This window comes from Adiantum capillus-veneris, chromosome 12, assembly GCF_014529385.1.
Source record: "Adiantum capillus-veneris isolate H3 chromosome 12, ASM1452938v2, whole genome shotgun sequence".
NCBI lineage: Eukaryota > Viridiplantae > Streptophyta > Polypodiopsida > Polypodiales > Pteridaceae > Adiantum > Adiantum capillus-veneris.
This window is the reverse complement of record NC_140942.1, coordinates 96,131,294-96,203,382: the sequence shown is the minus strand read 5'-3', so window position 1 is coordinate 96,203,382 and position 72,089 is coordinate 96,131,294. Positions and strand designations below refer to the sequence as shown.

At 41.2% G+C, this 72,089-nt stretch overlaps 1 protein-coding gene and 1 pseudogene across 1 annotated transcript; both read left to right on the top strand.

The window, feature by feature from the left end:
• Positions 1-34,118: 34,118 nt before the first annotated feature.
• On the top strand, positions 34,119-35,761 carry LOC147446175 (uncharacterized; annotated as a pseudogene).
• Positions 35,762-38,513: 2,752 nt separating this feature from the next.
• On the top strand, positions 38,514-41,000 carry LOC147446174 (11S globulin seed storage protein Ana o 2.0101-like). The gene is made up of 5 exons (XM_086525451.1): positions 38,514-38,924; positions 39,025-39,221; positions 39,410-39,814; positions 39,978-40,195; positions 40,312-41,000. Exons 1-5 carry the CDS (start codon positions 38,549-38,551, stop codon positions 40,634-40,636), a joined length of 1,521 nt encoding a protein of 506 aa, XP_086381577.1. The 5' UTR covers positions 38,514-38,548; the 3' UTR covers positions 40,637-41,000.
• The last annotated feature ends 31,089 nt before the right edge of the window (positions 41,001-72,089 follow it).

Here is a 72,089-nt window from a genome sequence, read left to right as displayed (position 1 = left end):
GTCCACCTACCCTTGCTATTGCATGCTTGTACACCCTTTCTAGATAGACGCTCATCTTCTCTTTCAAAGAGGTGTAAATAGATTCTACAAGCATGGACACTCTAGGGTTAATAAGAATCACATTGATCATCTGCTTTTCTTATAGTTAGTCCATCCATCTAGTACTATGGTGCAACCATATCTAGGAACAAATTCTACCACCATGCACTTGAGGATGGCTACATTACTGTCTTTCACTTTATTTAGATACTCAATGCGCATCTTGTTGTAATCATGAAGCACAAACCCTTTTTTGGTCATGCTCATCAAAGCATCTTGAAATGCGGGGTTGCGCATAGCGTCTATCATTTGGATGATGCTTTGCACGATTTAGTTGTGCTGAGCCCGCTGTTGACGTTGAAGCATGCCCATTAAGAGAAGTTGATTGAGCAGTACATTGCTCATTTACTTGTGTAAACACGTGCTCCAGAGAGAGAGAGAGAGAGAGAAGTAGAGAGAGAAATAGAGAGAGAGAGTATATATATATATATATATATAGAGAGAGAGAGAGAGAGAGAGAGAGAGTAGGTAGAGATAGAGAGAGGAAAGAGTGAAAAGTAGAGAGAGGAAAAAAGGGGGAGAAGTAGAGGGAGAAAAGAGAGAGAGAGTAGTAGAGAGAGAAATAGAGCAATAGATAAATTTTATTATCGTCGATCAGAACAGAGTAAACATGACCTATGAGGATAAATATTACATATGATGTTAGTATGTGTGTGCAACTAGTAAGTGATTCTTGATGCTCCATAATTGTGGTGATCACAGTTGCAATGGAGAGGCCAAACTATGGCTGGGAGAGGAAAGTGTGTAGGACTAAGTCATGGCTGAAAATGTGAGGGAAGCAAGTTTAGATGTGACCAAAAGCTAATAATTCTAGTAGTGTGTGGAACTCAGACTCTTTAACTTGTAGTGATCATAATGTGCACAATTGATTTTATTGAGCTACATATAGTATCTCTATATATAGCACCCTGGTCCCCTCTATATAAACGCATCTTGTGTGATCAGTAGACACACTTTGGGGTTTGCAATTCTCGAGTTGTCGTCTCTCGGTCTCAGTATTTCTCGTCTCGGTTCTTCGCAACATGGTATCAGAGCTATGGAGAGCATAGATATGAAAGATAAGTAAAATTTTCTGATTTTTTCTTTTCTTTTCTTAAGCTGATTCGAGAAGCCTTGTATTCGTGTTTCTTTCTTGTTGAGTTAATGCTTTTGAGAAAAACAGAGCTGGTGTTTTGGATGCATCTGCGATTGCAAGACTCACATGCAAACACTTATACGTTGTGGTGCTCGCATGGGTTATGCAAGGCTGCAAGCGATTGCAAAATTCTAGGCCAAGGAGCAACATTTGCGTGTGTAAAATCCTTATGTTTGATTGAAATTTTATGGTTGCTTGTATGAAGATTTTGCATGGCAGCGAGTTTGCAGCAATCCATCGTCGGCATGAACCTTTGGCTACTAGCTTTTGGATGGGCTACGAGGAGCGTGCTGATAATCGAACTCTATATTCCAGCTTTTGGACGGTCTGCAAGAAGCATGAAGATAATGGAACTCTAAATTTACGATGTTTGTTGCTTATAATAGCTAGGCGCTCATCTTTGTAGCGTGCACATAATCAAACTCTAAATGTATGGCATTTGCTGCTTATAACAGCTAGACGCTCAGTTTCTACATGCAGTTCGCTCAGATCCACTTTACCCTTGAACCATCACGAGACACATTCTACCTTAATCCAGTCGGCATGGACGACGTTCTCTTTAACAGTTTGTAGTGCAGCCAATAAGGAGTTTTTAGTGCATGCCTTGAACTTTATGTAGCGCAGGATTAGATGCAGCATAAGCCGTTGAAGGCTTGCTGGGCAGGAGAAGCTGGACTACAAGGAAAACTGAGCAGTGTGCGCAAAGTTCAAACTGAGTAGCGTAGGCCCGTGAAGAATTTAAACATCTGTTGGTTTTGGACAGCAAAGCAAGCAGCCACAAACCTATGCTATTATTAGTGTTGTATCTAACTCTTTTCACGTACTCCTGTGGGCGACTGAACCTACTGCGAAGCTTTTATGCACAGTTTTTTTTTCCTTTTTCCATACATCTAATTTCTTATTGAGAAAGAAAAAGAGAGATATGTTGCTCGGTGTCAAAGGATGGTGTCTGAAGATAGAGGTTACATCAGCCTGACGACAGAGGTAAAATCGGAATGACAGTTGGAAGTGTTCACTTTGCTGATGACATTAATTGGCGGCGTGCAATCAGATTGAAGTCTCACCATTTCTTGACCAAGTGCAACGCGTGTTTCCTCATACTACTTATGGTTTACTTAAACTTGAACTTCCTTCTTAGGGCATCACATCTATTGAACATGGTTCATGGCAGTGATATTGCATCTAGAATATGGTCGCAGTCCCCAACCGGATTCATGTGAAGGAGTATGAATATATAGATATTATGATTGACAACAAATTGGACAGACAGATAGATGACTGGTAAAAGGTGATGGATTTCAAAGATATACAAATGGGATTTTCAAAGATACACAATTTTGAATTATGAGGAGGCCTCTAAGCGTGATAAGGATCCCTCTATACTCTTAATGTTGGACATGGTACCCAACACTGGTTTTGGCTATACTCATGATGTGGAAGGTCATATCTAGATATACTCTTGATATCGGAGGTCATACCCGACCATAATTTACTCTAGATGTCAGAGGTTTACATCGTGTTCAATCCGACAATACATGACAAAGTTAAAGGTACATCTCTCGGAGGTTTACTCTTGAGGTCTAAGATTTACATCGTGTTCCATCCGACTATACATGAGGAAGTTAAAGGTACATCTCTCGGAGGTTTATTATTATCGTATCCTATTTCTATCTGTTGATTTTGGACATTTTCATCTGGACTAAAAGGATTTTCTTCTTGTCTCGTCAAAGCCGTGTGTTATGACTAACATGAAGCCTTTCGACATGGCAAGATGACTTATGTTATGGCTATATTGAAGTTTTTTCATCTCGTAAAAGATTGATGCTGACGGATCAGCATAGCTAAAAATCTATTGTCTCATTTGGCAACTGAACATCTATCGTCTCGTCTGGCTATGAAACTCTATCTTTTCGTCAGTCATTGAAAATCTATCGTCTCGTCAGCCTTATCGTCTCGTCAACCTTATGTTATAGAATGCATTTTCTCTGCTTGCAAGCATACAAATAATCTAAGGGGCCCCATTGTGTTTTGATATGCCGGCTTTGTATATATGTGTGCACATGTGATTACATTGATATTATGTTTGTTTCTATGTCGTCTGCATATGTGATTGCATCATCGTTATGTTTGTTTCTATGTCGTCTCTAGAACGGCATCGCGAACCGTCTCTAAAGACAATGTGATGTGGTTATTTCTAACCTTCACGTCTCGATATGTTTCTTTAGTTCATATTGTTTACAGGATGAAAGTCACATCAAGCAATGTGTATAGAGGCTCGAAGATATTCAAGCTGCTCAAAGATATTGAAGAATTTGCATCAATTGAACTATATATATAGGGTTGTTAAAGACCCTTGAAAGGGAATTGTAAAATAGGAGTGATGTAGCTCCTTTGAACATTGTAGATGTATATTTAAAATATTTTAATACAAGGGTGGGTATATATAGAGCTGTGGGTTTTTCACTTGAGCCCCCAAGGGTTTTTTCATCCACAGTTAGGGACCTTCATTTGAGTGGGGGTGTTGAGCTACATATAGTATCTCTATATATAGCACCCTGGTCCCCTCTATATAAACGAATCTTGTGTGATCAGTAGACACACTTTGGGGTTTGCAATTCTCGAGTTGTCGTCTCTCGCTCTCTCATCTCTCGGTCTCAGTCTTCTTCGTCTCGGTTCTTCGCAACATATTTGACTCTTCTCCATTGCCCCAATGCCCTATCTTGTAGAAGGGAGAGGGAGCTAAGCCAAATGGCTATGATAATGTGGAATGGGAGCTGGTATCTTCAAACAACTTATTCCAGTGCTAGAATTCAAAGCTACTAGTTATCTCATCCGTCAGTTAATGAGAACTGGAACAAAGTGTTGGACTGCAATAGAGAATTGAACTGGAATGACATACTGAAATGAAAGAAAGAACTGGGAAATTGGAAATGGTATTTGCAGATTCAGATTATAGCTCAAGGATAACCAATACAATGTACAATTGGTTAAGCTCATATGATTACAAGAGTAAATGATTACAGGGTGAATCTACAAGCTAAGAGCTCATAAGCCAAAAGTTTTTAGAAAGCCAAAAGACAAAAAGACAAGTAGCCCAGCTATAGTGTAGCGGGTCCTATTTATAGCTCTCAAGAGTTACTGCAGTAATTGCGTGTGGTAATTACTACCAGTGTAGCTGTTCTCACTTCTCACTGGCCGGCCTTCTAAGGGACAGTTCCCACCTGTTGGAGCTGCCCTTGCCTTCTACATCCTTCCCTCCTTTCCTAAATTTTGGTATAACTCCAAAATTTCTAGAAAACAAATCCACCACCTAATTTTGATTTGGTGTTGAGAAAACCATATGGTTTTCTGGTTTGGCCGATGTTTCTCATGATAGTACTCTTTCGGTATTGCCAGATTTATACCATACTTCATGCTTGTTGAATGCTTGACACCCCTATAGTTGTAATTCCAAGGGTGCCCAACCAAGGAGATCCAGTTCCTAACTTAGGAAATCCACCGTCTGATTCTGAGATGGAACTACCTAGCTCTTTTCACTAAACCCGATTCCTCTTACCTTTCTTCAGTGTTGGTGTCTCAGAAGTCCCAGTGTCATCATTGTCCTTCTGGATAAGTCTGTAAATGGCCTCTTGCTCAAGCTAATCCTGCCTTTTAGTGGACATATCAAATTCAAAAGGTGTGAGAGCGTTGTAGGTTTTGATGTCGGGATTATACAAACTGCGTTTTCCCTTTGTAAGACGGGTTTTGGCCAATTTATGACAATGCGAGGCTGTGTGGATCCATCCCTGCTGGAGAGGCTGATTCATCTTAATTTATCTTCAAAGATAATCTCAGCCATCTCTTTGTATTGTGGTCCCAGTCTTGGTTTGGCACTGATATCACTTTTAAGAATCTTGGAAGACTCCACAGTCAGTTGAAGTAACTGATTTGTGATCTTCGTTAATCCACATAGCTGGATCTTCCACTGTCCCATACAAAGTCTTGCCTTTTGCATTTCTCCTTGCAGATCCATGACAATATCCATTTTGAGGGTCATTGATCAATGATTGCCAGGATTTCCATTCCATAATGGATCGCTCATACTAGTCCTGGAGTTCATTAGTGATGCTGAAGTAAGTGAGCCGATCCACTAGTTCAGGATGATGAGGATACAAGGCAGGGAAAAATCTAGGCAGTTCAGCCTCTTTAGAAGGTAATGCATACAGGAGAACTGGAGAATCAGACACAAACTCTAGAAAATTGAGGACAGCTTGGTTCTCTTGTTGCATTATCTTCCTAGTAATTCGGACCAGCTAAAAGAGTTTTCGGAGAGCAGTTGCCTGTTCTCCTACTGTCATTTGAGTTTGGGGTTCTTTACTACTAGAAGATTGATCTTTAATTATGTTATGTACCCTCTGATCCAAAACTCCTCTGGAAATTTCCATCTGAAGCAAGACTTCTTTCAGTTGAGTCCTGACCTCCTTCATACATCTGTATGTAGGTTTGTTTCCTAGCAGTAAATCCAATTCAAGAGCTAGAGAGTGTCGATCTACAGTGGACTATCACTGCCAATGTGGATTGACTGTCATATCATCAAAAGTTAGCGTCCACTCAGGTACCCTTTCCAGTAGCTGGATCCTACTGGGATGCTCAAGTAATTGACACAGCTCTTGATCATGAAAGGCAACTAGCTTCCACTGCTGAATCATTTCTTTGGCTCCTACACACAGCTTTTGGAAGCGTTCCACATAAGAGATAAGAGGGTCATACTCCAAATACTTTCTAGAAATAGGAGCTTGCTGATGTCTTAATCTCTTCATCAATGTGATGAGCTGTAAGGAGTGTTTCTCATCAACCTTAAAGGATGCAGTCACATATTTGGCTTTTTCTTTGCTATCTGAAATGTGCCGTGAGTGGTGTACTAGAGAATCTCCAATGTTGCCCTTATTGTGTTGTCCACTACCTTGTTGCTGATCATCAGATTGCTAGTCACCCAACTATTGGTCTTTGTGTTGGTCTAGCTGGTCCTTGTTGGGCTCACTGTCAGCTGATCCACCAGCTCCAGAGACTGAGGGTGGGGAAGGAGGAAAATTATCATCATCATGAGGTCCTACTCTTCTTCCCTCTCAGACTCCTCATCGGGATTAATTTTCTTACTGATATAATCCATATTGGTCTGATTTGCTAAGTCTGTGTTGTATTCAGAGAGCGTTTCTTGTAGATCACTATGCATAGTCTCCATGAGTGCCTTCAAATTGTCATATCTAGAGTCACATTGCCTTGTGGATTCAAAATATCAGCAAGGTTATTATAGATATATCTCTCTGTAAGGTAAGTCTTTAATGCAGTGTGGGTTTTCAACAACGCGTTGAAGTTTTCACCGTTCATTCATAGCAGAGTCTGGAATTTGTCAGCATCTCTTAAGGCTCCTACCTTGTCTTCCTTTAATTGTCGATTTTCTATTTCTGGCTTAAACAGCTTTGCTTGCAGTTCCTTAATTTTTCTTGTTGACTAATTTTTGGCGATACCATGCCTAAGAGATTATGCTGTCCCATCCTTCTGAAGTTTCTGAATGTGCTAATGGTTGCTTTTTCGTTCTTCTTTTAGCTTAGACACTTCCTCATTGGAAGATGATGCATCCATCATCTGTCTTAAGGCATTGACAATGGTATTCCATGATGCTTGGATAAGTGCTCGAGCAGCCACCATCAGCTACTGTAGCTGAGTCCCATTAAACTGGCTCATAAATCATAACAAGAGCTATGTATGGCAATGCTGCCAAATCTGGTTTTTGAAGAATTATTCGGCCTTTGAGAAGGTTATGTTGTAATTGTTGCAATCGATCTTTCTTGGTTATAGATAAAGCCATTTTGTTGAAAAGGACTTTGGTGGCCGGGTTGGCAGGTGTTGGGCCCTTTCCTTTGTTAGTATTGACTGCCATCTGTTCAGTGCTTGGCATTGCTTGCTGGCCTTTTCAAGTGTTGATTTTTGTTGGAGTTTGCTCTTCAGGTATTGCTGAAGTTTGGCCTTCTGAGGAATTTTCAGTGGGCAAGGGCCTGACCTGACTCTCTAATTTCTTATGTAAAGCAGTACTCTTTGCCAACATAGTACTTGGTTTCTTTGAACCATCGGCCTCCACTTGTGTGGCCTTCCTCTTCTGTCCAGTTAGGGCCAATTGATTGTCTGGAGCCTCTTCGTTTGAAGATAGCTCTACATTGTTAATGGCTGGAATGGGCTTCGAACTCCAAGTCATCTTTACCTAGAAAGAGGCTTCTAGAGAAATTGCCCAGTATAGAAATTTCCAGACATACCAAGCTCTAAATACATTCTGAGATTTCAACTTGGCAAACTGATATGACACATTGTGAGACAAGATCTGACACAAATTGATTTTAGCTTTAGCATTTAGCTTTTTTGCGAGCAGCATCGCAAACACCTTTTCTGACACATATGTGGGATTATTCTTTTAACTGATAGCCTCAGCAACAAACCTATAGGCTGAGGGGATGTCCTGTCGTGCTACTGGAACCCCTTGTGCACCAGCCTTCCTTTTCTTTTTGGTTGCTTCATCCTCCTTTAGAGCCAAACTTATTCTGCAGATGTTGTGGGGTTGGCTTTGTCTCGTTGGGAATTTTGAAAGCGTAGGCAATGTCATCAGGTGTTGCTGTAATTTTCACTCCATTAACAATGGCACTGCCTTCCTCAACATTAAAAGAATCAAGAACTTGCTTGATAATGGCTGTGTCAAAATACAACCTTGTAGCTTGTACGACCACATGCAAATCCCACAACTGCAACAACGATTCTGCCTACTCAATAAACACATATCGTTGTATCTTGCTATGTGGAATAAGTGGCAGAGAGGCTTGAAGAGAGTTGATAATTATTGAATTTTCAGCCATTGTATCCTGCATTTTCTCCGATATTTTCCTTCTACGCATACATTGCGAGGAAGATAAGTCTGTAGAGGAAGAATACTTTCTTGTATATTCAAAGCCACATCAAGGTGTGTCGGGTAGGGATAGACAAGGATCAATAGACTCTTCTATCGAGGAGGTTTTTGGTTGTAGTGAAGAGTCTTCAGAGCGTGGCAATGGCGAGTGTGTAATAGCAAGTAGGCATCTCACAGGAGACTTGTGAGGAAGAATGCCCTCCCGCCTTACTGTTATACCGGTACGTCCCATAGAAGCTCCACTACTTACCGTTCCTAGGGTTTTGTGCACCGTCAGCGACGTGCCACACATGCATTGACCAATTTGTCCCATAATCCCTTTAATAATTATCACATGCATTCCCATTGGCCCTTTTCCCCATAAGAACTGGTACTGACTCTGAAACTCTACTGACCCGTTGGCATTGTTTTGTCACTCTCAGACTTTTTTGGCACTGTCACTGATTCTGGTACTGGTTGTACATGGAAGAGGTTTAAAATGGCTGGGTCTAAACATCCCTAGTCATCAGCACCCAGAAGACTAGTATCTTCTCCTCTTGAGGTCTCTTTTTCATTAGAATAATATAGCTTGATTTTGGCCCCATTATAGACACCTGACAACAGTAATCCAGATAAGTCCTTCAATCTTACTATGCCATTGGAAAATACCCAATCGACTTCATATGGACCAACCCAAGCTATCTTTAAATTTGGTTTCTTAGGGCCCTGTTTGGATTGATAAAGAAAAACTGAGTCTCCCTTCTGGAACTCCTTAACCTTCATTCTTTTATCATGCCAGGGCTTTCTTCATTGTTGAACAATCTCCTGTTTCAGCATGGCTCGTTGTTGCAACTCATCCAACTGCACTAATTCTTCTAGTCTATGTTTAAGATTATGATTAAAATCTAATCCATATTCCATCAAAATTATGAGATTGGGAATCACAAATTCAATAGCCACTACAACTTCAGTATCATACACCATTCTGAAAGGTGTCATTCTAGTGGTGACTTTATAAGCTCTTCTGTAGGCCCATAGAGCAGTCTGGAGCTTAAGATCCCACTGATGTGGTTTCTTTTGAATAATCTTGGTTAGAATATTCTTGATGGTTTTGTTACTACTCTCTGCTTAACCTTGGCAAATATAATCATTCCATATCCCCATAATTCAAAGGTGAGGACAAGTGTGTGTCCTCTTCCTCTTAAGTTTTCTTTGAATTATAGAGATGGCCCTTGAAGCCTTGTCCACTTCTCCTAGAGAGTAGATTCCTCTTCTTTTAGATATATAATTAAAATAAAATCCTACTAGTAGAAATATGAGAAAATTATGAAAAATATATAAGAGGTCATTATATTAAGAATTACATTAGCTATAGGATCTATCTAGAGTATGAGATAATAATGAGATGGTAGAATGAAAGCACCAATGCATTTTTCCCACTAGCAAGAAAATAGAAATATGTTACCCTTAAGATAAATACTAGGATGTGGTAGAAAGATTTTACTTATACTCAGAAATGCATATATACATTATGGAAAATATTCTCATGCATCTAAAAGTCAAGAATTAATCTCTTAGCACTCGTTCCCACTATGTACGTACCACAACACGACATCCACCTTCTCTAAACTTGCACATCCTTTGGTATGTGCCACATTTTCTCTTTGCAAGATCAGTCCTCTTGTATATCTTCCTTGCTTTCTTTTCACGGGAAAATTCCAAATCTTCATCTTCACTTTGATTGTCACCTATGTTTTCTTCTTCCTCAGCATCTTCTGGACCAATCTCTTCGCTTCTCTTAAACACCTTGATTCTTTTCCCTACAATGGGAACCTTTACTTCTGTCCCATATGGTTGAGACAAGCTATAAGTAGCAATTTCATGCACATGCTTTAAACATACTGTCCAAACCATCTTTTTAAGAACTTACACATGATTGTGTGCTGGTTATCAAGGCTACTATCATACACTATAACCCAGTCACCTTCGTCAATTGATTTACTCCTGAGCCAATGTCGCTTATCAAAATTTGAGTCATTCTTTTGCAGCCTCAATGTTTCTAGGTCTTCTCTCTAGTTGCCTTATGCACAATGCAAGAATGTCTTCCCTGCGAAGACCCTCTTGCCAAGGTAGTACATTCCATGTGGGAATTGCATATGCAATCGGTATCACTGGCTTTTGACCATAGATCATCTCCGTAGACATATAGCAGGTTATTGAGCTATGTGTTGTATGATCATCCCATAAAGCATATGGCAACAGTTTTGTCCACTCACTTACTCTTCCTTCCAAGCCTTGGCCAAAGCCTTGATAATAGGAGGATTCCCTCTTTCACTCTTTCCATTGCCTTCAGAGTTGTAAGCTGTAGTAATTAAGAGAAAGCTTGATTCCTAATGTGGAAAAGAACTCCCTTGATTCCTTGGCATCCAGTTCACCTTTGTCTGTAGTGATCTTTCCCACACAACCATAACGACAAATCACATCATCAAGAGGGAATTAGCATATAGCTTCTGTGGTTATAGCTCTTAATGCTCGCCCTTCAACCTGGTTAGTTAGGTCCTCTCCTGAAAGAAGTAAGTATCTCATCTTCCAGAGTCCTAAAGGCATTGTGACTAGATCCACAACCCATTTATAGTGTATGGCTAACGGATATGTAGGGTGCAATCCATCACGATGTTGGACATTTGAATACATTAGACAAGTTTTACAGGGCTCTACAAATTGAGATACATAGTTATGCATTCCCTTCCACCAATATTTTTCTTTCAACTTCGAGAAGGTTGTCCACACACCCCTGTGTCCAACCCATAGACTCTCATGAAACTCTTGCATGAGCTTTACTTGAGTCTCTTTTTTACATATAATCCTTTGTTGTGTGACATCCTTTTGTTTAGGATGCTTCCACAACAAAAATTACTCATATGCTTTCCTCTGAATCCTCTTGAATTCTTGCTCAGACCAATCATCGTGTTTTGTTAAAGTACTCAAGTAGCTTCCAATAAGGAGCCAATCACCTTCATACAGCTTTGTCAAGAACAATTCAAGTGGATTAGTCATGCATACATTGTTACCTTTGACATGAGAGATAGAATAGAACTTTGTGCCCACATCATCTCCATCTCTGACTCATCTTCATACCTTGCCCTTGATATCATATCTGCCACTGTATTGTCTTTACCTACAATGTAATTAAACTCTGGATTTAAGGACTTAATGTAGGCAATCCACCGCAACATAGCAATGTATGGCTTTGCGCAACTTGTAATCATCCCAAGAAGTGGTAGAGAATCTGTTTCTACAACGACATATGCACCAATTAGGTACTCTTTCCCATTTTTCAAGGTTATAACCATACCCCATAACTCTCTCTTTATCTCTCGATAGCTTCTTTGGCAATCACTCAGTACCTTTGCTCCAAATTTCACCACATACATGTGTCCTTCATCATCATCTTTCCCTATTTCCCATCCAATTCCTATAGGACTGGTGTCTACTGTCACAGTTATACTGGCCTTTTACACTCATAGTCTACCTTTCTCAAAATTGGTAGATTGAAACAACTCCTTGAGATTTTTCATGGATTTTACATGTGCTTCTGTCCATTTAAACTTTTGGTTCTTTCTAAGCAATTGATAAAGAGGATCAACTACATGTGCATAATGTGGAATCCAAATAACATGAAAGACGCATTCTCCCAGAAACCTTCTAACCTTAGTGATGCTAGTGCATGTTTCTTTCATTCTTTGGATGGCATCCACCTTTGTTGGACAAGGTTTCCTACCATATGGTCCGCACATGTGCCCCACAATGAGCACTTCATTGGCATCAACCATAGACTTTTTCCTGACAAAGTAAGATTCACTTCCTCCAATCTAGATAGAATTTTATCACAAACATTTATGTAATTTTTCAAAAATCTGCAGCACCCCGTGATATCCAAAGCTGCATCTTTTCCACCTTGTTTGCATCCTTTGATAGGAAAATCATCAATGAAAGGCAACGTGATTTGAGGAATAAAGTCACGTAAGACCTTATTCATCCCATTCATCATATGTGCAACCGAGTTGGTTGCTCCCTACGGCAAGGTACACATCCTTACCAAACCTAAAGGTGTCCTCATGGTTGTCAAGTCTCTAATTTCTATTGCAAGCTGAAATTTATCATACCTTGAGTAGAGGTCCCCCATTCAGTAGATTTCTCTCCCTGCAAACTCATCCACAAATAAACCTGTATCTACATTTCTAATTGTCACCTTGTTCACACTGGTTGCATATCCTGGATGAAGCATAGAGCACCATTCTTCTTTGGAACTATGAACCACTTGTTTGAGTATGGAGCACAAGAAGGCTCCAAAATCCCCATTTTGATCTTTTCATTCAATAGATCTACTAACTTTGGCAAATGAGCCTTTGGAATTGAATAGGTATCAAACTCCATGATACATGAGGTATTGTAAAACTTACCATTGGAGCTACAATAGAAGAATCAACACATACTATCTCATGTCGCTCCAATGCAAAAGCCTTACCATGCTTTGAAAGTATTTCTTTGTCTCCTCTTGTGTTAGAAACTTCTCGCAACCAATCTACAACTCTTGAAAAGAGTCCTTTGTGAAGGTGTGTCCAATCTTTTAAGGATTCCTCAAAATTGGTTGCAAAGAAGCCTGCTCAATCTTTTCCCTATTGTTGGGTGGTAAGGATGAAGCTACTGGTTTCACCTTGTTTGCTACACGCTTGTACTTAAGTTTCAACATGGACTTCTGGGCCAATTGTTTGTTTAAAACACTCGTTTTCTTTAAAGGATTCTATGACTTGATATATTTCCTTAGAGCATACTTCCACAATTTCATTTTTGAGATGCAAACTAGATTCCATTAAAACATCAAGCTCACCCTTAGTATCTACGAAAGAAACTTGCTTACACAAATCCAAAACATTTTCAATAGGCTCTTGCAACCCACTCTCTTTCATGGTTATTTGTACATTATGTACATATTGCCTCTAATATCTCTTTAAATCTTCAAGTTTTGTAAAACATACTGATCCATTCCTTGTTACCAAGGAGCCCGTTGAGAAAGTTTCACCTATTTCTGGATCAGACAAGACCCTTTTTATTTCAATACCACTGCAATCCCACTTTACAATGGTACTTGGCCAAAAGCCATCATTTCTCTATGATCATGAAATTTTTTGCTCACCTTTGGTAGAGGATGATCTCTAAGGTTGTCACAATTTCTTTCATGATTTACACAAACTGTGAGAAATTGAATAGCACTTTTACCATCTCTCCTTCATATCCTAGCATAAGTTGAGCCATCATCCATTACCTTTGTTTCCATTTGAACTCCCCCAATGTAGGGCTGTCCAAGGATAAGATGATATGAAGATGTGTCGTGTATAAAGAAGTTTTGTTCGACCTCTACATCACCTATTGTCACCTTTACACTTGAACATGCTGTATATAATTCACCTAATGAATTGTTTGCCACTCTCACCGTCCAACCATATTCTGTGTCCATTGGCCATTTACATTTGTTGTAAAGACTTTTTAACAATATATTTATTTTAGAACCATGGTCAATTAGGGCAACAAATGGTTCTTCAAAAACACCTACCTTGACCAACGTCTCTGTAGTAGCCCATGCCCAATGGCTTCTAGAATAGTGGCTCTTAGGAATGCTTTGAAATTCTTCCCCATCATCAAAAAATTTCACTTGACTTACATTCCAAGAAGAATGATAGCATCCCACCATAGCTTCATCACCTTCTTTAGTACACACCTGTACTCCTTGTGTCTTCACAATCTCGCCTTCAGCTTGTGGGAAAATAGACTCTCCAAGTGTTTGCTTCTTTCTCTTGATGATGTCGATAATCTCTTCATGTAATTCATGCTTGGCTATGCCAAGCACGTCCCCCAAAGTAAACTCAACCTTGCTAGTCAAATTCCTCTCCTCTAGAAATTTCTTTAAGTCTGTAGCAAGATTAATATCAAATTGTAGTTTGTAAGCTGGTCCTTTTGGCTTGCCTTTTGTTGGCTCTTTTTTTTCCCTGATGTAGATTCCTCCATGGTCACTATTGGTGAAGGTCCTCCTATGTTGATGGTGCTCGCAAAGGTGCTGCATCGTTCCTCTCTCCACTTCTTGTATCTCTTTTTGAAGGGCCTTCATCACCATTTTCATGCCTACACTTTTATTCTACAATGGATTCATGGCTTTGGCAGTTTGTAATGTAGGCATGGATAGACATTGAATCCACTGGATCACTCCGCCCTGTTTCTAGACGTATGCAATCACCTATTTTTTAGCTAATTCCATGACATTTGGCCAAATTTTGACCATGATGATCACTCACCTCTTCATCACTAAGATGCTCAATTTTTACTCCATAAGTAGATGCCTCAACTGAAGGGTGGCATGGTTAGTTTCCATCTCTTCAACTAAGGTTTGCATTCCCCCCTTCCCGAAGTTAGTTCTCAAGGGTAGACCTATCTCTCTTAAGTGGATTTTACCATCCTTAAAAAAGATAACATCTTTTGTTAAAGCATCACTAAAACTATCACAATCCCTTCTTACATGGTCTTTACTATCACACCAAAGACATCTATTAACAAACCCTTCTATGGGTTTTTGTCTTTGCCCAGGAAGTGGCCCTGATGGTTGGCCTTTTTCTTCAAGATTTGCAAGTTTCACCTTCAAGGCACGTATTCCCTTCACAAGCCCATCTAGCATGGACTCACCAAACTTACGAGCTATAAAAGTAGGCTTTACCATTTTGTTAGAAGTAGAGGTGGAAGTACTTGTAGTGTTTACTATCATCTTGTCCCTTTTTCTTTGTCGTTTTTCAAGCAATGGGACAACACCTTCAACCTCATTCCAGTCGGTCTTTAGTTCTTGCTCAACATATTTATCTTCAAGAAGAAGCTCCAAATTTTCTTGAAACTCTTTACCTGTAGCTTGTAAGAAAAGATCTGTCTTCTCTACACCTAGTGTGGCCTTTTCTGTCCTTGGTGAGTTGTGCATAGCACCACTCAAATTTCCTAAGTAGCTATGTTATTGATAGTCCTTGTTTTGGCTTGAGTACCCAATCTAAGAATTTCCTTTTGGTATATCTTTCAAAGTCCTCCATGAAATCTTCCTCCTTTAAAGCTACTTTGAGTTCTTCCCAATTTCTCCCATGCCCATCTTTAATTGCCTTAACATGCTCCCTAATTTTTGGAGAAACAATTAGTTCAAAGCTTTGAATCATCTCACCTACTGATACGCGATGCAACTCTATATCCTTCACATACCTGTGCAAGTACTTGGTTACATCTTTGCCATTGAAGTGATCAATTTTGTTTATGATTGCTTGTATGTCTTTGGTTGTTGAAATCTCCCTTCTTTCAGTGGCATGTTGTTGCCGCATGAGCATTGCAAATGCTTGAAACATTTACATTGTTGCTGGGTCAAAATGCATACCATGTTGCTCCACATGATCACCCATGGTTACCCACAAAATCCGATTTTGGCAGATTCATATCGGGTTCACCAAAAATATGTCGAGAAGTTTACGATCTTGCCAGGAAAGAACCGAGATTTTGGTGGTGAGAGTTTGTAAGAGAACTCCAAAAACTATATGAAGGAGTTATACCATAGATGCCATGATGTCTAGGGTTTGGAAGGAAGTGCAATCAAGAAGCCCCACTCTTTCTCTCTTGCACTCGCACACACAAAAAAAGAAAAAAAAAAGCATATCAAAACCAGACAAAGGTGAAAACACAAAGGTTATGGTCGTATAGTATCATGGGTAATATGAAAGGGTTAATAGATGAGTGAATGGCGTTCATATAGCGCATATCTTTCCACGCGGATATTGACGTTCTTTTACCCCGTCGATATACAGGTATTATGGCACTCTTCCCCCTCCCCCCCCCCCCCCCCCCCCCCCCCCCCCAACCCCTCTCTCTCTCTCTCTCTACATCATGTGTGTGTGTAGGAAAGAGATAGAGAGAGAGAGAGAGAGCGGTGTGTGTGTGTGTGTGTGTCAGAAAGAGAGAGAGAGAGAGAGAGAGAGAGAGGTGTGTGTGTAGGAAAGAGAGAGAGAGAGAGCGGTGTGTGTGTGTAGGAAAGAGAGAGAGAGAGAGAGCGGTGTGTGTGTGTGTAGGAAAGCGAGAGAGAGAGAGAGAGAGAGAGAGAGAGAGAGAGAGAGAGAGAGAAGTGTGTGTGCGTGTAGGAAATTAAAGAGAGAGAGAGAGAGAGAGAGAAAAAAAAATGTATGCGTAGGAAATTAAAACTAGAGAGAGAGACAGAATTAATGTATGCGTAGGAAATTAAAATTAAATAAAGAAATGAAATGAAATGTTATATTAACGTCTTCAAAAGACCAAAGTGACCTATGAGACCAGAAAGTTACAATGTGGTGGATCTGATACAAAGTCAGAATAACAAGATGACAAAATGACAAAATAAAACATTATGGAATCCTAAACTGCTGGGTGTGGACTAAGAAGCGAAAACAGCTAGCTAGGATAGGTAGATCATAGGAGATCCAACATCTGTGTCGCTGGCGGACCTCATCAATCTCCTCCATGGTCAGTAGTCTGATCGGGCGTTGTGCATGTCGAGCCAAAGTGACCTGGATCCTCTGATGTAGCCTTTGTCGATGTTGTGTAGTCTGGTGTCCGCAGTCGTGGGCGTCTGGATCTCCCTAGCTCAGTCGCTAATTCGATCAGTAGAGAGATAGGGAAGTAGAGAGAGAGACAGAGAGAGAGAGAGAGAGAGAGAGAGAGAGAGAGAGAGAGAGAGAAAGATAGGGAATAGAGAGAGAGAGAGATAGGGAATAGAGAGAGAGAGAGAGAGAGACAGAGAGAGAGAGAGAGAGAGAGAGAGAGAGAGATAGAGAAGTGGAGAGCGAGACAGAGAGAGAGATAGGGAATAGGAAAATAGAGAGATAGCGAGAGCGAGATCGAGATCGAGAGAGAGAGAGAGAGAAAGGGAGATAGCGAGAGCGAGATCGAGAGAGAAAGAACGAGAGATAGGGTACATAGACAGAGAGAGAGAAATAAAGGGATAGAGAGTGATAAATATATATATATAGAGAGAGAGAGAATTAACTAGAGACAGCTACAGAGGTAGAGAGAGAGAGATAGATAGTAGATAGAGAAAGAGAGAGAGAGAAAGAGTTAGGTTGGTTGACCAATTGTGTGAAAAGGACAGAAACTCTCTCTATCCCTCTCTCTCTCCCTCTAGAAGAAACTATGGAACTAAAAGAGGCAAAGGGGTTTTGCCCGCTACATGCATTGCCATGTACACGTGGGAGTGCACGTATGTGTCTACCCATATAGGATTTGACCAATAAAGACGAGATTTTGACCCGGTGGTCCTGATCCTTGTACACCTCTGGACCATGTGTACTAATCATTGTAGATGGCAACGTCATCAACTAACATGGAGGAAAATATTTCATGCTCGTGCATGCTCTGCAAGTATCAAATCCTGCGCAAGCTTAGGATATGTAATGAGCATGTGCACAAGTACGGAGAGTTTGCTAGAGAAACCGTATAGAATCTACGATATGACTCTACGGAACGGGCATTGATTTTCGCGACATAGCACCTACATCTGAAGAGAGAGAGAGAAAAAGGATTATGTGTGAAGGTCCGACCAATATAGAGACAAGGATGGAAGCAAAAAAGGGCTTACAGATAGAAGACGACGGCATGGAGGAGATGCTGGATGCCTTCTTCCAGACAAGAGAGGAGAACGCTAACGAAGCAGCACCAGAAGCCGTGCACCTATCTCATGAAGACATGTTGAGGAAGTTTGCACGTCAACCAATCTATGAAGGCGCCAAAATATCTGTGCTTCGTACTTGTCTAGCGTTTTTGAATCTTCAGTCAGTGTACGGGTGGTCAGATGTAAGCATCACTGCTTTGTTTAGGTACGTAATTTACAATTGAGATTGCAACGATGACATGCTTGGAGAGCTTTTTTAATTAATGCGGCTTAAACAGGTTGTTGCGGGAGCAACTTCTCCCGGCTGGCAATGAAATGCTCCCCTCCAGGCCAGACGCAAAGCAACTATTGACCTCAATTGGCTTGGACTACACCAAGATTCATGCATGTCCAAATGATTGCATTCTTTTTCGCAATGAATTCACAGATTGTCTGTCGTGTCCTAAGTGCGGAGCAATGCACTACAAACAAGATGCAGTTGGCGAGACAGTGCCAGCTAAAGTGTTGCGGCATTTCCCTATTATTCCTAGGATAAAAAGCATGTTTTGTTGTGGTTCCATTGCAAAGTTCATGCGGTGGCATTCTACGAAAGATCCACTGACGCCATCACTGTTATCTTCCAGATGGCCATCACTTGTGCGAAGGTCAGCTTGGTCGTGTCGAATGTCGTCCTATGCATGTACAAGAGTGGCGTCGCCGATGGGAGCAACATGAGGGGCAACCTGTTCCAGGACTGAAACGTTTGTCCATTCTCCATACGTTGCCGTACTGGGGTGATCTACTAATTAACCATTTGCTGGATCCAATGCATATATTCAAGAATGTGGGAGAGCTCCTCTGGAAGACAATCATGGGAATGAAAGAGAACTGAGCTTCACAAGATGATTTGCAGTCAGTTGGAAAGATGCTAGAGCTGTGACCTTTCACCAATGCAGCTGGCCAAACAAAACTTCCAATAGCGCCATGGGTATTGCTAAAAAGTGAAGAGCGACAAGTTAAAAGGGTGATTTCAGAGTTCAGAACGCCAACAGGATATATGTGATGTCTCAAGACAGCATTCACCCGTGACGATCAACTGTCAGGACTGAAATCGCACAACTGGCATAAGTTCTTGCAATTCATTCTTCCAATTGTGATCAAGGGGTGTTTAACGGAGGAACTGCGGACCTCCATATACAAGATTTCAGAGCTAGTGCGGTGGATATCTTCCAAGGAGATACAGAAGGAATCTATTGCAGTCGCAAGGGCTAACTCCATTGAGGCAGTTTGCATGATTGAGAAGTATCTACCCACGAGCTGCCTAACTATCCAAATGCACTTGCTCGTCCACGTAGTAGATGAGGTTGCAGTGGCAGGTACACTCCACAGCCGTTGGATGTTCTTTCTAGAGCGGTTCATGAAAACACTTAAGGGTTTTGGTCGCCAAAAAGCGCATCCAGAGGGGACCATGGCAGAAGGATGGCTGGTGTAAGAGTCTCTTGTCATAAAATCTAATATCTAACTAACCCAAATGATTTTCTCATATTAAATTGATCACTTAATGTGGGAGAATAAACGGGAACAAGTGTTAAGATATAGGTATGTGCTTTTAGATCTATCTCAACACGGGGCCAATGTAAAGGGGCCCAAAAGGGAGATGGTCTATCAAAGAGCAAGGCTAACCAATGGAGCATAAGACCTTAGGGTTAGCTTCATTGAAGACCTCCAATAAATGTGTGTAAAAGTCCTTTTGACCTTAAGTAAGCTAGGGCTGAGCTTGAGGTGGGAACCCGGCCCAAGCTCGAGGTGCTTGTCCTGCTTGAGGTGCTTGTCATGCTTGAGGTGTTTTTCATGCTTGAGGTGCTTGATTAAGATTCTTGAGGTGCTTGACTGGCTCCATGCTTGAGGTGCTTGACTTGCTGCATGATTAAGGTACTTGAGGTGCTTTGAGAAGCTTGCCTGAGATGCTTGTGGGAACACCCCCTAGTTCAAGTGCTTTGTCATGCTTGATGAGTAAGGTGCTTGATCACCTAAAGTCAAAATCATTCCTACAAGAGGGGGGGCGAGCCCTTTTCCTAGGAGCTAGAGAGAGAACACCCACTCACACACACAAGGGAAGCCCCAACTTGAAGAGGCAGCAAGGACACATGTCAGGCCCCTACCCATGTTACCTTCATGTGTTGCTTGAAGCCTATTGGCTAAGCTTCAAAGGGGTCCAATGATAAATTACATGAATTATCTAGTTGTTTTAGCATTTATCAAGTCCTCTCTCTCAAAGGGGAAAGGGGGACACTTGTCCCAAGGCTACCCATGTTGCTTGTAATGGCTCCTGCTTGTGATTGGCTAGGCCTGGAGGGGTCCAATGAGCTTCAGGCATGAGCTACAAGGGGGGGTCGACCCAAGCAAGCTAGGGGGGTGCCTAGGGGGTATACTCACCCACACACACTCACAATCACTCTCATTGTGTGCTATGCAAAGTGCAAGAGCTCCCTCTCCAAGCAAGTAGAGGTTGAGAGCCTACACCAACACTCTTGGCTATGGAGTGCAAATCCAACCAAGAGCCATGCTTCAATGCTTAAGCTTGCCATCTCCTTCTTCTTCATTACTATGCTATTATGTATGCTAGCAACAAGAGTATGATAAGTGAGGAACTAATTCTTTCTCCTACGAAATGTTTCTTCTTCCTCTTCCCTACCCTCATTCCCTGCTAGCTCTCTCCACCTTCGAAGGTGTTTGAGGTCTTGGGACTGAGGCTTGGGATAGTTAAAGCTTTCTTCAAGTTTATGTTATGTTTGTGGTGCATGAAGCCTTCCATCTTCATGGCATCACCTAGGTCACAAGGAACACAAAGATTGTATTGTAACAAGTCTCTCTTTATGGGAGAAATCATAATACAAATGCCTATTGGAGGGGGGACCGGCTCCACATAAATCCGGTCCTCAATTGTTGTCATGTTCTCTAAACTCTCTCTCTTGCAAAAGTATTGTCTATGCCAAGTTAACTAATTGCTATGATTATGTTGCTATCTTCAATTATGTCTACCCGCTATGCTCACAAAATCATTTCTTGAAAGTACTCTCATTAAATTCCGCTATTCTCAAACTGAATAGGCAAATTCCATTACATTGGTATCAGAGCATTTGGTTTCTCTTTTCTTGCTTAAGAAGAGAGGTCCTTAAGTAGCCTATAAATGGTTGATGTTGTTAATTATAATAGAGTAAGTGGAACTGGGATCTAATACCGGTTTTGTTAAGCCCACTATGTGGGGGATGGTGCACACCTCGGGAGCTTTGGACTTAATAATGGAGTCTTTTTAGACTTGCCTACGGCTTTACCATTATTGAGCGATAAGAAGTCCAAAAGGAGCTAGCCCTTGGCAACTCTGCTATGTTAGACCTATTCCTCTATTCTCTATAATTAACCATTTTGAGCCGTGGGTGTAGATACTTAAGAGCCGATTTTCAAAGGCTAAGAGGAGTGGCAACTAAGGTTTTGAATTGCCAAAGCATACACTAAGTACATACATAAAATTTTGTTATCATGGCTGACAATAATCAAGAGAGTAGAATGAACATTGATAGCTTTGATTTTTCACATGAAGGTGCTAATGATGATGCTCCCATGTTTGTGAATTATCTTGTGACTAGGTTGCAACAAGCTATGGGCAACCCTACCTTGCAAGCCGAAGTTACTCAACAACTTCGTGCTTATGGAATTTCCCTTCCTCTCCAAGAGGAGAGAGAGCTTAGGAGGCCTCTTGAAGAGACCCCCAAAAGAAGACTCTCTCGCATTCGAGAGGAGGAATCCAAAGAGAAAGAAAGCAATGAAAGTCTAAGTTCTTCTGAAGAAGTGGCTCCACGAAGAAGGCGGTCTAGACGATCGCCTACTCCTCCCAAGAGGAAAAGAGCAACCCATAGTCCTTCTCCTCATCACTCTCAAAGGCAAGAGAGGAAACAAAGGAAGAAAAGGGCTAGGAAGAGGTCACCCTCTTCTCCTTCTTCTTCACCTTCCTTCTCTTCCGATGAAAGTTATGGCTATTCTCCTAGAGAATACAAGAGGGGAGGACATCGTAAATCATTTCCTACATGGCGAAGGTCACAAAAGCTAAAGAAGTTCAAGGAGGGAGGAAAGAGTATCTCTTTTCTCACCTACGATGGCACCTTTGGTGCTACCGACAAAGTGTTGGCCTTCATCCAGCAATTTGATGCGGCCTTTGGGGACGAGGGCTTCACAGAGTCCTCCAAGCTACGCCATGTAGCTATGCACTTCCAAAAATCAGCTCGTCAATGGTGGGCTAGCCTTCGTGGCAATGGAGAAGCCCCAAAGACATGGAAAACTCTACGAGTTTCCATCATGAAGCAATTTCTTCCAAGCGATACTAAAGATAAAGTTCTTACCGAATGGCACGGCTTGAAGCTCCTCTCTCATGAGTCTATCAACAAGTATGTAGATAAGTTTTGGGATTTACATCTCAAAGCTACTGTCTTTCAAAAGATAGACTTTGCCGAGCAAAGACAACAATTCTGTGCGGGATTACCTGAAGAGATGGCCGAATATATCAACTCTCAACGGCCCGGTACTATTACCGAAGTAATCCACCACACCATGGTTGCTTCACGCATCAATTTCCATCAAGGGGCTAGACGTAATGTCAAGCCCATGGAAAACAAAGATAAAAATGATGCAAAGGGGAAATCCAATGCTCAAAATAATTCCCAAGGCACTTCCAACAACAACAACAACAATCGGTCCAAGGAGAAGGGAGTTTACAAAGGTAAAAACAAACTCTCTCCTGAAGAGCTTGAAGCTTTTCGCAAGGACCATAAGTGTTTCAAGTGTGGGGAGCAAGGACATGGCTATCGTTCTTGCCCCAAGAAGAATACTCGCAATGAGACTCCTAGGGCTTCCACCATCGAAGCTCCAAAAGAGGATGCTCATTGCAAAGGATCATCACTCTCCTATGCTTGGGGAAAGGTAAGAGAGCATGATGCCTTCATCTTGTTTGATCCTGGCTCTACTCTCAACTTCATATCAATAGAGTTGGCCACCAAGTTGGGCATTCAAGCTTTTGAGATGGGAGATATAGTAACAGCTGATGCAGCTTTCAAGGGACAACATGCCTCCGTTACTCCCTTGATTGGGAAGTTGAGGCTTCATGTCCAAAGCTATGTCGACAAAGAAGACTTCTTCATCTCTCCCCTCCAACATCAGGATGTTATCCTAGGGGCACCATGGTTTGATCGCATGGCTGCCAACATGAAGTTCCCTGAAAGGAGAATTTACTTCACCTACAGGGGAAAGAACATGTATATAGATGCTAGTGAGCGTGGTCGCACTATTCCACTTGTAAATCCTCTTTCTTTTGATAAATCAATGAAGAGCTCAGTTTCTGCGTACATGATTTATGTCAAAGAGTCTCTAAAAGCTAATAATGTTTCATCAAATGAAAATGATAGGAATCAAGAAGAGTTAGACTTGTCTACTTTTCTAAAAGGATTCCAAGATGTGTTCATCGATGATATCCCTATGGACCTACCTCCAAAACGAGGGGATGATGACCATCGTATTGAGCTCCTTCCAGGAAGCTCACCGCCTAACAAACCTCCTTATCGAGTCTCACAAGCTCAACAAGAGGAGATCATGAGGCAAGTACAAGAGCTGGTAGAAAAAGGGATGGTGAGGCCTAGTTCCTCTCCCTTTTGTTCTCCAGTCCTTTTAGTGCAAAAGAAAGATGGTACATACCGTATGTGTGTAGACTATCGAGCACTAAACCATATCACTATCAAAAAAAGATTTCCCGTACCTCGGGTAGAAGATCTGTTTGATAAGCTACAAGGCTCTACCTACTTCAGTAGGATTGACCTTAAGAGTGGCTATCATCAAATAAGGATAGTGGATGAGGATATCTTAAAGACCGCGTTTCGCACAACAAATGGTCTTTATGAATATCTAGTCATGCCTTTTGGCTTGACTAATGCACCAGCTACGTTCAATCGTTTGATGGAGAAAATTTTTAGACCATATCGAAAATTCACTGGAGTGTTCTTCGATGATATCATCATCTACTCCAAGTCTTTGGAGGAACATAAGCAACATCTCCAAGTGATTTTTCAAGCCTTGAGGGAGAACAAACTTTTTCTCAACCAAAAGAAAAGTGAATTCTTCCTTCAAGAGATTCAATATCTAGGCCATATTATCTCTCACGATGGTATTAGTATGGATCCATCAAAGTTAGAGGTAATAAAATCATGGCCTAACCCAAGGAATCTACATGAGCTAAGAAGCTTTATTGGTATGTGTGCATACTATAGACGCTTCATAGCAAAATTCTCTCAAGTAGCAGGACCACTACACGACTTAACCAAGAAGAACGTTAAGTTTGTATGGTCTGCTAAGGAGCAAAATGCTTTTCAAAAACTCAAAGAGAAGCTTACTTCCCAACCAGTCCTCGTGCTTCCGGATCTCTCAAAGCCATTTGAGGTCCAATGTGATGCTTGTGGTGATTGCCTTGGAGCAGTTTTGCTTCAAGAAGGGCATGCCATAGCATATGAGAGCCGAAGGCTCAATGGTGATGAACGAGTCTTGGGCATTTATGAGAAAGAGCTTTTAGCTGTTCTACATGCCCTAGACACATGGAAGCACTACCTATTGGGGACTCCATTTATCCTACGAACCGACCACCAAAGTCTCAAGTATTTCATGACGCAAACCAAGCTTTCCGACAAACAAATGAGGTGGGCAAATTTTCTTTCGCAATTTAATTTCCATATTGCTCACATAGCTGGTAAGCACAATCAAGTTTCCGATGCACTTTCACAACGACCAAAAGTTAATGCGGTGTCTATAGCTACTCACAATGATCTATCCTCTATGATAGATGAGTATGCTACTGACCCTGACTTTAGAGACATAATGTCAGCCCTTGCTTTGGGGAAGAAAGAGGAACCATTCACCTTGCAGGATGGTTATCTTCTCCACGGCAATAGGCTATGTGTTACCCATTCCCTTCGTGAGAAGGTTATGTATGAATCCCATGCTCCTCCATATGCAAGGCATAGAGGTATTCAACCTACTCTCCGAGGAGTAGAGACGTATTTCTATTGGCCTACCATGAAAGTGGACATACAAGAGTATGTTTCAAAATGTGTAGAATGCCAAAAGACCAAGTATGATAGAGGGAAGCAACCTCGATTACTCCAGCCATTGCCTATTCCAAATTCACCATGGGAGAGTATATCCATGGATTTCATCTTTGGATTACCCAAGTCTATCCATGGGAATACAGGAATATGGACAATAATCGACAGGTTTAGCAAGCAAGCACATTTTATTCCTGTCAAAAAGACTATTAAGGCACATCAAATGGCAACTCTCTTCATATCTCAGATTTTCAAACACCATGGATTACCCACATCCATCGTGTCAGATAGAGATCCTAGAATGACCAGTAATTTCTGGAAAGGTCTCTTTGAAAATCTAGGAACAAGATTGAATTTCTCTTCGGCCTATCACCCACAAATGGATGGCCAAAGTGAGATAGCCAATCTTACGATACTCGATCTACTCAAGACTTATGTTACCGAAGTAGATCAACACTCACAATGGGAAAAGTATTTACCGCTAGTAGAGTATGCCTACAATAATACTGTACATACTTCTACGGGCAAAGCACCTTTCGAGATCATAGAAGGAAGACCTAAAAGTCCCTTGCTACTGAAAGTACATGGGAAGATCTTTGCCGTCGATGAGTATAGCCGTGACCTACAAGAATCTTTTCAAAAGATTAGGGAGGCTATAGCCATCTCTCAAAAAAGGCAAAAAGCTGTTGCTGATAAGCACAGAAGAGCCTTAATGTTCAAAGAAAATGATTGGGTCTTACTCAAGTTTCCTAAGGCTCGATTAAGGCAAACGACGGGCAAAAATCCTACGGGCCATCAAAAGTATTATGCTAAACTAGCAAAAAGATACTATGGTCCTTTCCAAATCTTGAAGCCTATCAATGAGACGGCTTATCAACTCAAGTTGCCCAACCATTGGCTTATACACAATGCCTTTCATGTAAGCTTACTTAAGCCCTACAAAGGAGAGCCACCAATTGAACCAATTATTGAAGACCCTCCCGAAGTTGAAGACCAAGAAGAGGTGCTACAACCCGAAGCTATCCTTCGGCATGAAGACAAGGTACTACGACATGGTAAGATTATCCGACGGTATCTTATTAAGTTCAAAAATTATCCTTTTGAAGATGCTAAATGGATGCAAGGAGTACAACTTAAGGATAGGATGAACCTTGTCAATGCTTACAATGCTACATTAGAGTAAGCAAATGTACAAATTTCTTTTAAATAACTCATGTTTTTGTCTTATATGACTAGTCCTCTTTTTAATTGTGCACAAATTTAACTAGTATGCATGCTTAGAATCATGTTTGTGATGACGACGTCTCTCAAACACCAAGTAGAATTTGTCACTCTACTTTGGGAGAATGAAATGGACTAAAGAGCAGACATGCTTGCGGCAGCTATATCTCCCAAGCACCAAATGTATTAGTCATCCATCTTGGAAAGATGTCGTAGGGTAAAAAGGGATCCTTTACCCGCTAAGTACGATTGACTAATGACTAAGACTTTATCTCTTCTACCTCATAGTCGAGGACAACTATGATTTCAAGAGAGAGGTAATGTCATAAAATCTAATATCTAACTAACCCAAATGATTTTCTCATATTAAATTGATCACTTAATGTGGGAGAATAAACGGGAACAAGTGTTAAGATATACGTATGTGCTTTTAGATCTATCTCAACATGGGGCCAATGTAAAGGGGCCCAAAAGGGAGATGGTCTATCAAAGAGCAAAGCTAACCAATGGAGCATAAGACCTTAGGGTTAGCTTCATTGAAGACCTCCAATAAATGTGTGTAAAAGTCCTTTTGACCTTAAGTAAGCTAGGGCTGAGCTTGAGGTGGGAACCCGGCCCAAGCTCGAGGTGCTTGTCCTGCTTGAGGTGCTTGTCATGCTTGAGGTGTTTTTCATGCTTGAGGTGCTTGACTGGCTCCATGCTTGAGGTGCTTGACTTGCTGCATGATTAAGGTACTTGAGGTGCTTTGAGAAGCTTGCCTGAGATGCTTGTGGGAACACCCCCTAGTTCAAGTGCTTTGTCATGCTTGATGAGTAAGGTGCTTGATCACCTAAAGTCAAAATCATTCCTACAAGAGGGGGGGCGAGCCCTTTTCCTAGGAGCTAGAGAGAGAACACCCACTCACACACACAAGGGAAGCCCCAACTTGAAGAGGCAGCAAGGACACATGTCAGGCCCCTACCCATGTTACCTTCATGTGTTGCTTGAAGCCTATTGGCTAAGCTTCAAAGGGGTCCAATGATAAATTACATGAATTATCTAATTGTTTTAGCATTTATCAAGTCCTCTCTCTCAAAGGGGAAAGGGGGACACTTGTCCCAAGGCTACCCATGTTGCTTGTAATGGCTCCTGCTTGTGATTGGCTAGGCCTGGAGGGGTCCAATGAGCTTCAGGCATGAGCTACAAGGGGGGGTCGACCCAAGCAAGCTAGGGGGGTGCCTAGGGGGTATACTCACCCACACACACTCACAATCACTCTCATTGTGTGCTATGCAAAGTGCAAGAGCTCCCTCTCCAAGCAAGTAGAGGTTGAGAGCCTACACCAACACTCTTGGCTATGGAGTGCAAATCCAACCAAGAGCCATGCTTCAATGCTTAAGCTTGCCATCTCCTTCTTCTTCATTACTATGCTATTATGTATGCTAGCAGCAAGAGTATGATAAGTGAGGAACTAATTCTTTCTCCTACGAAATGTTTCTTCTTCCTCTTCCCTACCCTCATTCCCTGCTAGCTCTCTCCACCTTCGAAGGTGTTTGAGGTCTTGGGACTGAGGCTTGGGATAGTTAAAGCTTTCTTCAAGTTTATGTTATGTTTGTGGTGCATGAAGCCTTCCATCTTCATGGCATCACCTAGGTCACAAGGAACACAAAGACTGTATTGTAACAAGTCTCTCTTTATGGGAGAAATCATAATACAAATGCCTATTGGAGGGGGGACCGGCTCCACATAAATCCGATCCTCAATTGTTGTCATGTTCTCTAAACTCTCTCTCTTGCAAAAGTATTGTCTATGCCAAGTTAACTAATTGCTATGATTATGTTGCTATCTTCAATTATGTCTACCCGCTATGCTCACAAAATCATTTCTTGAAAGTACTCTCATTAAATTCCGCTATTCTCAAACTGAATAGGCAAATTCCATTACACTCTTGTCTTGACGACCAAATTTCTATCCGTTTTTGACCCAGAAATTCCTCGACTGTGGAGCGATGAGGAGGATGCAAGACTGGTGGGAGAGAAGCCGCAAGTGCAAGGGGTGTCGAAGACAATGAACGACGCCATGTGAGAAAAAATCATGAAGTTCTGTATACTAAATTCAGCGCCGAAGCAAAAATGGCTTGAAAGGTACGAAGAAGAGACGCAATAGGGAGCGACACAATTTCAGGCGAAGCCGAACGACTAAAGGCTTACCCTTGCCAGACTATCTTGCTCCTCTACCCGAATTCCCTACAATGGCATGGTTGGCCAAGACAGTGAGAGCAGCTCAACAGATCAGAGAACCAATATCTCTAGAAGAGGAGGAGCTGGCTATTGGATGTGACTGGAACTATCACACATACATGGCACTGTGGTCGCATGGAAAGCATTTCAGAACACAACAAATTGATAGCATAAGAAACACGTTTGACAGTGGGGTAATGGTTAGTTTCATGCAAAAGAGCAGGGCCAGTGCTGCCAGAGACACGAATGAGAGCACTAGCAACCTGGATTACTGTGGTCTGGTGTCAGATATCTTGAAAGTCAGCTTCAGGTGGTTTGAGATGTTTTTGTTGGATGTGAAGTGGTTTTAGGTTATTACTTATGGTCGCAATGCAACGGTACGGAGAGATGGAAACAAGCTTGTGCAAATAGACTCTACAAAGGTTTGGATAGATGCGAGGGACACATTTGCTCTCCCCAAACATTGTGAGCAAGTGGTCTTTGTACCGGACCCTCGAGAACGACAATGGTGGTTTGTGGTTCAGGTTGCTCCAAGAAATAAACAAGTATTTGAAGGGCAAGAGATCCTGGAGGAAAGTAGGTCAGACGACGTTCATACTGCAGTGACATTAGATGAGGAGGACGAAGGTATGGTAGAGGAAGCTGACAGATATACGAGAGATGACGCAGATGAGGCAGAATTGACACTTGTAGATGAAGATGCAATGGATGAAGACAATCTGCCAGAACGAGTTGGGGCAGAGTTATGTATGCAATTAGAGATAGACGATGATACGGTGCAATATCTTATTGATGATGCCTCACTAGTCGAGGCCTAGGCCTGTAAGTGTTTGCACAGGCGCACTCGCCGATCTCGGTAATCGTCAGGTGGAGGTGGTGGTTGCTGTGGAGGAGGGTCCACCAATGCTTCGACCCCTCCTCGCTCATGACTCCTCTCTCATTACTTATGGACCATGGTGCAAAGTGGAATCAATACAATATGTGGTTTGTTGTGTAGATTTTATATCAAAATACCCTCGTGCAAAGTTATTCAATGTTGCAAAAATTGAAATCAATTTCTACTTCGGGGCGCCCAATAGGAAATATGTAAGATAGCACGTGCAAACAAAACAAGAGATAGATAATCTTCCAAAAAATCCAAGGCTAAGTCACTCCTTTCTATTTCAACATCAAACTTGTGTGTCAGACATCAAAAGCTACTTTTTTTACCGCAAGCTTGATCCAGTGATTTGGCATAGCTACGAGTCTTTGAATGCAACAAAACTTTATGCCTTATAGTACGAGAAGAGTATCCTTAGCGATCTTGTGTATTCAAATGTTATTTATAACACTTGGACAAAATTGTGCATAAGATAATCAACCTATTTTGGAGCCCTAAGCACTCTATGGCTTCTTCTAGACATGCTCTACCTATTCCACCAAACGCTTACTTTTATTATCCAAAAACTTAGGTTTTTAATTACAAAAGTTGGATTTTATACCTTAACCAAGGTTCAAAGAATGGATTCCTAGCTATTTGGGCTCAATACAAAGCTTTAAAACTGCATATGATTACAAACTTGGAGGTCCTCAACCGCTTTAGACTTGTTGGCAATCAATTATATTACAATGGATTTGGAATTTGCGGGATTTCTCAGTAATAGGAAGGGGTTTAATACAATCAAATGGATTTAAAAAATGAGTGTCATCCCTTTTAATGCTCTTTCTCCGGCTCTTGTTAGCTGAGCAGCTAACACTCATTCAACAGGTCATCACCAAGCGGTTTCAACTTGCATTACCAAACGCAATTTTAAGATGCATGGTCTGGTTGGGGATGCATGGATTGCAAAAGCTTTTGCAGAGAAGGGTCGAAGGGGTTGGAGGTGAGGTTGAGGCTACCATGCTTATAATTAAAGAGTCATTGATTGTGGAGGATGCTATCAAGTTTTCCCTCACCGCATGCATATTGCTCCACCTCACCTTTATTGATTCTCTTCAATTACATTCACTCCCAAGTCTAGCATGTTTGCACCTTCATCATTACACTCAGATGGGCTAGCAATGTCTTATCTAGCTTGTCAGCTCATCCTCTAACAGGATTTGTGGCCGCTCGTGCCTTCCTCTTGCACCTATGGGCTAGTGGACATGATCCTCATCATCATGTCATCAATTGTGCATCATGCCCTAATGGGTCTTGCAAGGGCAAGTTGCCTCATTTGGAGTGGTGATAATGATGCAACTTGTAGCTTCATCTCGCTCTTCTACTCATCCTCTAGCAACATTTGTGGCTGCTCGTACCTTCCCCATGCATCTATGGGCTACTAGGCATGAGCCTTTTCATTAGCTCCTCCACTGTGCATCATGCCTTGATGGGTCTTGTAAGGGAATGTTGCTTCATCTGGAGTGGCGATAATTATGCAACATGAAGATTAAATCGTGGAAGCCATGAAAAGGCACAACGTTCACCCAAATCAGTAGCCGAGTATTCATACATTGGCCACTACTTTTGTACATAACTAGCTAGGTAGGTAGGCTAATGAAGGTCCAATAAGGGATTCTTCAACCCTAAGGCTACCTATTATTGTGGTTGGCAATCATATTGCAAATTGAGATAAAGAGACATGGGGTGCTTGAAATTATTTCCTCCTATTTCTTTCTTTTTTTCCTCACAATTGTCAGGTATATTAGCTCAACAAAGAATGTACATTGAGCTTGAAGTGCATCTGCCTTATCCCACTATTGCTATACTTGCATGATTATTTTAAGATAGTGATCATATTTACTCAAGGTTTATGACTATCCATATCAAGGATGAAATAGATCGTGAGTTATTATTATCCAATAGTGTATTATCATGCCTGCAAGAAAGTTTAAAAATTGTTGTTTAAAATGCTCGCGAGGGTGTGTGTGTGTGTGTGTGTGTGTGTGTGTGTGTGTGTGTGTGTGTGTGTGTGTGTGTGTGTGTGTGTGTGTGTGAGAGAGAGAGAGAGAGAGAGAGAGAGAGAGAGAGAGAGAGAGAGAGAGAGAGGAAATTTGAACATGATAGGAATGATGTCAAGAGACATTAAAGGTCTTTCCAACCAATCTAAAACTGAAGTAGGAAACAAAGTCTAGCGGAATGGGATGATTAATTTCTATGATTACTATATTCAAGAATTTGTATGAAGGGAGAGAGAAAATTGATATGGCACATACTACTGACAAAGAGACACTTCCAATTCCCTTTACATGTGTGTGTGTGTGTGTGTGTGTGTGTGTGTGTGAGTGAGAGAGAGAGAGAGAGAGAGAGAGAGAGAGAGAGAGGGTTCAAAAATCTTGAGCATAATTTAGAGAAGGCTAACAAAGAATATAATTCTCTCAAGTGATTATTGCATTTATATATAACATCATTAAAAAAAACTCTCGTTAAATATCATGCTAGTTTGGTGCCCTCTTTATATTTTTCTACCTATATTACTTTTAATTTTATTTTCACATGTATATATTTCTAGACCACTCAATATTTGATTTTCTAACTTATATTATTCACTTATATCATGAGCTCATCTATATTTTCACTTATAGACCCGCAAAATAAGGTCAAGGATATATGGCATGCATGCATTATGGAGGGCTCACTCTTGGAGGCATTCAAAAGAATCATCCAAAGAGAGACCCCACAAAGCTCGGGGGGTGCACTATGTAGTCATGTTAATGTATAACGTGAGTTCAAAAGGAGGGGTTTTAAAATGCAAACAATTCAGGCAATTTAATAGGGATACATTAAAATAAGGGGCCATTTTATTCATTCAGACATGTTAAAAGAGGGGTTTTTTTAATACCCCGCGAACGCACGTTATATAGGGGCATACTGAATGGTGAACCCCCCGAGCCACAAAGACTTTGTGTAGTGGAAGAATCATGCTGGTTTTGAAGAATATTTAACGTCCACTTCCTCTCCAAATTTGGAAAAGTGAGTTGAACTTTTGCGTCAGCTTTTTTAAAAAAAAATTCGGAGCTACGAGCTGTAAAATATAATTTAATTGGTGGATCCCAATTTGCCTATGCCATGTAGCCACACTCCCTCTTCCACTTTATCATTTTGCTCTTTTACACACACTTTTATACTCATCATTCCCATCTCTCAACTCTTCTCTCTGCGCCATACTCACCTTCTCCTCAACCTTGAAGAATAAGAGAAACCATGGTGAACTCGTGACTCTTACACACACTTCTATTTCAAAATTGACCTCCTAGTCTCATTCCCCCCTCCTCCAAATTATCGATTTCTAAAAAAAAAACCACAAAATTCAGCTTTCTCTTTTAAAGAACAACATCATGTTGATGGCTTACTCAACTTCAATCATGTTGATGTCATATCACCTCCATTTATCTCCTCTCTCTTATATCTCTCTATCCCCACCACCTTCTTGATAATTCTAAGCAAGAAAATAGATAAAATGCTAAAAATCTAACCCAACCACGGTTAGAGGAGTAACCCTAGTCCTAAAAAATTCTATAAAATGAGGGTGTAGCTAGCACAAAGGGATACAAGCCATAAGCAAGAGCACCATCCTATAGATTTAGAAGCCAAGCTTAATCTAGTGGCACTTTACATCTTGGCTTGTTTTATCCCAAGGGGGGAGCATTGCCACTAGAATTACATGCTTTTTCCGACTCAGATTGGGCTGGTTGTTTTGAGACGCGAGTGTCCACAAGTGGTTTTTGTTTCATGCTTGGCAGTTCATGTATATCATGGTTGAGCAAGAAGCAACCTACTGTGGCCACTTCGAGTTGTGAGGTTAGGTACAGGGCAGTCTTCACAGCTACGGTTGAGTGTGTATGGCTCAGACGCCTTATGGCTGATTTGGGTGTTGGACAGGACACTGCCAACACTATCTACACCGACAGCCAGAGTGCATTGGCAGTTGGTAGGAACCCATTTTTTCATGCTCGTACAAAGCACATTTAGGTGCATAACCATTATGTCAGGGAGAGGATCTCAGCAGGAGAGATCAGCTTGGCTTATGTGCCAACACAGGACAACCTTGCAGATATTTTCACAAAGGCATTGTCTCATGAGAAGCTTGAAGCTTTCCACAAAGCTTTGGGCTTACTCCCCTTTATGGAATGATCATGTCCTCAGGGCATGGCACTTCCCTTTACTCATGTGCAATCTCTCGTTCACCGCATCACTCCAAGGGGGATTTGTTACCATATACATGTGGTAGTGATGTGTGTGAACACACTAGGATCGCCGGGGCATTTTTTCCCTCTTTAGGAGGATTTTTTCCCCCGAGCATTGTATATACGCCCATCACTGTAGGGCTATCTATCTTTCCATTGCACACTAAGTAATACACTCTCTATTGTGTGCCTTGAGATTCCTTCGTCTTCTCCAAGCTATCTGTGTTTCTCTGCAATTCTAATTCCAACACTGCTGAATGTGGATTGTTGCGGGGCTAAGGAAGACACAAACCTGTTTGCTGCAACAGTGCATCACGAGACCTAGGTATGTACATAGTGTATAGTGTTGTATGTCTATTATAATGGTAAATCGAACTGGTCTTTGTTTGGTTTCGTTGTCGCCATGTGTATGTACGTTTACATGTCGTAGTTCAGTGGGTTGTATCTTTAGGATTGTTGTGAAATGGCAAGGATGAAGAATCTTGCGAGGTCAGGAGACGTACAACCCTCTAGTTCAAAGAGACCTTGAGGGAGGCCTAGGCTCTCGGAAGAAGAGAGAATGGCGTGTACCGAAGGCAGCAAACCCAGGAAGATGGTCGAGCTAAGCATAACGGTGTCTTTAGGCGGTAGTGATGTGGATGTTGCTCTTTCTCCAAGGTTGAAAGCCTTTGTGGAGGCCCGAGGCGGTCGTCGGCATGTGCTCTATCGAGCGTGGCGGCACTGTCTTCCACCTCCACTTTCAGATGGTTGTTCGGATCATGGAGACTTTGATTATTGCAGTGAGCAAGAAAAGAAAGCAGTACCTAGGATGGGATATTCATAGTCCTTTCGGAGCGAATATTGTCTGTTGTGCCCTCAAGCAAAAGAACATGCACACCTTTCATGGTATGCTAGGTATTGTATGAAAGATATGGATCAACCACATTATCAGAACTTCTCGCATAATGTAACAGTTGATGACATCAACAAGGGAATTGAACTATACACACAGTATGGGGCAGATGAGCTAAAAAATAGAGTTTGTCTGACGCATGCGAATGTTTTTGATCGTGCACTTATGTATTGGAAATTCTAGTTGAAGCACCCAATTGCTAACAACTTTTTATCAATGTTGCACCATATGCTAAAGTCTGGCAAGTACTATCTGTCTTCCTCGTGGATAACACCTTTTCAGGGCCATGGAATGCCGTTGAAAAAGATCAAAGCATTATATGGCAGACCATGATTTTCCCTTCTTCTACGACATATTAGGATGTGATTGATATTTTTGTTCTTGACGAGGCTTACACGAACGCGCAACCTCACATCGACTGGTTCCTGAGAAGGTGGGAAGAAACGCACAGGTAGATTGATTTCTTCTCGTTAACATTAGTTGTGCTGCAATGGTAAATGTCACTGCTAACATTGTTAATGATTTGCAACTTGTTGTCAGCGATGAAGGGAAAACTGCAGTTGCCTAACCGACAGATGTTCATGAAGCACTAGTCGACAATCCTTCAACTTTTAAAGGGAAAGAGAAAGTTGTTGTGCTGGACAATGAGGAGGAAGAGGATGCATCTCTTCGTGCAGATGCTTGCGAGGGATTCATCGGAAACTCTTCAGCTGTAAAAGGCAAAGAAAAAATTATTGTGCTCGACAGTGAGGATGAAGAGGATGCAGCTCTCGGCGCAGAGTTCATCCCACTCCTCACTAGACGAGGAGTCACTATTATTGCTAGTTAAAATGATGTATATAATATATTACAATCACTTCCGCGACGGCTAGTGTTGTTGCGTTTTTCTCTGAAACATTTCTTGTTTTTTTGCAGGGTCGATGGAGCAGTCTAGCCCTCAGGATAGTGCAGACACACAGCCACCAGAGCCGCCAGCATTGGACGATGATGCAACGCTCAACAGACTGCATGACGTGCTCCTACAAATGTGGCGCCAGTTGCGTGGAGACACTCCCGAAGACTAGACTACTCTCCGCACTTCATTCATAATTCTGTAGATAACTTAAAAAATATGATTAGCGAGTACGAAGTGAATGTAACAGACGTACAAATCTCCCAATTGCAAGAGCAGATACAATGCTTGCGCACTGAGGTCACATCATTGAAGGTGCATCTTAATAGACTTAATGCAATTGTAACCAGATTAAATAATATTACCAATAAATTTTACCGTTGACACTCTTTGCAACTGTGTTTCTCACAACTTGTAGTCTCCTCTTGTTTCATTAACCACTCTGTAGCGTTTCCGATCTCTTTCACAGATGGTCTATGGCATGGGATATTTTTTACCAATAAATTAATGGATATGTTTTCCGTTCTGAACCCCTTTCTCTGCTTGTGCTTTTTCCTTACGGGTGTCCGATACGCACGGAACCCACCTCTTACTTCGCTTTTACCCTCAAATACGTTTCACCTTATGTAGATGCCAAAGAATCTTCGATGTAATGAATTTCTTTTCTACTCTCCCAGTAGTAGCCTATCAGTCACAATATCAAAATTGTAATCTTTATATTAAAAGGCAAATTTCAATTTTATCGTTGCGTGTAATTAAGCGTTCGTGAGAGAAAGCTGCATGCCATGAAGAACAAACGTTTCCAAATGGAGAGGGGGCTTCGCAGATCAGGCGAGCATGCTCTTTCCAAACTCATCTTCCAGCTGCGCGCTACTATAAAAGGCGACCATTGCACTCTTGTTTTCTTCGTGTATGGTACGTCATAGCTAGCTAGGTGTAGCTGTAGAGTGCAGCCCACTAGAGTTGTAGCTATGGCGCGCGCAGGGCAGCTGGTGCTTTGCACAAATCAGCCCCCTCTCTCTCTTGGGTGAGCCCCCTTGCTATTTGCTCTTGCTATCCTCCCATTGGTCCTCCCTAGAGCTAGCCAATGACAATTAAGCAGTATAAGTGATAGCCTTCTGACATGTGTCCCCCTTTCCCTTTTCTAAAGGCTTAAGGTAATTTAATAATTCAACTAAACTCTCATTGGACCCCTTTGCCTCCTGGCCAATAGGAATCAGGCAAGCCATTGGACTGCTGAATGCTCATTGGACCCCTTGGGAGACTGTCCAATAGTCTTCTGGAGGACTTAATTCTCATTGGTTCTTTTATTAAGTGTTTTTAAATTAATTAAACTAGATTTACTCTAGCCTAATTCTCATTGGTCCACCTCCAAGGCCATCCAATAGGAATTGGGTACACCTTGTGGGCATCTGGGCTAGGGAGATGAAAAATCCCTCCTATGTAGGGATTTGTAAAGACTTTTTTGTACACACACAAAGCATCCAATTCCCTTAAGGTTGACCTTTGGACACAACCTTTGAATTTTGGAACCTTAGCATTTTGGAAGTCTTAATGGGCTGAACCTTAGGGTCTTTTTAGCCCATTGTTGCACATGGCTCTTTTCCAGATGGCCCCCCCTTTGGATCCCTATTTTCCCTCCTTTGGATCCCTACTATGGCCGGTCTGCTAGCTTAACCAATATTCTAGCTTTTTCTCCCCTGGCACTTTCCCATATTAAATGATTAGTTTACCATGAGAAAATCATTTAGGAGAATTAGATATTGATTATTATGACATGAAAAGCTAGATCAGCACACTTCAAAAATTAGAAAAAATATTTATAAAACAGTAAACCAAATTTATTACACAACAAAAGACATGAAATTAAGTGAAGGATTATACCGTCTGTCAGGCTTATGAAGGCTTGCGAAAGCTTGGTAGAGCTTAGGACAACTAGGAAGTTCTCAAGGCTGGGAAGCTTGGACGTTTTTAAAGAGAATGGGGGACCTAGGGTCCCTCTTATATAGTGCCCTTAAGGCCCATCTAGCTATGCATCGAGCCTGCCAAGTTGTGCCCCCGACGTGTGGCGCAATTATTTCGACAGGCCTAGGCGCTATACCGGTGGGCAAATCCAACCAACCTACCAGATTCCCTTCAAACCACATTGTCATTTTTTGTGAATGTGAAGATTGATGGGGGACCCTAGGGCCCTCTTATATAGTGCCCTTAAGGCCCGTCTGGCTATGCATCGGGCCTGCCAAGTTGTGCCCTCGACGTGTGGCGCAATTATTTCGACAGGCCTGGGCGCTGTACCGGTGGGCAAATCCAGCCAACCTACCAGATTACCTTCAAACCACATTGTCATTTTTTGTGAATGTGAAGATTGATGAATTGAGAATTTAGTTAATTAACATTGTGAGCACACAAAAAAGTTGTGATTAGGTGAATATGAAATCCCAAAATGAGGCTTGTGCAATCCCTGTGCGGCTTGCTGTTTGCAAAATGTGGGGGCCACCCTCTCGAGACTTGCAAGCTTGTCCACCACCCTGTTGAGGCCCTACGTCGAGGCTGCACAGCAATGCAAGCAATCTTTGACCCTCTCACCCCTCCTCTCCCATAGACACCCGCCCTCCTACGCTTGCAACCCTCCAAGCCCCCAACCCACCACCCTTACAGCCACTAATTCATGAAAGCCACTCTTCGCAATCCTCTTGCAACGTACGACAATTTGCCAACATGGAGATTCCGACCTCGACGGATCCACCTCATCACATTTTTGCCAACGTGGTCGTCCTTGCCCGTCCGAGAGCTCCATGCCAGCGTCCGATCCATGTTTACTTTTTTGTTTTGCTCACATCATGGACGACGCAGATCGCCCCAAAAAATGCACACGACTACTCCTCCCTGGTTCTTTTAATAGCCCGTGGCATATAACAATGGCTGACTAGGCAGCACGTCACAAATATCAAATTTGTAATAAATTTCAATTTTATTGTTGCGTGTAATTAAGCGTTGGTGAGAAAGAGAACTGCATGTCATGAAGAACAAACGTTTCCAAATGGAGAGGGGCTTCGCAGAGGCCGCGACGTATCGACACTGCGAGCATGCTCTTTCCGAACTCATCTTCCAGCTGCGCGCTCCTATAAAAGGCGACCACTGCACTCCTGCTTTCTTCGTGTATAGTACGTCATAGCTAGCTAGGTGTACCACTAGAGTTGTAGCTATGGCGCGCGCAGGGCAGCTGGTGCTTGGTCTTCTTCTGGTCCTTGGCCTCTTGACCACCTCCTTGGCGTCTCGCGAGGCCGGTAGTCGTGGTCGCAGGGTGATGGAGCCTCGTGAGCGCGAGGAAGAGGAAAGGGGAAGACGCCGTCATCGTGGCCGCGAGGAGGAAGAAGAGCGACGTGGCTTATATCCTCAAATCGAGCTCGGACGGCCTCGTGAGCAGCTTCAGTCAGAGGGGGGACGGCTTCGTGTCTGGAGTGAAGAGATCGATGCCATTCGCAACGCACATGTGGGCATAGCGGAGCTCGACCTGGAAGAGAATGGGTTGCTGGTGCCACAGTATACGGATGCGGACAAGATTGCCTATGTTTTGCAAGGTGCATTTTGCATTTTCATATTACCTTTGTAGTTTGTGATAAATGGCGTCGACTCTCTTGCCTAGCTCTTGTTGAATGGTAATTGTAATTTGCGGTGCAGGGTGCGGTAAAATGGGCGCCGTCATCCCCGGTGCTGAGAGCGAGTATCGGCGAACTTATATTCGGAAAGTGCAGCGGGGGGATGTGATTGCCCTGCCCAAGGGCACCGTTTACTGGTGGTATAATGACGGCAATGAGCGTCACCGCATTCTATGGGCCGGAGATACCAGCTATGGAGCAAACCCCGGGCGCTTTCATGTAATTAGCAAACCCCGTGCATGCACTTAGACATTAGCCAGTGCCATATGAGATCTGCATATTGTGAATGAATTAGTTATTTACTGCTGGTAAAAGTGGAATCAATGCTATTGCATCTACTAAAGTGCTCAATGCTATGTACTGCTGGTAAAAGTGATCAAATGATAAGAATGGACTTTTGTATGCAGCAATTTGGACTTGCTGGTAGCAAGCAGGCCAGGTTTGGATCTGTACTTCATGGATTCAGCAAAGACACTCTCGCTAAAGCATGGGGTGTCGACGAGCAAACAATCCAGACTCTCCTTGAGAACCAAAACGAAGCAGGCATTGTGAAAGCGAAGCAAAAGATCCACTTCCCAGAGATACCCGAGCGGCGCAGCTGGATCAGAGAGGAAGGGGGGGAGGAGGAAGAGAGAAACTACTTGAAGGAAACTTCAGACCCTTTCTACTTTGAGGAGCTCAAGTACAGCATGAGGGATGAGTTTCCGGACTTCTACGTAAAAAATGGCGGTGCTCTCAATAGAGTCAATTGCCATAAGCTGCCCGCTTTGCATCAGATTGGATTTAGCGCGGTGAAGGTGTCCTTGGAAAAGGTAATTAAGACCGTTCCATGTTAGCTACAAACAGTTGTTTTCTTATTATAAATTACAAAGTAGGACAGCCACTAATTACTCGAGGATTAAGACGGTGATTAATTATTAATAAAGGACTAAGACAGACATTGTCTGTCTGATGTTGAATTCTGGCTTCTATCAGAATGCAATGATGGCGCCTTCGTTCGTGCGCAATGGGCACCAACTTTTCTACTTCACTCGAGGGAACGGGCGAGTTCAAGTTGCGAGCGGAGATGGGGAGAATGTGCTCGATCAAGAAGTGCGCGAGGGCACTGTGCTAGTTATTCCTCAGTTCTTCCCTTCAGTGAAAATTGCAGGAGATCAAGGACTTGAATGGATCAAGCTGGTTACATCATCAAGGTTTGTTTTGAACATTGTTGACATCATGTCACGTCATCGTCGTCGCAGCCATCATGTCATCGCACATTATTGAATGATAATGCAGTTATCCTTGTTCTCCTGAATGTTTTTTGCAGCCCTTTCACCACCTTCCTGGCAGGCAAGAACTCTGTCTACCGTGGTATCCCCAAGCAAGTCACCGCCGCTGCCTTCAATGTGGATGAAGAGCAGCTAAGAGAACTCGGCCGGGATGAGGAGGTCTTCTTCCCTCCATCCAAAAGAGGTGGCCGGGGCCGCCAGGACAACGAGAGATACGGAGGCATAGGCAAAAAGCCGGAGAGCGAAGAGCAGCAGAAACGACGTGAAGAGGAAGAGCAGAGCCGGAGACGGCGGGAGCAGGAAGAGGAGAGGTGCAGGCGTGAAGAAGAGCGCAGGAGGGAGGAGGAGGAGACACCAGCCTAGGAAACAAGAAGAGGAGCAGAGGCGGAGGCGAGAAGAGGAAGAGAGAAGGAAGCATCAACGAGAGGTTAATTGGGCTGTGGCTTGATCTCTTACGAGGTGCTGTGAAGATTGTAGCCAAAAGCAGTGGGGTGGCATGTCTAGATAAATAAGAGCTTCAACAGGAGCTTCAACTCTTGATTTGGTTGCACACATGAGCCCGAGTTTTGGAAATATATACCGAGAAAATACATCCACAGTTTTGCAAACCCGCATCTTCTCAGTTTTTGATGCACAGGTTTCCAAATGTTTTTCTGCAGAGCTTTTCCAAATATATATATAGGGCTATGTTTTTGTTAACACAACTTAGTAGTAAAATCTTTTCTAATTGGTTGTCCTCTCTCTCTCTCTCTCTCTCTCTCCTCACCTCCCAAGGCTTCCAAGTAGGAGCCATTACACCTCTGACGTGTTCGCATGATGCAATACACCGCGTCTCAGTAAACCACATCTAAAAATTCATGGAACTCAGATTTATCCATTCCACTGTACATAAATCATGGAATTTAGATTTATCCATTCCATTGTACTTTAGCGCTAAACTCCATTTTCTTTTAAAAGTTTCTACGCTCGACACAAACTCGAGCGTATAGCAATATAAAATCTACTCGGATAAATAGAATTTATCACTTAATTATTGAAGGCATAAGATATAGAGAGAGATAGATAGAGAGAGAGCGAGAACAATATTGGGGACCAATAGATGGGTTAATAGTATCTTTATTATTGAGGAGAAGTCCATATAGGTACTTGAACCGATGGTTCCCAGGATCCTCGGCTTTCTATTCCTAGGACGAAACCCTATTCCAAGGAACTTCCGTTCCTTATTCCAAATCCTCGAGAGAACCAAGGTTCTCGCCTCTAAATCTCACCTTCCAAACTCGGGGCATGGCATCCTTGGAACTCTTTTTGGACTCCGGCCGAGCCCAAAGAGTCCTTCGCGTTCTTGGAAGTCCTTGCCTTGGAATTTCAACTTCCGGATCACATCTCAGGAGAGTCTACCACTCTCGGATTCGTGGATCTACTTCCCAAATTCGGGTACAAAATCCTTGGGCTGATCTGGCTCTAGTTCCTCAGAGCGCTTTCTCCTACAGAGAGAGAGGCATTCTCCTGCAGAGGTTCATGCCTTCTTGGCCACGTCAAGAACAGTTGTGGTCGCGTAGCTATCGCGACTGTTTTTTGCTTCTTCTTCTTTTGCGCTATTCTGCCAGAAAAAGAGAAAACGTTGGCTGGTCTGTTATCTTATTTGTCTGATGGCTATTAAGTGGGCGGTTGGCATATTTAAAAAAAATAGTCTGAATCTGTTCAAAAACTCAATAAATTTTTTAAAGTTAAAACAATGCTTACGCAGCATTTCCCAGGCGTCCCTAGATGCAATCACATGCAGAGTTGCATTGCAGATTGCAGACATAGACTTTCTTTAAAAAATAGTCTGAATCTGTTCAAAAACTCAATAAAATTTGATAAGTTAAAAATAATGCTTACACAGCACTTCCCAGGCGCCCCTAGATGCAATCACATGCAGAGTTGCAATGCAGGCATAGACTTCCTCGCGGGAAAGCATTTGCTTTCCCGAAAAGCAATCCCGCTTTCTCAGAAAACATCCGTTTTTCCTCAAAGTTTCCTATGAACCCATCTTCATTCGAGTGCTTGCTTTTCCTTGTGCACAATTCTAACAGAGTTCGGAATTTCCTCCTGATTATGGATATTCCCTTTTCGATGCACCTACCACCCACCTTGTGACGCATCAGGAATACCCACACCAAACTTACAGTAAAATCTCCTATATGTCACCCATCCTATGATGCATTAGAGATGTCCGTTCCCGGATGGCCCGATACTTCTTTTCGATGCACCCTGTTACACATCCGATGTGACGCATCAGAAGAACCCGTTCCTGGTGGCTTTACAGACATTCCCTTTCACAATGCTCCCGTCATTACTATGATTGACGCACTAGGACTACTCTGTACTCGGATGTCTCCAGTGAGAAAAACCCTCACTTTAAATTCCAATAATTTATTTAGAATTATTTTTCCTTGGTGTTAAGCGAGAAAACCCTCTCACTTATCTATACTATAGATAAAGGAGGAGGGAATCCCGGCCCTCCCGCACTACACGTGGCAGTAGCTCCATCAACCGGCCAGCTCCGGAGGTGTGTGCACTGCAACCGGGCCGTTGAGAGAGAGAGAGAGAGAGAGAGAGAGAGAGAGAGAGAGAGAGAGAGAGAGGGGGAGAGGGAGAGGGAGAGGGAGAGGGAGAGAGAGAGAGAGAGTCCTTCAACCGGCCCCGCTTCTGCACTTCGGGCGTGCGACGTTTTAATTTGACCTCAATCCCCCCCAAAACCCCAAAAGAGACACACACCACACATTCCAAGCGCGTGCGCGTGCAAGAGAGAGAGAGAGAGAGAGAGAGAGAGAGAGAGAGAGAGAGAGAGAGAGAGAGAGAGAGAGAGAGATGTTAACTTCGTAGGAACAATCCAAGAGACCTCAAAGATCTATCCGACGAGTAGTGAGGGGGAGGGAGGGACAGAGGGGGAGGGATTCCGGTCTCCCCCCCCCCCCCCCTTGACATGTGGCACAATTTGCTGCTCCAGCCAGTGGCGCCTGCAAACTCGGCAACAGAGGGAGATATATTGTCACTGTGCAGGTGTGCACAGAGAGAGAGAGAGAGAGAGAGAGAGAGAGAGAGAGAGAGAGAGAGAGAGAGAGAGAGAGAGAGAGAGAGAGAGAGACGGTCATCATATTTATTTCGACATGCAACGGTGTGAGTATTTCTCTGCCCATTTATCAGTGCTCGCGAGTTGCGGATTGGAGTCGGAGTCGGAGTCTGATCGGACTCCTCCATACTCACTGCTCAACTTGCACGGTCACGGGGGCCTGCACGCACACTTTTGGGGTGCTGAGACTACTGACTCACAGCCTCGAAGGCGATTCTCTCTCTCTCTCTCTCTCTCTCTCTCTCTCTCTCTCTCTCTCTCTCTCTCTCTCTCTCTCTCTCTCTCTCTCTCTCTCTCTCTCTCTCTCTCTCTCGGGAGTCGGAGTCTCGCTTCAAAGATTGAAACTGCTGCAAGGTTGCATGGCGCTGCCCGTTGAAGACTCGGGAGTCAGCATTTGTGTGTGTGTGTGTGTGTGTGTGTGTGTGTGTGAGAGAGAGAGAGAGAGAGAGAGAGAGCAACCCGTCTGTTTTCTTGCCTGCAACAACTTCCAACTTTCTGCACGCATGAGAGAAAGATAGAGAGAGAGAAGAGAGAGAGAGAGTCGACTTTCAGTCAGTGCGCGCGAAAAATCATTTTTCCAAACATGCAAAATTCCTTTCCTTGATTTTGTCAAGAGGAAATTTTTTAAAATTAGGTAATTTCTTCATGTTTTTACACTATTTTTCTCTATTTTGGGGTGGAATTTCTCCCTTTCCCCTTGCCCTTGACCGACATTTTTGTAATTGAAAACGGCACAATCTTTAAGCCGAGACACATTTTTCCCAAACACTGTTTCAAAGAGGAAATTATTCAAACTAGACCAATTTTAACTCCATTTTCTTGAATTTCCCAAGCGAGATTTCTCCTTCTCCCCCTCCCTTCAACCGATTGTTTTGTTTATTCAACCGGCTCCAGGCTTATGTGACACACTTTTCTCGAAGATTGACGCAGAGAGAGAGAGAGAGAGCGAGAGAGAGCTTGGGAGCTCTGCGACAATGTGACCTCTGCCACACACAGGTATGGTATCTTGCTCCATGCTAATAGTATGTGATGCAAACGTTGATTTGTTGACGGGATGCGTGTTGGTTTTGTACGCACTTGCAGACAATGGGCTGCTTGATGCTGTTGTGTTACGTGCTAGCGACGTGAAGCTCGCCCACGAAGCTAGGGGTTGCTTTCTTCCACGGTTGGTTGAGAGCATAGAGGGGTGTAATGTTTTGGCAAAACTGTGTAGGACCTCAGCTTGCATGACGAGCTGTTATGCAATTGCTCAATTTCTCACTCTCGCTCTCTCTAGCTACGTGCTCGGTCTATGGGGTTGGGGCAAGGAGGTGCCTTCATCTTCGCTTATACGATAGGGGACTTGGGCGTTTACAGGTACAACCTGCAGGTGTTTATAGGTGACTTGAAACCTGTAGTTTCGACGTTGTATTTGTCTACATCAATATATCGAGGTTAGGATTAGCGTCCTTCATCAGTGAGAGGGAGAGATTGTGACCTGACCATTGTGAGAGAGAGGCCGCTGGAGGCGGACGGCCATACTAGTAATTCTAATCATTCATTTAGAATTATTTTTCTGTCAGATAAAGCCAATTTAGAAACATCCCTCTCACCTATAAACAGTTGTTCTCAATTGTAGAGGTTGAACTAAATTGCCAGGGAGAAACCGGAAAATTTCCAAATCTTGCTCAATGGTGAGTTGAGCTAGTCCTTTCTCAAAAGAGAACTTAAAATTAAATTAAACAAAAATTTCATAATTTAATACTTACCTTACCGGTCATGTCCTTCCTCTAGTACCTCGAGGATATCCTTCACCATTCATCAAACTAACGAGCTACGTAAGAACTCATCGTTCACGTCTTTCCGAGAATCTGTTAGCTAAATTCCATCTTCTCAATCCCTAGAATTAAAATTAATGGCTTAAAAAAATTAAAATCCCGAGTATTACTAATGGTTTCAAACAAATTAAAAGGTATTCCTAATTCAAAGATTCCCTCAACAAGAACAAGAGTGATGTGCTAGTCTATAGCGACAATGATGAAGCACGTAGGTCTACAACAATGTTAGCTATAAAAAAATGGATGCAACATTGCGCGTGCGAGCGAGAGAGAGAGAGAGAGAGAGAGAGAGAGAGAGAGAGAGACTTTGAAGAGAAGAAAACGCTGAAGGAAAAATAAAGGAGAAGAAAAACACCTATTTATGTGGACACAAAAGATCTTTTGACTTTCTATCTTCATGCGTCTTTTGACTTTTCCCCTTCATGTGAATGTTGACTTTCCACTTTCATTTGTCTTTTCATTTCCTAAACTCACCATTCACTTATGCACTTAACATGTTTTGAAAGATGTTTTTTTTGAGATTGGGGAGACCTAATCCCGAGAAGAATAATCCTCCTAAAAATCAATCTAGGTATTTATCCTTGCGTATAATCCTACATTGTTAGTCCATAGGGTATTAAACCTCTTGTGTTCTCCCACATAGGGAATACCCAAGTCATGAAGCATTAAGCTCAATGTCTTTCGCTCACAAACAAAGTTTGTGATCACATTAAAGAAGGTTCTTTTTCGGTGTCGTCGCTCAACGTAGCCAGATGGTTCCAATTGGCAGATTCCTTTTGTACGACGGCAATTCTTTTCAATCTTTTTCTCTTGAGAGTTATTACCATTAGCAATGTTTTTTTGGTGCGCATTAGTGTCTCTCCCTTGCAAATCATAAAAAATGATTCACCTTGCAAGCATCAACGACGATCTGCAAAATTTTAGGCAGATAAAATTCTAGACATACCATGGTTTCTGTAACATATAATGGTCTACTAACTTGTGTGTAGCGGAAAATAACATAGACATAGTGAGTATTTCATTAGAATAGATTCCTAATGAGAATAGCAAGAGTGCTTGGATGGAGAGAGCAACAAAAGCATAACACCTTAGCTAGATAGGCATGAACAATACTTCAAAAAGAGAGAGAAATTAAACTATTGACAACAATTGAGGACCGGATTTACATGGAGCCGGTGGTCCCCCCTCCAAAAGGCTTTGCATTATAGGTTTTCCCATTTTACGATACAATACTTTGTATTCCTTTGATAACTTGATGGTGCAATGAAGATGGAAGCTTCACTGAAGCACCAAGCGCGCACTTATAAAACACAACATCAATTCCCTCACGGTCTCAGACCCAAGACCTCACACACCTTCGAAGATGGTGAGAGCTAGCGGGGTATGAGAGTAGATCGAGAGGAAGAAGGAGTATTCTTACGAGAAAGAAGTATGTCTCCTCACATAATCACTCATAAGAGCTTAGCATAGCTTAGTAATTAGCATGGTAGAGGAGATGAGCATGCATTGGAGCTTGGATCTTGGTTGGATTTGCATCACAAAGCCAAGAGTTGTTGGTGTAGGCCTCCCTTCTCATAAGCTTGGAGTAGATGATGAGCTTTTTATTAAAGCTTGAGGAGGAGAGAGAGTCTTCTTTGCTTCACACATGAGATTGTGTGAGTGTGTGTGATAATGCCTTCCAAAATCAGCCCCCTCTCTCTCTTCGTCGACCCCTCTTGATTTTTACTCATGCTGGCATCCCATTGGACCCTGTAAAGCTTAGCCAATGATAATTAAGAAGCATAAATGATAGCCTTGTGACATGTGTTCCCCTTTCTCCCTTTGTGAGAGCTTTAGGTATCTAATTAATGCAATTAAACTCTCATTGGACCCCTTAGTCTTTTGGCCAATAAGAATCAGGCAAGTCATTGGGCTGTTGAATGCTCATTGGACCCCTTGGGAGACTGTCCAATAGTCTTTTAGAGAGCTTAATTTTTATTGGTTCTTTTGTCAAGTATTTATTAATGAATTAAATTAAACTAGATGTACTCTAGCCTAATTCTCATTAGTCCACCTCTATGGACATCCAATAGGATTTGAATGCACCTTGGGGTCAATTGGGTTAGGGAGCTGACATGTGTCCCCTATTCCCTTTGTGTAAAGGGAGCTTGCTAGAGTGTGTATCTTGGAGGGCTCGCACCCTCCAAGATAGGGATGTGGGAAGACTTTTGAATCTTCCCACAAGTATCCAATCTTTTCTAGGTTTTGACCATTGAATATAACCTTTGAATTTTGAAACCTTAGCATTTTGGAAGTCTTAATAGGTTGAACCTTAGGGTCTTTGAAGCCCATTGTTGCACGTTGCTCTTTTGGAGATGCCCCCCTCTCCTTTGGATCTCTATTTTTCCTCCTTTGGATCCCTACTGTGACGGATCTGCCAGCTTAACCATTATTCTAGCTTTTTTTCCCTTGGTACTTCCCTATATTAAATGATCAGTTTAACATGAGAAAATCATTTGATATTATTTATTATTATATTACCTCTCTCTTGAAATCATAGTCGTCCTGGACTATGGGGTAAAGAAGATAAAGCCTATTCATTAGTCCATTTTCTAGTAGGTAGAGGATCACTATCTTACCCTACGACATTGTTTCAGAATGGATGACTAATACATTTAGTGCTTGAGAGCCTAAGCTACTGCAAGAATGTCTACGCATTAGTCCTATCAATCTTCCATACAAGAGTGACAATCTCTACTTAGTGTTTGGAAGACGTTGTCTCTGCATACTTCATTCTAAGCATGCATCCTTCTTAACATTTGTGCACAACAAAGAAAACAAAATTCTTATAAGACAAAAACTTTGTTCATTTTAAACATTTTTACATTTGCTTACTCTAGGGAAGCATTGTAATCATTGACAAGGTTTAGGTTATCCTTTAATTGTATGCCTTGCATCCATCTAGCATCTTCAAAACGATAATTCTTAAATTTAATAAGATACCGTTGGATAATCTTACCGCCCCTCAATAGCTTGTCTTCATGCCGGAGAATGGACTTGGGCTGCATCACCTCTTCTTGATCCTCCATCTTCGGTGGGTCTTCAGTAGTTGGTTCTTGAGGTGGCTCTTCTTTGTAAGGCTTTAGTAGGCTCACATGAAAATCATTGTGTATGAGCCAATGACTGGGCAACTTGAGTTGATAGGTCATCTCATTGATTGGTCTAAGAGTATGGAAGGGACCATAGTACCTTTTTGCTAACTTAGCATAGTACTTTTGGTGTCCCATAGGATTCTTGCTTGTCGTGTGCCTTAATCGAGCCTTGGGAAATTTAAGCAAGACCCAATCAATTTCTTTAAAGGCTTGGGCTCTTTTGTGCTTATCAACAGTAACATCCTTAATCTTTTGGAAATATTCTTGTAGGTCTCGGTTGTACTCATCTGCAACGAAGATCTTTTCGTGTACCTTTAAGTAGCAGGGGTCTTTTAAATCTTTCCTCAATTACCTCGGAGGGTGCTTTTCCTGTGGAGGTATGTACAATATTATTGTAGGAATACTCCACTAAGAGTAAGTACTTCTTCCATTGGGACCTTTGATCTACTTCCATTACGTAGACTTTTAGTAGATAAAGAATTGTTAGGTTAGCTATTTCACTTTGGCCATCCATTTGCGGGTGATAGTCCAAAGAGAAGTTTAGCCTTGTCCCTAAATTCTCAAAGAGACCCTTCCAGAAATTACTGATCATTCTAGGATCTGTATCCGACACTATGGACATAGGCAAGCCATGGTACTTGAAGATTTGTGATATGGAGAGGGTTTCCATTTGATGGGCTTTGATAGTCTTTTTGATAGGTATAAATTAATGAGCTTGTTTGCTTAACCTATCTACTTATATCATCCATATTACCGTATTTCCATGGATAGACTTGGGTAATCAAAAGATAAAATCCATGGATATGCTCTCCCATGATGAATTAGGAATTGGCAAAGGTTGAAGCAATCCAGGTTGCTTCCCTCTATCGAACTTCGTCTTTTGGCATACCACACATTTAGAAACATACTCTTGTATGTTCGCTTTCATGGTAGGACAATAAAAATATGTTCCTATCCCTTTTAGGGTAGACTGAATCCCTCTATGCCCCACATAAGGAGGAGCATGGGATTCATGCATTACTTTCTCATGTAGTGAGCTAGTAACGCATAGTGGATTGCCGTAGAGAAGATAACCATCTTGTAAGGTAAATGGTTCCTCTTTCTTCCCTAGCGCAAGGGCTGAAATCACATCTCTAAAATCGGGATCAATAGTGTACTCATTTATCATAAAAGATAGATCATTGTGAGTTGATATAGAACCCGCATTCACTATCGGCCGTTTTTAGAGTGCATCGGCTACTTGATTATGTTTGCCAGCAATATGAGCAATATGAAAATGAAATTGCGAAAGGAAATTTTCCCACCTCATTTGTTTGTCGGAGAGCTTGCTCTACGTCTCATGAGGTACTTAAGGCTTTGGTGATCTGTCCGCAGAATGAAAGGAGTCCCCAATAAATAGAGCTTCAAAGAGTCTAAGGCATGTAGAACTACGAGGAGTTCCTTTTCATATATGCCTAGAGCTTGGTCAACAGGATCGAGCCTTCGACTTTCACATCTTCACGTTAAGTGTGAAGTGGTAATAACTCACGTTATTAACACTCCATGGGAGTGTTAATAATATCAAATTCACAATGACTTGCTAGAACTGGGAGTTCTTGTTTGCCCGGCGAGCTATTTGAGTTTCCCGAGGGGCCTCGGAGGGCCCCCTCCATAGCTCGGCGGGCTCGACATTCCCTCCAATTTTTGCAAAGAGGCGCCACATTTTCAAGGGCCTATATAAACAGTGGTCCATCCTCTCAGACAACCATTTTGCCGCACTCTCTAAAGTCCTCATAAGAGCTAAAATTTGAGATTTACCCTTGAGCTTTATCAAATGAATTTTTTACATTTTACCCTTGAGCCTATATAAACGTCTACAAATAGCTACCTCCCCGGTTGTCTATCCGCATAGAAACAGGTTTGAGTATGGAGCATCCTTGTGAATGGTTTAGGTGGTGCAAGTGCTTGGGGCTCATTTCTATTGTTGGAATGCAGTGCTCCTCATCACTACACCGACGTACTTGTATTTCACAACTAGTTACCTCCCCTTGGTGTCTATCCGCTTGGAAATGGGTTTGGGTAGGGAGCATTCTTGTAGATGGTTTAAGTGGTGAAAGTGCTTGGGGCCCATTTCTATCGCTTGAATGCATCACCCCTCATCAGTACACCGATGAACTTGTGTTTTACGACTAGCTATCTCCCCTGGGTGTCTATCCGCCTGGAAAAAAGTTTGGATAGGGAGCATCTTTGTGGATAGTTTAGGTGGTGCAAGTGCTTGGGACTCATTTCTATTGTTGGAATGGAGCGCTCCTCATCACTACACCGATGTACTTGTGTTTTATGACTAGTTACCTCCTCATGGTGTCTATCCACCTGGAAACGGGTTTGGGTAGGGAGCATCCTCGTAGATGGTTTAGGTGGTGAAAGTGCTTGGGGCTCATTTATATTATTGGTATGGAGCACTCCTCATCACTACACCAACGTACTTGTATTCTACCACTAGTTACCTCCCCTAGGCGTCTATCCGCCTGGAAACGGGTTTGGGTAGGGAGCATCATCGTGGTGGTTTAGGTGGTGCAAGTGCTTGGGGCTTCTTTCTGTTGTTGGAATGGAGTGCTCCTTGTCAATATACCGGCGTACTTGTATTTTACGACTAGTTACCTTCCCTCGATGTCTATTTGTCTCGAAATAGTTTTGGGTAGGAAGCATCCTCGTGGATGGTTTAGGTGGTGCAAGTGCTTGGGGCTCATTGATATTGTTGGAATGGAGTGCTCCTTGTCACTACACCAATTTCATGCTATTTTTTGTTTTTTCTTTTTCCCTATATAATAATGCTTGGTGGGCGCCTAAAGCTGTCTGAAGGGCCTCTAATGTTGCCCGGAGGGTCCCAAAGGGCTAGGGCTCTATCCCGGAGGGCAAAATTGATCGGACAGTCTAGTAGCCTTCACGTCACATGGTCATTTTTTGTGAATGTGAAGACTTGTGAATTGAGAATTTTGTTAATTAACACCATGATCGCGAAAAAAAACACACGATCACGTGAATTTGAAATCCTTGTTAGGTGGTGAACTTCCTAGAAGAAGTTCAATTGTATGGTCATCATTGCCTCGTTTAGGAGGTAGTTCACAAGGGATGTCGTCAATAAAAACATCTTGAAATCCCTTGAGAAAATTGGATAACTCTAATTCCTTGTGATTGTTTATATTTTCTTTTGCTAAAGGATTAGGTTCATTTTGAGACCAAGGTAGCTCTAGGAGTCTCATTTCATGTGTTCTTGTGGGGACAAGCACGATAAGCATGCCCTTGCTCCCCGCATTTGAAACAACAGTTATCTTTACGACGATAATGCTCAAGCTATTCTGGAGAGAGTTTATTTTTGCCTTTATAAACTCCCTTCTCCTTAGCTTTATTGTTGTTGGTGTTGCCTTTAGGAGACTTTTGGACAGTGTCCTTCCCCTTAGGATCATTATTACGTTCTTTGTTCTCCATGGGCTTAAGATTTCTCTTAGCCCCTTGTTGGAAATTGATTCATGAAGCCACCATGGTATGGTGTATGACCACTAATATGGTGCGTGGACTTTGAGAGTTGACATACTCCGCCATATCTTTAGTTAGACCCGCACAAAATTGTTGTTTTTAATTTGCTCTCCAAAATCCATCTTTTTGAAGATAGTGTCTTTGAAATGTAAGTCCCAAAACTTGTCTACATATTTGTGAATAGATTGGTAGGGAAAGAGCTTCAAGATTTGCCATGCGGTGAGTACTTTGTCTTTGGCATCAGTAGTCAAAAACTGCTTCATGATGGAAGGTCTTAAAGCTTTGCATGTTTGTGGAGATTCATCGTTTGCTTGTAGACTAGACCACCATTGCCTGGCAAACTTTTGAAAATGTATAGCTACATGGCTTAGCTTAGAGGTCTCTATGAAGCCCTCATCTCCAAATGCCGCATTGAATTGTTGGATGAAGGCCAAGACTTTGTCCGTAGCACCAAATTTGCCATTGTAGTAGGTAAGGAAAGAGATGTTCTTTCCTCCCTCTTTGAACTTTTTGAGCTTCGACGACCTCTTCCATGAGGCATAGGATTTCCTATGGTCTCTTCTTTTTGGTGGTTCAAAAGTTGCACCATGACTTTCTTCAAAGGAGGAAGAATTTGAGGAGGATGTAGAAGAGGGTGACCTATTTCTTGCCTTTTTCTTTTCTTGTCACCCTCCTTGTCTGCACCATCACTTTCTTCATAAGAGGAAGAGGATGAAGAAGATGGAGAAGAGGGTGACCTATTTCTTGCCTTTTTCTTCTTTTGTTTTCTCTCATACCTCTTTGAATTATGGTGTGGAGAAGTGTGCGACGGTCTTCTCCATTTAGGGGATGATGGAGAGCGTTTTGCCCGTCATCTTTGTGGAGCCATCTCCGCCAAGGTGGCAGGAGACCCACTTCTTTCTCGTTCTTTCGGTGGGGGCTCTACCATTGAAACTTGAGTTCTCCTTTGAGAAGGAGATGCGTTGTCAAGTAGTAGATTTTTGAGCCCTTCATACGGATCCTCTTCTTCTCCCTAATCGGAGGGAGGCCTCTTTTGGAAGTCTCACAAGGAGGCTTCCAAAGTACTCTCTCTTCTTGGTGGGGAGTTTGGAGAATCCCATGATCACATAGCTACCGTTGCACTTCACTTTGGAGGGATGGATTGCCCATGGCTTGTTGAAGCCTAGAAACAAGATAGTTAACAAGCATAGGGACATCATTAATAGCCTGCTCTAGAAAAATTGAATCTATCAACATTAATTTCACTATTGTCAACCATTCTAACACCTTTTAGGTTTAAATTTTTTAAGGTGTACTTTGGCACTTCAGGCCCTAGTTGCTACTCCTCTTAACCCCTTTAGAAAATCACTCAAGGTCTTGTGTCCGTGGCACAAATATCATTAATTGCAAGGAATAGAAGAGAGGGTCTTTCAAGTTTCAACAGCAAAACAGTACCGGCTCTTGTCAACCTTCTAATAGCTCAATAGTGGTTAAGCCATAGGCAAGCCCCGTAGGAATCCACTATTAAGACCAGAGCTCTCGACGGTGATATCACATTATCTACAAGAAGCAGGCGCACTGCAAGGCTGAAAAATCCCTATTCTATTTACTCAATGGCTCAAATATCATTAATTGCAAGGATAGAAGAGAGGGTCTTTCAACACCAAAACAATACCGGCTTCTGTCAATCTTCTAATAGCTCAATAGTGGTTATACCGTAGGCAAGCCCTGTAGGACTCCACTATTAAGACCATAGCTCTCGACGGTGATGTCCCATTATCTGCAAGAAGCAGGTCCACTGCAAGGCTGAAAAATCCCTATTCTACTTTCTCAATTGCAATTAATAATATCAACAATTTATAGTTAGCTTGAGAACCTCTCTTCTTGAGCAACAAAAGAGAAACCTTGTGCTCTAATACCAATGTAACATATAATGCTCTAGTAACTTGTGTGTAGCGGAAAATAACATAGACATAGTGAGTATTTTATTAGAATAGATTCCTAATTTGAGCATAGTAAGGGTGCTTGGATGGAGAGAGCAACAAAAGCATAACACATAGTTAGATAGGCATGAAAAATACTTCAAAAAGAGAGAGAAATTAAGCTATTGACAACAGTTAATGACTGGATTTACATGGAGCTAGTGGTCCCCCCTCCAAAAGGCATTTTCACCCTGTACATCCAAATGAGCCGAAATTTCCCTCAGAGCATGTGATTAGCACTTACTTCAAGCCTATAAAGCCAAAGTTGCAAAAAAAGTTGAAAATTTTCCCAGCTGTAAATAATCGTGATTATTTACTTTGGATGAAAATTTTTGTTTTGATCTCAGACTCAAGACCTCACACACCTTCGAATATGGTGAGAGCTAGCGGGGTATGGGAGTGGATCGAGAGGAAGAAGGAGTATTCTTACGAGAGAGAAGTATACCTCCTCACATAATCACTCATAAAAGGTTAGCATAGCTTAGTAATTAGCATGGTAGAGGAGATGAGCATGCATTGGAGCTTGGCTCTTTGTTGGATTTGCATTGCAAAGCCAAGAGTTGTTGGTGTAGACCTCCCTTCTCACAAGCTTGGAGTAAATGATGAGCTTTCCATTAAAGCTTGAGAAGGAGAGAGTCTCTTCTTTGCTTCACACATGAGATTTTGTGAGTGTGTGTGTGATAATGCCTTCCAAAATCATCCCCCTCTCTCTCTTGGTCGACCCCTCTTGATTTTTACTCATGCTGGCATCCCATTGGACCCTACAAATCTTAGCCAATGATAAGTAAGAAGCATAAATGATAGCCTTGCGACATGTGTTCCCCATTTCCTTTTTGTGAGATCTTTAAGTATTTAATAAATGCAATTAAACTCTCATTGGACCCCTTAGTCCTCTGGCCTATAGGAATCAGGAAATCCATTGGGCTGCTAAATGCTCATTGGACCCCTTGAGAGACTATCCAATAGTATTTTAAAGAGCTTAATTTCTATTGGTTATTTTATCAAGTGTTTTTAAATGAATTAAACTATGTCTACTCTAGCCTAATTCTCATTGGTCCACCTCTATGGCCATCCAATAGAATTTGAATGCACCTTGGGGGAAACTTGGCTAGGGAACTGACATGTGTCCCTATTCCCTTTGTGTAAAGGGAGCTTTCTAGAGTGTGTGTGTGTTTCTCTCTCAGCCCCTACTAAAAGGGCTCGCCCCCTCCAAGATAGGGATGTGGGAATACTTTTGAGTCTTCCCACAAGCATCTAATATTTCCTAGGTTTTGACCATTGGACATAGCCTTAGAATTTTGGAAGTCTTAATGGGCTAAACTTTAGGGTCTTTGAATCCCATTGTTGCACATTGCTCTTTTGCAGATGGCCCGCCTTTGGATCCCTACTCTGACCGATCTGCCAACTTAACCAATATTCTAGCTTTTTCTCCCTTGGTACTTCCCCATATTAAATGATCAGTTTAACATGAGAAAATCAGTTAGGAGAATTAGATATTAGTTATTATGACAGTTTCTATGAACATAAGTTCAAACTTGGCCCACTTAAGGGTGACGCGCTTTAGATCTCAATGATGGTTTCCCATATGTGGTTAAGGTTATTCTTACCATTATAAAATGGTTGTTGAATTATACTCTTACAAACATAATTGTTCAAATTTATCCAGAAGTGTGTAAATGCTACGACCTGCTCATGGAGAAACATATACCGCAACCAAAAGTTGTTGCTGTAATGGTAAAAGCACATAACGTTTTCAATAATCAACGACCATCAAAACACCTCTTCTCCATAGAGAAACTCAAATTTATTCTACCAAACACATCTCAAACAGAGATTCTTGTGTTGGAACATCGTTGTGCGTAAACAGGTACTCAAGAGAGTATAACAAACTCCAGCCCAGTTTGTGAAAAGGACGTTAGTTCATCTCATTCCGTTCAATAGAGAAAAAAATTCGACTGGTAGATGACCCATCCTGGCATACGTCTGTATCTTCGTGTGTTATCCATGTACTCAAAGGTGTATATAATTCTTATGTTGTGTTAGAGTTTTGATGAACCTGGAAAATTACCTTCCCTTCGAAAGATCCTTAAGAGCAAAGACGCTCAACCTGACAATCCCTTGGCTCGATCTTAGAGAAAAACCCGCTCATCAAATAAACTTGGATTTCAAATGTGCAATTCTACAAGCATAGGCTTCTTCCCTCATAAAGAGAGTATTCCTTCACTTGTGCAAAAGGCACTACCATATCTTCCCCCCGGGGAGGTCACCTAATAAAAATGTAACCTATCACGTGAGTTCAATAGAAGGGTATTTAAAGTTCTTGAAACTTACAGAAATATATATACATAAGGGAATTATTTTTTCAAATTTGAAAAAAACTTACAGATTTTAAAAGAAAAGGGTTTATTATATTCTTTAAAAAATTCACAGATAAGGGGTTTTACAAACATGTCTTAAACACACGTGATATGGTAGTTTTACACATAGTGAACCCCCCAAGATCTTCCCTTATCGGGTAGGGGGTGTGGACTTAAAGAGTACTCAAACTTAATGAAAGTTTTTCTTTGCATGAAAGCTCAAAATGGTTCCTTTATAATTTCCTACCCAGAGTAGCAGGTAATCTATTCGAGAATTACCGGATACCAGATTAATCATGGACTGCCGGATGGTTAAGCAAAGCAGTTCATCGTATAAAACAATGTTTTGACTCAACCTTACTCTCATAAACACTCAAGAGTGATTAGTCTTGGTTAGACATATGCATTCCTCGTGCGACAAAGAAACCACACTTTGTAACTTCTTCAAAGATGTAACTTTGATCACACTTGCCCTCTCACTTGAAGTTTGAGAGTCTTCTATTCAAAAACTCAGGAGTTAATTGAATTCTCTTACTCAAAACTTTCTCTGGATAGCAACGTCTCCTTCGAAGAGAGGTAACAAAAATTCATTGTTTCTGTGTTCAATGGTTCACGTCCTACTGCAGGGATTAGATTCTATGTACACTGAGGTGTACACTTTCAATTGCTGACTCCACCATCCATTGCAAAGTATCTTGCGGATGCGTTTATAAACTTTGGGCAAAATTCCTTCGTTAAACTTCTTTATCTTTTCTTATTCAAAGAGGTTCAAAAATGGAGCCACCTTGGAAGGAGTGAAAGAATACTGATTCACATAATCCACGACTCACTTGTGCTCCAATCGGGCAAACCAATCCCAATCTTCTTTGATGCCTTCCTCAAAGCGTAGAGGAAAAATAATTGTCCAAAAATTCGGCCTTGAATTGAATCGAAGTCTTGTTGTAAGTTCCTTGCTGAGCTTTGGTATACCACCAAGTATTTGCAATCACCTTGAGGTGTTTGGTCACATGCTTCAACTTTGACGCTTTTCAAAAATTTCCATTTGCAAAGGCAACATCAAACTGTCGAATGAAAGCGGTAGCTTTCAAGACATCTTCCCTTCGTCAAAAGTATCAAACTTGACTAAGTGTTTGAGGTCTAAAGACCTTCTTCATATCCTTTTTGGAATGGCGGGATTTCTTGGCTATGATTCTCGATTGATGTTCATGGATATTTTTTGGATTTTGAATAATCTTAAGCTTCCAGATTGTATCAGCCATTCAATTGTTAGCTTTGGTAGAACTCCAGATTATTACTTTTGACCACCCAAAAACCTTGGCTAAGGTATAAAAGCCAATTTTTGTAAGTTTTTTATAAGTTTTTGGATAAGAAATACACAGCGTGTGCTAACGGCGCTCACTTCTCTCCTTCTCGAGCTTCCTACTCCCTCTCCGGTTGTCACATTGCGAATGCATTTAGATGCATTTTGGGTCCAAAACGACTAGGTCAAAAATCCACTGCTATTAATAATCTCAATTTTGGAACTTGACCTAAAGTGGGGTTTGAGGCCATAGGCATGTGTGCGTAGGTCTTCTAAACTTGTCCTAGAAGTTTCGCTACATTTGGATGTCATTTGATGCTGTAACGGATGTGATTTGCTTGTCGATGAGCGATTGTCTTTTGGTGATTTCAGTCACTTGAGTGTAGCTTGAGATAGATGCGAGTTGGTAGATGTTTTCCAAGAGATTGACAACCTCTTGTAGCCTCTATGCACTAGTCGAGTCAACTTTGTCCCATGGTTTGACAAATTAATCGTGGTTCTCGCTAATACTGCAATAAGATAGGATGGTGAGGTTAGACATGCGTCCCACATTTGGCACCGCTGCCGGGAATCCAAGAGACCTAAACTAAGAAAAAACACGAGTGTAGACTTGCGTAATTGTCATTTAACTTCCTTTAGTTTCACCTAGAGTTCAAAGCTTAAGATTGTCATATTTTGCTGTGTAGAGGTAGCTTGGAAGTAATCGTACTTGCCGAGTACATTTAGGACTGTAGGATTGTAGATTTAGATTAGGATTTGGAGGATGATTGGTAGATGAGACAAATCTTAAGATCAAGACTCTAAAAAACATAGAAAACACAAGAAAACGAGTGTTTATGGACACTTTCCACAACCCCATTGCATGAGAAACTAGAAGTAGAGTAAGTAGGATCCGAGGTGGATCTCATAGCATTGCTCTCTCTGAAAGAATCAAGTGTGAGTTGTTATGTAAAGATTGCCATATTTTGCTGTGTAGAGGTAGCTTGGAAGTAATCGTACTTGCCGAGTACATTTAGGACTGTATGATTGTAGATTTAGATTAGGATTTGGAGGATGATTGGTAGATGACACAAATCTTAAGATCAAGACTCTAAAAAACATAGAAAACACAAGAAAACGAGTGTTTGTGGACACTGTCCACAACCTCATTGCATGAGAAACTAGAAGTAGAGTAAGTAGGATCCGAGGTGGATCTCATAGCATTGCTCTCTCTGAAAGAATCAAGTGTGAGTTGTTATGTAAAGTTGCAAAATTTTAGGTCTACGGCTAGAAATAGCACGAAAAGACTTGAATTCACTCAATCCAACTGGGGAGTAAGCCTAAGAGTTGTCCGAACTAGTGGGTAAGCTCAAGGACACTTCGAGGTAAAAATTTCAAGAAGTTGACCAAAACTCAGATTATTTACTTTTTCTTGACTTTTTAGGACAAACTAAGTTTTGACTTGATTCATAGGCTTAAAACACATCATAAAAGGATTGTCCTTGAGAAAATTTCAAAAAAGTGCTCATTTCAAGCCTCAAGTTAATAATCATGATTATTAACTTTTGCCTCCAAATTAGCCAAGACTCATATCATTGACTCATTACATGTGAACAAACATCTTTTGTAAAGACCCAAGAGATTTGGGTCACTAAACTGGCAAAAAACTGGGTGAAAACTAAAGTTTGTACTGACTTTTTGAATCTTGAGTGTGAATTGAGGAAAAATTTATCCAAACTTGTTGAAAATTGATTCATAGGCTTATATTGGTGTGATAAACATGTGTATATGCTCAATTGATCAAAAACTTGCAAAATTTTGACAAAAGTAAATAATCGTGATTATTTACTTCTGCCCTGTTTTTGAACTTTTTTGACCAAGTTGGCACACCACTAGCTTTACCATGTTGTAATAAGCCCACAAACCAAATTTGGTAAGATTTGGATCACTGGTGTGAAAACTGTGTCAAAAATTACAAAGTTAGTCTATGGACAGATAAATGATGACCACTTGACCAAAAAAAAAAAAAATCTGAGAAAAAGATCCTTCTATTAGTTAATGAGAACTGCCCGTAGGGCTACATCCACCTCTCCAAGATAGGGCTACAACAAGAATGATGGGGAGACTCTCTCAGTGAAAAAAAGTAGCATATGTACAATGAGGCTAAATCAAGAAATGGGAGGAGGGAAGAGCCACACAGGTGGACAGTAGTGCCATCTGAGCACCCCCTGGGCTATGGTGAAGAAAGGCCCAGGGCGCCAGAGTCCAAGGAAAGAGTCCCGACGCTCTCGCATGTGGTCGGAGCTACCCTGTAGTCCCTCAAGCTGTCCTCTGAGAGTATGGATCAGCTCTAGCCAAAAGTCACGAACTGTCTCCGCTGGTGGTACAGGGCGAGCCTCACAGATGCGAAAACAGCGGGCCCGCCAGATGAACCAAAGAGTCAGGCCACTGATGAGCTCTCAACACTCATCTCTCTCACTGCACCACTCCAAACTTGATGAAAATTGGCTACTGACCTTAACATAAGGTGCTTAATAGATCTGTGTCAAAGTTGGGACAAAAATATGCAAAAAAATTATCCAAAGTAAATTATCGTGATTATTTACATCTGCTTCAAAACTTGGTGATTTTGAAAATTTAAGTATACCACAAGGTCAAGCACATCAATTAGACCGCACAAATCAATTTTGGTGAAATTTGGACCACAAAAGTGAGACTTAAGCCAGATTCTCGAAATCAGAGTCTGCAGACACGGAACAGTGGGTACATTTGATCAAATTTTGTCCAAACTTGTTGAAACTTTCCCAAGGGCTATAACAAGTTGTATACTTGCCAAACCAATCCAAAAAGTGGAAAAAAGGGACAAAAGTGAAGAATCACGATTATTTACTTTTGCTATCCAAAGACTTCAAATTTGACTTTTGGGCTTATACAGTGTTAGACCAGCATAATATAAGGCCATAGCAAATTTTTGGGTTTAATCGGATCAAAATTGGTACAGATACACTCAGTTTAGAGATTGCTGATTAGACCTTTGATTTTGCTAAGCTGAATCTGAAAGTCAAAATTTTGACTTCCATAGCACAAATTGAAGTGAAATATAGAGACCAATCACTGGAGTTCTTAAGAGCTCTATTGTCCTTATAGAAAAATAGATAATTTGATAAATTTTGTACAAGAATCAGGTTGCAAACGAGGAATACATGGCTTGACAAAAAGTTGCAATTGAATCAAGTGGACATTGACGACAAGTCAATCCCAGGTGAGTACTCTATCCAGGGCTTATACGGCTATATGAACCTTAGATCCGGTCGTGTAATAGGAAATCAAGGCCTATTCAGGGAAAACACCAGTAGAATATCCACTGAAGAAAGCATGAATCAAGAAAATTCCTTGCACACAATTCCTGAAGAAGTCTTGGACACTTTTTCAGATTCAACACCCAAAATGTCTTCTTACTCGACTCACTCTGAAACCGGAACGACAATGCGCTATAAGCATATACTCTCTTTTTACAAGACTAATTGTCATGGAGCCCAGGTTTACTTGGTTTCTAACGAAGAGTATGCTATTTGCATTGATGATCATGGTATTGAGTTCGAAGAAAAGGTTAGGGCAAACAAACAAGGAAAAATGTACATGGATCGAACGGAACTCAATATGTATAAGTCAAAAACCCGGATTTGCCAGACAAATGGGGATTAGAAGTAAACATTATAGTCCCAGATATGTCAACAAAAGAAGGACCACCAACCTTGGAATTCGAGGGATACGATCAAGTAGACTTGAAGCCTTTGAAATGGCTTAGTACGGATAATCCTAGGATCGGAGTCTATTGTTGGGAAACATAAAAGATCTTTTGTGGACTTCTCATGCTAGACCTGGGCAATTAACGGCCATGAAGATCATGTATATCTTCAAATCAAAGATAAGGGATCTGTGGATCTACCAACTTACTTGTTTAGGGATTGTTATAACAACAACTTTGTTATGATGACTCCTGAGGAGGTAGAACAAACCAAATACCAAGGGTATTCCATACGGGATTGGATATTGGGTCAAGGACCAGAAACCACTCCAAGAGACGAACATAGTGAGAGATCATCTGAGAGTAATGTGAAAAACGAGAAACCACCTCATCACGTAGAAAAACGGGTGACACTAAGGCCAGCCTAGGGCTACATGAGTCACTATTTCCGACAGACTGGTTTGAAGGAATGGCAGAACAAGACCAACTCCTAGAAGAACTGGAGTTGAACCAAACAGACGTGCCAAACCAGCTGATTTCCAAAACTGGGTCAAAAAATACAGTGGATCAGGGGATCCATATGACCACTTAGTAAGCTTCAAGCAAGTGCTAAGAGCAGAGCGTATATTTGACATCCATACTCAATTCGAGGGGTTTCGAATGACATTAGAAGGAAAAGATTTGACATGGTTCCAAAACATTCCACCAAGGTCAACCATGGATTTGAATACATTAGCTCAAGGATAAGTATGATGGGAATGTTCAGTACGTGCCTATGAGGCCACAAGGACAACCCATGTACAGATATCAGCCTAATATGGCTCAAGTTCAAAGACCACCAATGGGTATGGAGAGACCTCAACTTGTGTTGGGACAACAACCTCCTTATCCAGGACATAATGCGGTGCCTGTAAAGTACATGCACTCAGAAGGAGTCATAGATGAACAAGCATTAGTGCCTATTACAACCTATGCAGAGTCTAGTCCATCTACAATAATGGTAGAGGGAGATTGATATAGTCCACAACCACCACCAATGGAGGAAACCATGACTTATGCTCCACCAGAGATCGCACCAATGTATTATGTAGCTCATCAAGGTGTCAGAACTCCCATGGGAAGACCCATAATGAAGCCTAGAACAAGAAACTGTCATAATTGTGGTGCTGATGACCATTGGAAGAACGAATGTCCCGAGCCTGACAAAAACCTCAAACCAATGCAAGCCTATTGTACACAATGTTGCAAAAAGGGAGGACACTTTCTGGAAGATTTTCCTAAGAATCCTTACAACAAGGAAAAAATTGTAGTCAATGTAGTCTAGGTGATGCCTAGTAGCTCATCAGAAAGCGAACCGATTGTTCCAATCAAGGTAATCACTAGAGCTCATGCAAAGAAAAAGAAACACAATTCCTCTGATGTTTCGGAGAACACGAAAGTTTCTTCTCAAAGAATCAAAAGGAGCATAAGAAAAAGATATGAGATGAGAAAACAAAAACAACGGGTTGAAAACGAAGAGAAAGAAAAAATTCTAGCCTAGGACAAGTCGAAAGAAACTGGCAGTGAATTCAAGGAAACAACCATGAAATCTGGAGGATCCATTCTGGTTGATAAAATTTTTGAGCCTATCAATGCTGCCTTGGAAGCCTACCAAGCCGGACTAAAAGCAAGCCAAAACATGGAAAACAAATGGAAAAACTATCTATCTCTAGACATGGAAGCAGCTAAGCTGGAAGCTTATCAAGATTTGGTAAGAATCACGCAAGAAATGTTGGATAAACAAAAACCCAAGCTTGAAAGTATTGCAAAACCAGAAGAGCTTGCGGTAGAAGAAACGAAAGCAAAATCCGATGTGGTGGTAGAACCCCACCTTGAAACAAATGAACCAGAGCTTATAGTGCCGGACAATGAAAATGCCTTAGACGGAATTCCATTCGTGGAGGAAGACTAGCTAGGACACTTATGGGAAAAGGTAAGTAAGATCAATGATGGGAGCCTAACTTTAAAGTCAGCTCCTATAGAGGAAGTCTGGTTAGATAACCTACCATCTGATATGAACATGGATTTACAATCCTTGTATGGGGATTGCGGATCAAAGGCTTCAGAAATATCTAAACCTTTGACATTAAAAACATTACCTTCTTACGTGGGAGATAACGAAGATGAATCCATCATTTGCAAGACCACTCAAGTAAAAAGAGCCAAACAGACCCTAGAAGTGGACAACATTCACTCAATCATGTCTACACCTATCCAACGCACTCTTACTTTGGGAGAATTGTTGAAACTCAGGCCATACTTATGGAATGATTTACAGAAAACCCTAGAAAAGGTGGGGATAACGGGGTTAATCTCTAAGAATCTGGGACTAAGTTGCATTATTCGTTATTCGGGAGACGTATAATACGCGAATAATGGGCGTATTATTCGTTTATCTAAATTATACGGCCATATTATACGGTGCCACATCAGCAAAAACGGCCAATCGTATAACTTCTTAATTTTTCGATCGAAAAAATTTTCGATCTAAAATTATAACGATCGAATATGCCAGTATATATAGCAACACGCGAAAGATCTCATACCAGCTTTCAAAGTCAGTGTTTTCCATGTGAGTACTCTCACCAAACGATCAAAAAATGTAATTATTAAAAAAATAAAAAAATTGAATGCAATAAAAATTAAAATTCAATAGAATTTTAAGTTTTGTGATTCAAATATATGAATATGTTTTGAAAAACTTAGTAGATAGTTGAAAGTTTATATTTTGTGAAGAGTTTAATCTCTCACTTGATACAAACTGTAATTATAAGAATCACTTGTCAATGTGTTCAATTAATTGACACTTGAAAGTGACTAATAAAAAAAAAGTAAGATATTGTCGTTGTGTGTAGAGTGTACTCTTACATGAGATAATTAGTTAAAAAATATAATTACATAAAAATTAATTTTATGTAATTTAAAGTTTGATTTTGATGTGTAGAGATTTTCTCTCACTTCAAAATGAATATAATGAAACAACATTATATTTTTACGTTTTGTGTAGAGCTATTCACACTGCTATGCTCTCACTAGAGTAAAAATTTAGGAAAAACATGTCCAAAAATAATGATATTCTCTTATCTTTATTTGGACTGCAAAATCTACCGTACTGTGTGAGAGCATACATATGCTCGCATTGTAGATAGATAATCGCTTAAAAATCTATGGTAAAGTGTAAGAACTTTTTGTTCGCACTTTACATAGATACGATAATTATCAAGTATTGTAAGTGATTATCGTTTTGACATTTAAAAATGTCACTTATAGCTCTTATATGTATGGTAATTTATAATGATAATCATTTTAATACTTGATTTAATTGTAATTATTGATTATCGTAATGTGTTAAAGATACAAGCTTGCACTTTAGATAAATCGATGCAATTTATATATAATCCAATGGTATTGTTTTTTATTATTGTATTTTTGTTCAATCATTGTTTTTAATTATTTTAATTTCGTTCAATCATTGTTAGTTAAATTAATTTAATGTTTTAATTGATTTTGACTATGAAAATGATCATTGACTTTGTTTTTACTAGCAAACTATTTTTGTGCATCATGGTGAAAGGACAAGAGTGGAGTTATGTGCATGAGTTGAAAGCTGGGAGAAATACATCTCGACTTAAATGTAAATCTTGTGGCCACGAGTTCAGTGGTAATGCAACCAGAATTAAAGAGCATTTGTTTAAAGTCCCTGGCAATTTTGAAAAGTGCGGGGAACCACCAAAAGATATTCATGAAAAATTTGCCATGTATTCTCGCAAAGTAAAGTTGATTCTTGCAGCTAAACATAAAGGTGATGTTTCTAAAGATATTCATGCGAATATTGAACCATCTGCATGCAATGAGGCAACAGAAGAGGTGTGTACCACTCAAGTAAATGATCAAAGTTCTCAATTGAACCCTCTTCATGGACATGCTTCTACATCAGGAGGAGTTCCTAGCACAAGCAAATCCGGCAGAGCGTCATCCAATAGACAGACAATGCATGAAGCATTAGGTAAACAATGGTTGCTTGAGTTGCATTTAAAATGGACACAAGCATTTTTTGCGTGTGGCATATCGTTCAATGTTATGCGCAATCCAATATTTCAAGATGCTTTGATGAGTACAGCCAAAAAAGGATTTGTGCTTCCTGACTATAACAAGATGCCAACTGAATATCTTGATAAAGTCAAAGACAGTACTGAAGCCATTCTCAAACGCACAGTCCTAGAGTTTGTTCCAGCATATGTATGCACCATAGCATTGGATGGATGGACTAACTGTCAGAAAAAACCTTTAATCAATGTAATGCTTATTAACCCTAGACGGGCTATGTTCGTGGAAGCAATTGACAGCTCATTGAAAGAGAAGACTATCACCTACCTAGCAGGGGTGTATGAGTGTGCAATTGCAAAGGCAGGTGGACCAAAGAATGTGACTGCTATTGTCACAGATAATGTGGCCAACTACAAAGGAGCAGGAAGAGCTATTCAAGTCAAGTATCCGGAGATTTCTTGGGTACCATGTGTATCTCACACTTTAAATTTGCTTTTAAAAGATATTGGTAAAATGGCATGTGTGAAGCAAACTTTATTGGATGCAAATCATGTGGTGAAATTCATTAGAGAGCATCAATTTTCGTATGCTCTTTTTGGAACCAGGTCACCAAATAAAGCTCTGCAAATATTTTGCGCAACAAGGTTTGCTACGGCATACTATGTTCTTGCTTCTTTGCAAGAGTTGAAGCCTGCATTGATGGAAACCTTAGCAGACAGAAGATGGGATGGATGGCTCAGCAAGTATCCAAGTTATCAGGAAGCAGCTGGTCGATGTGCACAAATAGTAAACTCGCCAGTCTTTTGGCGTAATGTAGAAAGAATAGTAACTGTGTCTAAGCCATTTGTAGATCTTTTGAGAGCAGTTGACACAGATTCTTTTATTTTTGGTCGGGTCTACTGGTATATGCCAGAGGCTATACGCAAGCTAAGAGAAAATGTCAGTTTTGGTGCAAAGGATAAAGCTACCATGATAACAATTGTTAACAAGCGTTGGGTGCAGTTGCATACGCCATTGCATGGTGCGGCTTTTGTATTGGATCCTAAGTTTCAAATGCATCAGCAATCTGCCAACAAAGAAGTTATGTCCGACTTCAAAATAGTGTGCTCCCAACTCTTAGGGCACGAAGATTGAAAAACAGCTTTTTATCAGCGAATAGATTATGCCAACACAACTGGTATGTTTCAGGATTCATGGCATATAGATGCCATTGGCAAAACAAGTGCACCTTTATGGTGGAATACGTATGGTGGAGAGAAAGTGGAGTTGCAACACATTGCAGTTAGAGTTTTATCAGTAGCTTGATCAAGTGGAAGTTGTGAACGAAATTGGTCAGCATTCGACTTTGTGCACACGAAAAAGCGAAACAGACTTCATACTAAACGGGCTGCTGATTATTTGGTGTATGTTTTTTGCAATATGAGACTTATTTATAAGCCTCAAAACATTGCAACTAGAGCCGCTCAAAAGCAATATGGAGTCTTCCAAACGCATGAAGCTATTTCTGCAGAAGTTGATGATGAAGATGATATGGAATGGGAGATAGTTTCAGAATGCTCAGATATGGATAAAGTAGATGATATGGTTGCAATTTTTGAAGATGGAGATGATTTGCGAGAGTACCATTGTAATACTTAACAAGTTTTTGCATATGATGAAAGAAAGTGGTATCCCGTTGTCGTTCACATCAAAACCTCTCTTTCTCTCTCTCATACGTACATATTTACTCACACACAAATATAAATTGCCGATAATATCTTGTCGAATAACAATTACATAAAGTCGATCTAGGTTTGAAATAACAACAAGGTTCTCGGAAATTACTCAATCGAAAAGAGTTTGATATAATTTTGAGATTACAAAAAGCTTGTGAGTGACTTATGAGTTTGATAGATTTGCTATAAGCTGGTCTATGGTAAAATTTGTAATTCCTAGCTCACGGGATGGTTGAGCACCATCTTTATGTGAAGTGGTAGTATCATCTAGGCAAGGTCCATACAATGATTCATATCGTTGAAGCTTTGCTTGTGCATCACTTAACTCTATTTCAAGCTCAAGAATACGGCCACGAAGCATGTCCGGTGTTTCTCCTTGGCTAGCAATGTCTTGTCCTTGGCTGGCTAATGCAGTCAGTGTTTCTGACTCTTCAAGAAGTAAAACAATAGGACCCTTGCGAGGAGGAATTGGATTATTTGCATTGCGTGCTGCCACCTTTTTTGCAATGCATCCACGTCCAATGCCAGTGGTGCCTGGACGATCTGACCAATCCACTCTCTTCAGCAAAACATATCGAACATAGCATTGTTGGATAAAGTAAACTGCTACTTGGTTGTTGTTTGGTAGGCATCTCTCTTGTCGTATAAACCTTTGCAGCAATACACGTGCCAGTCCTTTATGTTGCAAATCAGAGAGCTTTAACGGAGCTGTATCTTTTGCATTGCCACTTATTTGAAATAGTTGATGGGATACAAAGTGATTAGGGCAAAGCTTTTTGCACTCTTTAAGGGTTAGTGGTTCGCCCTACAGCTCAGATTCATCTTCTTCAATGTTCGCAATAGTAGAAAGATCTTCTTGTCCACATCTAACTTGTTCTTCTTTAAAAATTTCCTGAGCTTCAACGTGGTTGAGTTCTTCTTCCATATCTGCATATTAGGTGAACATGTCATTACTTTTAAATACCCATTCAATTAATTTGACATTGGACAGTATATCAAATGACAAACATAGATATTTTTTTCAATTAAACATACAATTAAATCTGACACCAAAAGTAAAACAATGATGAAATCATGAGACTTGTGTTTTCATTAATCATCAGCTGGTCGTAAGCGAGATGTCATTACAATGTTGTAACCCACTCTATGGGCACCATTTAGACATAAGGAGAGGTCAAAAGCGTTAGGCCGGGTTTTGGGGTTTAGGCGCTTGCCGGTTTCAAGATGAGCAAGTACATTACTCAAAAAATGTCTCTTGCTTTGTTCTTGGGGCTCTGGTAAGCACTTCAAAATGTCTCTTGCTTTGTTCTTGGGGCTCTGGTAAGCACTTCTTGGGGCTCTGGTAAGCACTTCAAAATGCGTTTACATGTATGACACATGGAATAAATATCCATAGCTTTGGTCTAGGAGGGAGGATTACTAGATATACATTCAGGGGCTGCCCATGGATAATCTCTCTCATATTGTTTTCTAGTTTCTATTTGCATATCGCGTAGAGGAGGAAAACCGGCTGTGGTATTTATTTTGGTGCATGAATCCCAATCCACAATGCCGGCATAAACACCTTTTTCGCCAAAATGCATCATCATATTCCGAGAGCATAGATCATTGTGGAGGTAGTTATGCGAATGTATATACTTTAGAGTTTGGAGGAGAGCATTGATGATCTGCAAAATATTCTCCTGGAATAGCTCTATTGTTCCTGCAGTGAGTACATAATCGTGGATGACAGGTTGGCTACCGTCTGCAGTGCATTCTTTGATCCATTGCTCCACATGGCCGCCATTCCAAAATCGTGAAATGAGCATTGGTCGCTCCACGTGGCGCACCATGGCGAGAGGGTAGATAATACCTCGATGTGAAATATCCAAAATTGTTGCTTCGTCTTTGACCTGTTGCTCCATGGTGGGCCCATGTAAGTGTACTTTGAACACTTTTGCAGCATACACTTGATCTTTGAAAGCGGGATGTGTGACACTCACACGCTTCACATGTGCCCATCTTCCCTCTCCTAGCTGTGGAGCTTGGATATTGAAGACGGCTGTGTCGGGTAAAAGGTGTAAAATAGGTGGTAGTTAAGAGAGATCTAATGTAGCAACGGATGACGTTGCACGCTCTGTTCTAAGAATGATTTTTGGCTCAACAGCAGCTTCATAAGAGCTGGCTTCCACTCTTGCACGCTTTGCTGCCCTTTCTAGTTTTTCCTTGCTCTTGAACTCCGTGTAAAGCTGTTGCACAAGATGTATGCGCTCAGCTATGTTTGGCAAGGACGTAATTGCAGGATTTTTCAGTTCTTGAAAGGTTTTCATGATCTTTCCAATGGTTTGTTTGACCATGTTTACTAAAGCACCTGATGTCAGGAGGGTTATGTCAAAAATAGCTGGTGCAAACTCTGCCTGGAGCTGCTCAAACACAGACTTGGTTAGAGTCTCTGTAAGCTGATAAAAATGCTCCGGAGCGACAGGGTTTAAACAATGCCTAATCTCTGCCTCTGACGAGTGATGGAAGTGTCTCACAATCACTTAGGAGACGAACTTTCGTTGATGTTTCGCTAGCTTCGTGTCTGCCATATCTGTATGACAAAATTATAAATTAAGAATCTTACGAAATGATTGTACACCATTGTAACATAGTTATTATATAATGAGTGTTAACCCTATATATATATATTAAATGATGATTCAAATTTATTAAACAATACTAAATTATTGCAAATTAAAGAGAAAATCTTATGATTACAAACCACATTGTGCGAGTCGACCATGAAAATTAATTTAGAGAGAGAGAGAGAGAGAGAGAGAAACAAGCCAAGAGTCTGAGATGCTCTCAGCACAAGAACTGGACCCTGCTATGTGCAGAAGTGTGAGATGATGAAAGAAATTACATCTAAAGGGTTGGAAAATCGTATATGTGAACAGCTCAGCTAGTGTGAGATATTCTCAGCACAAGTCTTGGATGCTGTTGTAAAATAGATTGATAGTTTTTATCAATCTAATCCCTGATAAAGTGTGTGGAACTCACAACACAACTATCAGCGGATAAATTAACAATTGCAGATGTAAGTTACCTATCGTATGTGTTTACGTCCAAAACAACACCAAGTCATTTAATGATGAAAAATGATGTTCTTTTGGAATATGAAACACACGAGTAACCAGTATGTCACATTAAGATGAAGAGGGCATGAAAATATGCATCTCTTCACTCTTAATATAACGAGTGGTAACGCTTGTGTTTCTATGTAACACATATGACAGAAAAACTTAATCTAAAATTGTAAATTTTATAAGCTATTTCTAATGGAGTGTGTGGCACGCACAACACAACCATCAGCAAACAGCTCAACAATCTCAAATGTAAATCAATTGTTGTATATATCTACGTTCAAAGTAACACCAATCTGCTGATGAACAATGATGTTACTACAGAAATAGAAGCACAAAAATAACGAAAGTCATATTAAGATGAAGAGGGCATAAAGTATGCATCTCTACACTCTTAAAATGATGAACGTTAATTTTTGTGCTTCTATGTAGAATAATCAATAATGATTTACTTTAAGATTGTAAATTTTATAGGCCACTCTGAAGTGAGAGGTATAGCATCATGCCTACTACACTCCACGAGTCAACCTCTAATCCTAACTCATCTCTATGGTGAGAGATATACTACTACACCATACGAGTGAGAATCTAAATTTACCTAAGCCTTCCCTGGAGTGAGTTATATTTCTATACACCACGGGAAAGAAAACCATATTCTATACACCTCTGGAGTGAGCCATATGGGCCTATGGCTACACACCACGAAGTGGTCTACGACCCGCAAGCCAACTTTGTGGTGAGAGCCGAAACTACTGCACCACACAAGTTTGGCACAACACAAAAAAAAAAAGTTAATATTTATTGAAAATTTTAAAAATATACCTGAAAACCGCTGTAAATCAAAGTCGTTGTCTCTATCTGGCAAACTCTCAGAAGCTCCAAGCTCTCCAAACTCCAAGAAAGTCCACAATGCTTTTCGATCGAATACGGCGACGATCGAATATGGTGACGAAGCCTACATACCAGAACCCTTTCCAGAACATTTTTGAACCATTCGAGTGGACTCAAATCTTAGTGACAATGGATGTATGTGTGAATACGTCTATGCCTAATCAATTTGCAATGAGGATGGCTACGACATAATTCCCATCCAAATGATGTCAGTTCTTAACATTGAAAACAAGGATGAGGAAACAAAGGACTTGATGAAAGCTCAACAAGTCCTTTTTGACCTCCATTATGATGCAACTGATGAGTTGGATGAACACTTGGCTACCTCTGAAGATTCGGGATCCGAAAAAGAACATACGAGAGCTCAACTACTCTTAAGGGGAAGGGAGGAAAAGTTTTTTGACTTTCCAAACTAGAAATCAAGACGACAAAAATGGTATAGAAGAAAGAGGGACACTAAAATTGTGAAAGCACAACCTATGCCATCAGTCTCCAGTAAAACACAATTCCTCATGCAGATAGATGCTAATGATTGTGTCAAGGACAAAATAACTAACAGATATCCTTCAAACGGAGACTCAAAAATGTCTCAGACATCGACGAAAACAAGGAAGGGTACTCAAGAAGAACATCAGGATAAAAAACCACTCATGACTAGATTCGAGCGAAAAAAGAAATATCAAGAGTTGAAAAAAGATCTAAAGGAGATATACACCACCGAAATGGAAACCACGGAAGAGGATGGGAAGGATATAATGCATGTTCCATCCCATTACAAAAAGTATACTCTCCAAGATCGGAGAATCATAATCGAACAACCTGTTAGGGAACTACGGAAACAAGGTGAGTCTTACAAAGGACCTAAAAACGCTAAGAGGGTAGACTTGGCTGAACCAAGAGAAGAGCTTAGACCAGCCTACATTGAAAATGATCTAACAAAAGAAGAAGAAAATCTTTTATTAAGTGTGTTAAAGGAATACCGGGATATCTTTGCTTGGTCTTACAAGGATCTCAATGGTGTTGATCCAGAAATCTGTCAACATACTATACCCATGAAAGAGGATGTGAAACCAAGTAGACAGAGACCATACACTTA

Excerpts from the sequence above, each read along its gene's own strand:
- LOC147446174 (XM_086525451.1), top strand. The coding sequence starts at position 38,549 with ATGGCGCGCGCAGGGCAGCTGGTGCTTGGTCTTCTTCTGGTCCTTGGC. Across the intron at positions 38,925-39,024 it reads GATTGCCTATGTTTTGCAAG|GGTGCGGTAAAATGGGCGCC; the intron begins GTGCATTTTGCA and ends TTTGCGGTGCAG. Across the intron at positions 40,196-40,311 it reads AAGCTGGTTACATCATCAAG|CCCTTTCACCACCTTCCTGG; the intron begins GTTTGTTTTGAA and ends TGTTTTTTGCAG.